Source organism: Schistocerca piceifrons, chromosome 2 (assembly GCF_021461385.2).
Source record: "Schistocerca piceifrons isolate TAMUIC-IGC-003096 chromosome 2, iqSchPice1.1, whole genome shotgun sequence".
In the NCBI taxonomy this organism is placed as follows: domain Eukaryota; kingdom Metazoa; phylum Arthropoda; class Insecta; order Orthoptera; family Acrididae; genus Schistocerca; species Schistocerca piceifrons.
The window spans coordinates 839098950-839171038 of NC_060139.1; the positions used below are offsets into that span (position 1 = coordinate 839098950).

Genomic DNA, 72089 nt, shown 5'->3' on the forward strand with positions numbered 1-72089 from the left:
TTAACAGTATGACTACCAAGAAGAGAGGCTGTGCACTGTTAGTAAAACTGTTTTATGTGAGCTGCAGCAATTACACTGACACATTGTGAGAGTATTGCCAACAGAAAGGTCTGAGGAGAGGCCTAGTGTCATTAAATTGTTTAAAGAAGATGACAGTGAAATTCAAAAACACAGATGAGCTTGGTGTGGCACTTAGAAGAGGTGTCCTATACTGGTGGAACTTATTAACAAAGTGGTTTTTGCCATAACTGACCATGCAGCAAGTACCCCGGTAGTGCTGCTGCTTGTGTAGTGTCATGAGGCTTGTCTGTCCCATGGTCAACAGTACGGAAAGTTTTGTGGTCCATTTTACACTGGTACCTGTACAAGATCCAAATGGTGCAGCAACTAAAACCTCATAATAAGCAGCGTTCTGGATTTACTCTTCGGTTTCCGGTATGGATCGAAGTTGATGACATGTGACCAGGCAATATTCTATGGAGTGATGGGGGTACGTTTTACACTGCAGAATGCAGTGAATGCACAGAACTGCTGAATTTGTGAGACTGTTAAACCACTTGTTGTGCGCAAAGTGGCATTCTGCCCACTGTACATGACTGTGTGATGTACATTCACAAGCAACTTTATTCTCAGTCCATTTTTCTTTCAAGAGAATACACCCAGAGGGCCTGTTAGGTGTAATGTGACATCTGCATGTTATCAAGACTGTTGTGTCTAGGAATCCTGCATACTCGGTTTGCTGTACAAACAATCAAACAACTCATATTAATGAGTTTTATTACAACAAGACAAGTACAAATACTTAACTTTGATCTGAGAATTCTTGTACTCCTTTATACATGATCACCGACAAGTGCAATTTCACAGATTCATCACAAGCAAAGGGCGACATACAAAATAATCCGTTTTCTTCATAATAGACAAACACAAGTAACACTTCTGGTCCTAGCAACCGCTTCTAACAAAAGTCTGTCAACTGAATTTCAGTGACTGCTGATCTCTAATTGTGCTACATAGAGATTGCTAATGAAAAGGCTACACTGCATTCTCAAAGCTGCTATCAAAGTGCTGCCACCAGTTGGGTGCAGTGCTTATGTCTTCTTCACCTAGGGGCCACTGCTGTCGCATTGTTGTCCTGGAGGGAGGTTGGTCAGCATGCGATTGACTGACCTCTTCTCACAGCCTTCTCTTCTCTGTCATCCCCGACTGGCATGCCAGCACTGACTTTATGCTGGGAACAGAGACATTCTTGCATGCATGTGATTCCTGTTTTGGAGGATTGCAACTATGTGGAAACCACATTTTCATGCAAGATAGGGCACGCCTCATGTCACTCACACAGTGAAAAATCTGCATAATGGAACCTACCATGAATGTGTTATCTCCAGAGGTTTTCAAGATGCAAGATCACCTGATCTGAATCCATGTGACTTTTAGCTCTAGGGATATCTAAAAGAACAGATTTATCACAGACATGTTCGGTCTCTACCTAATCTGTAGCTCTGTATATAGGAACGTGTTGCTCACATTCCACCAGTACTGCTGTGAGCCACTGTTGATCACATTGTTTTATGGATGCAGCATCTCGTAAACGTCTCCAGTGTTCATACTGAACAAACTGTGTAAACAGTGGTTAATAATAAAATCAACATTATGCCTTTGTCACTTGTTTGACCTTCTCTGTCCACACCATATTCGTAATACATTGCATGTGGAAACCTTTATATATGTCTTTCTTGCATTCAGAGCGTCAAATTTGCACCCGGTAGCCAAAATTGGAACTAATTTTTTTACAGTGTAAATTAGTTCCACATTAACACATTAGCATATCTACCAAGTGTCATGGCCATATAACAATTGCAGCCCACACTGGACCTCCATCAGTAGCTGCACTTTAATTCTAACTGCTGGGTACATGGCACATCCGAAGCAAAACGTGTTTTCCTAGCACTTTTCACACTAGAAACTGAAGCAAACATCTCCTTACTGCCCTCATTAATTTCATTTTGAGTAACTATTATTTCACTTTAGAGAATCTAACATACAAGCAGATCTCAATACCCCGATACAACCCCGGACATTTATCAGTTTTTATGCCAATGAGTGATTTCTTTAGCTTGTGACCTGAAATGAGATAAACTGTTCATCAAATTCTTCTCATATACTCTATCATTCACTTCAACCTCTCAACTAGCAAAACTTACATTATCAAACAATGAAAATTCTAAGTAAGAATATCAACAATGTATGAAAAGACAGATTGCTACCTACCATAAAGAAGACACGTCAAGTTCCAGACAGGCACAATTAAAAGACACTCACATAAAGCTTTTGGCCACAGGCCTTCAATAACACACACACACACACACACACACACACACACACACACACACACACACACACACACACACACACACACACACAGCATCTTCAGTCGGAATGCAAGCAGCAATCTGGAGGGAGGTGGGGAAAGAGACGAACGCTGCCTGGTGGAGTGTGCAAGTACTGGACTGCCAGCAGGTGCAGCAGACAGCTGACAACCAGGATGAAAGGCCACAGCCAAACTGTGGCCAAGAGTAAAGTAGATCACCCTATGGCGCAACACACAGCTGAACATAACACACTTCACTACAATGGCTGCTTCATTACCTGAGCCATCCGGATCGTTCTCTCCACCACCACCTTTTCTGAACTGCTTAGATGGGTGTTATTCTGACAGCACATCCTCGGGCCTCAATCTATGGTATACTGTCCCCACACCCCCCACCCAACAGTTTCCACTCCCTCTGTCCTATCATCTCCTCCCCATCCTTATCTCCCACCTGTTAATTTGCAGCCCTCTGCCAGGGCATCTTTCCATCTTTCCCTGCTCCTCACCGTTTTTCCTTTTTTGTCCCCCCCTCCCATGCACCGCCCATCAGACAGCATTCGTCTCTCTTCCCACTCATACACTACTACCCCTTGCCCAACCCCTTCAGATTGCCGCTTGCATCTCATGTGATTATTCAAGCCCGAGATGCTCGGGTTGGCTGTCGTGTGTGTGCGCCTGGGTGTGTGTGTCCCTTTTAGTGACAGAGGCTGTGGCTGAAACGTTTATGCGAGTGTCTTTTTAATTGTGCCTGTTGCAACTTGATGTGTCCTCTTTACGGTAAGTAGCAGTGTATTTCATACATTGTTAAAATTCACGTTATCACGTAAACACAATCCGTGAAGTCACTTTGTGGGGAAGCAAGCTTCTTGCTTGCTGCTGAGATATAAATTAGCCTTAAGCACAGGAAGTGTGTGATTCCCCCATACTGTGAGCAACTGCCTTTACAAGATGTGGCCCAGTATTGGCAGGTAGCAACTGGGTAATATCACTTCAAAAAGATCTGTTGTTTGATGTCATACATCAAAATTTAACTAATTGATCTTTAAGCCAATCCAGTTAGTAATTTCTGAGTCATTCAACTTCTTACATAATTTTGAAAAGTGCTGCAAGCTGTAACTTGGATAGTAAGTGTAATTATCAAAAAATAGTCCTGAAAGCCATTTCCAGATTATCTTTACTATTTTTGAAATTATTTAGGAAAATATAAATTGGAAAAGCTATGAGAGATTTCAGATTACTCTAGGACCCTTTCTTAACCACTGGTCAAGTAAGCACAGTGATAAAAATGGCTGCTTCATCTGCTGTCTGTAGCAGTAACCATTGTTCGGAATGCTCCTTGGCAGTGAAAAAGTCATATATGGATCATATGCTAGTCATCATACACTACATGAGATGAATGTATTCTGAAGCAGCTAGTGTTCTGAGTCAGTCAGTCACTGTGCAAATTCATGATAGTAAACAAATTTGCATGCCTCACATGGTTGCATTATTAAAGAATTTTATCACAAAGAGCTATGTTAATCATGTGTCAATAATTTCTGTAACTCGTTTTTCAGTGTCCTATCTGAACGAAACTTGAAGCAACTTGGATTCAACACATCTGTGATTTCAACAATTCAATTAAATATGATGTGTGTCACCAACACAGAATATCATGACAAAAGTGAAATTCTGCTAGAACTTTCCACTTTAGATGATCAGAACAGCACTGAACTGACTGGGTGACATTAATGAAAGTCTTTTTGATGAGCTGTGGAACTAAAGTAGAATTTCAAATGCAAAACTTGACATATTGTGAGAAGACAAATGTGAAATTATGGTGCAATATTTATGGTGAATAGCAATCTATCCCATTCATAATATTATCTGTAATATTATTGGTACAATACATAACATTTATAGTAGAATGGAATTAGAGTCTTTATTTAAAGGAGAGTAATTTTTTACCAAATGTATACCTCACTGTAGTTTTCATTAAGATCTGAAAGTACTTAGTACGGTATTTTCTGCAAATGAAATTTCAGCACACAGACTGAAGATTATAGGTAATGCTTCTAGATTATTTCATGGTTACCAATTTACATGATCCTCAGGCCTTGGTTGCATGGGTGGAAGTAACAACTGAGGAGTTAGTACTTGAGTGAATGAACACGGAGCATTGAGTTAACACCTCATTATACACTGGGGCGACAAAAGTCATGTGATAGAGCCATGGGATAGTGATATGTGCATGCAGATGGTGGTAGTATCACATACACAAGGTATACGAGAACAGTGCATTGTCGAAGCTGTTCATTTGCACTCAGGTGAGTCATGTGAAAAGGTTTCCAATGTGATGCCCAAAATACTGGAATTAACAGACTTTGAACGTGGAATGAATGTTGGAGCTAGATGCTTGGAATATTTCATTTTGGAAATCGTTAAGGAATTCACTATACTGAGATCCACAGTGTCCAGACTTTGTTGAGGAAACCACATTTCAGGCAGTACCTCTCACCATAGACAATGCAGTGGCCGACAGCCTTCACTTAACAACCAAGTGCAGTGGCATTTGCATGGAGCTGTCACACTAACAGACAAACTACACTGCATGAAATAACCCAGACTTCAATGTGGGATGTATGACGAATGTATCGGTTAGGACAATGCACAGAAAGTTGACATTAGTGGGCCATCACAGAATACGACTGATACAAGTGCCATTGCTAACAACACATCACCTGCAATGCCTCTCCTTGGCTCATGACCATAGCAGTTGGACCCTAGATGATCTGTGGCTTGGTCAGATGAGTCCCAGTTTTAGTTGCTAAGAGCTGATGGTAGGGTGTGAGTGTGGTGCAGACTCCACGAAGCCATGGATCCGTGTTGTCAACAAGGCACTGTGCATGCTGGTGGTGGCTTCATAATGGTATGGGCTGTATTTACCTGGAATGGAATGGAAACGGTTATGTTCAGCTACTCTGAGATCGTTTGCAGCCATTCATGGACATCATATGGATGACAGTGCGCCACGTAACCAGGCCACAATTGTTCGTGATTGGTTTGAAGAACCTTCTGGACAATTAAAGCAAATGATTTGGCCACCCAGATTGCCTGACATGAATCCCATCGAATATTTATGGAACATAATCTTGACAACACTTTTGCAGTTATGGATGGCTATAGAGGCAGCATGGCTCAATATTTCTGCTTAAGACTTCCAATGACTTGTTAAGTCCATGCCATGCCGAGTTGCTACACTACGCTAGGCAAAAGGAAGTCCAACTCGTTAGGAGGTATTCCATGACTTGACACGTCATGTAGTTCAAACGTCATTGGCTTTTTCAGACATCACCGTCAGACAACTTGCAATTACCAGTCAACTTCTAAGTTTTATGAACAATTTGTGGGTCGTTGAAAACCAGAATGAGTGGGGACAGATTATTTCTCATTTAGTATACTGCTGCTGAGCATTACACAGCACATAACGAGGCCTGGTAGCCGTTTCATGACACAATCGTCGTCTTCTCTTGCAGCACCAGCACTTCCAACATCCAGAAATGAAGACACACATTCACACACACTTGGCTCTCGTGTTCCATCATTAATTTACATAATACACGTTCACTTTCTTTTCCTTCGTATGTAAGTACATATACTCCCATTTTTTAAGTTTATTTATTTTTACTTTTCTTGCCGTGTCCTCGCACCTTTTCCCCAAGACCATTCTACAACAATTACCATTTGCTGCACACAATACACACTGTTATTTATTTCCTTTCTGTTCAGCTTGATCAAAAGCTTATCAAGTATGGCTCAGAAGGATTTCCAATTGTGTGTGGCAGTCCATTATTGTTTCCTTATTTTCTACATCTTGATTCAAAGCACAGGTTAATTTTTACACCCCTTTAGTACATGTGCATATATTCTTTGCTTTTCATGCTTTCGGCTTCTTCTTAATGGAAAAAAATTCTAAAACCTGTAAATTTAATTGTATTTCAAATTTTTCAGTGTCAGCCCTGATGTCTCCTTCTCATCTGTTAAAACTGTTAGAATATATTATACCACTTAAAACTTATGGGTGAGGACTATCTATCTACTACACTGACGCACCAAGGAAACTGCTATAGGCATGCGTATTCAAATACAGAGATACGTAACCAGGCAGAATACAGCACTGTAGTTGGCAACGCCTATATAGGACAAGTGTCTGGTGCAGTTCTTAGATTGGTTACTGCTGCTACAATGGCAGGTTGAGCATGAACACAGTGTGACAGTTGGTGCATGAGCGATGGGCACAGCACCTCTGAGATAGCGATGATGTGAGGATTTTCCCATACAATCATTTCATGAGTGTACCACGAATATCACGGATCTGGTAAAACATAACATCTCTGACATCACTGTGGCCGGAAAAAGAACCTATAAGAATGGGACTGATGACAACTGAAGAGAATCGTTCAACATGACTGAAGTGCAACACTTCTGCAAATTGCTGCAGATTTCAGTGCCCAGCCATCAACAAGTATCAGCGTGCAAACCATTCAACAAAACATCATCGGTATGGGCTTTCGGAGCTGAAGGCCCACTCGTGTACCCTTGATGATGACTGCACAACACAAAGCTTTACGCCTTGCCTGGGCCCATCAACACCGACTTTGGACTGTTGATCACTGGAAACGTGTTGCTCATTTCAGACTGTATCCAGTAGATGGACACGTACGAATCCATGGCCCCTGCATGTCAGGAGGGGATAATTGTGTGGGGTGTGGCAGTTGGAGTGATATGGAACTCCTGATACGTCTAGATATGACTGACAGGTGACACATAGTAAGCATTCTGTCTGATTACCTGCATCCAATCATGTTCATTGTGCATACCGACAAACTTGGGCAATACCAGCAGGGCAATGCGACACCCCACACATCCAGAGTTGCCTCAGAGTGGTCCAGGAACACTGTCCTGAGTTTAAACACTTCCACTGGCCACCAGACTCCCCAAATATGAATCTTTTTGAGCATATCTAGGATGCCTTGCAACATGCTGTCCAGTAGAGATCTCCCCCTCGTACTCTTACAGATTTATGGACAGCCCTGCAGAATTCATGGTGTCAATTCCCTCCAGCACTTCTTTGACATTATTAGAGTCCATGTCACATCGTGTTGCGGCACTTCTGTGTGTTTCCAGGGGCCCTAGACGATATTAGGCAGGTGTAACAGTTTCTTTGGCTCTTCAGTGTATATCTAACGGAACAATGCACTTCTAAACTTATGTTCTGTAGTCTGTTATGTGGAAAAAGAAATTGATTACAGCCATTCATACTGTGAACGTCACCTAAATCAACAATGCAACAACTAATGAAATTCTCTTGCAATCACCTGCTAAACACTTGGGTCTCTCAAAATATCTACTATGGCATATTTTGCAGAGCTTCCACAAATGAGACCCCTCGATTGCTGAGAACAACTCCTAAGAAAATTTTAACAGTTTAAATCTCAACAATATGAATTCTGATAGCTTGTTATTCACCAAGTAGAGGAGACATCAAACTGGCACATTAAAAGTTTGTTGGACATTATTAAACTATCAGCTCACATATACGTCTGACGTTTAGTGCTTGTGTGTGGTGAGTAACAATCTATAACAACTCATTTTATTGTTATTTCAAAGTGGATTTTTCAGTTTTTAAATACTTTGACCAATTCATGTGCCTCTGTACAGGTGCCCACAGTGGGGGCAAAGGGTGCGGGGTGTAGTCCCCCTAGCTCTCAGGAAAGGAAAAAAAGTTGTGCAGTCACGTCATTTTTCTTTAAAAAATGATTTAAAAAGACTGTATTATACGCGTTTTTAATAGGGTTGGAACTGGAACTTTATTATGGATAAAGTCTCCTTTCATCTTCCAAAATATTAAAAATACTTCATACCCCCAGTTTGGTCCACTCTGCCCGGAATCTTCCATACCCAGTTAAAATTATATGAGTTAAACCCTACACAATAAGATTTTTGGTGGAAAATTTTAAAAGTTATTCTTTCACTTCACTGCTCAAAACTTTTAATCATCTGCTGCAATTGATATGATGTGGTTTTAAGACATCAAAAACGACAAGTTTCTCACTATGTATGTAATGTTACTACTGTTGAAATCGAACAGGTAAGTCAGATGCAGTGTTCAGAACATTGTTTTTCTTGACAAATCTTAAAAGAACAGAGAGTTTATCCATGGCAGATTGCACTGGGATTCTTCTGTGTTTTCTTAAATTTCACCTACAAAGATGTTTGATAATATTTTGACTGAGTAACCTCACAGGTTTTCTTGACATCCAATTCTTTGTTTCAAAGTGTTTTCATCTGTAGGTACATTATGTGAACAAAAACTAATTTTAATATGTTGGCTTTGTTATTATCTACAAGTGTATCTGTTAGATATAATCTGGAACACTATGGCTGATGTCTCAGGATAACACTGCACTAACTGTCCGTAGTCTCACTATTAATATGCGAATTCTGTGAGATTATTAAAAAATCTTACTTGCGAAGTTCAACTTGTTGTTGAGCATTTGCTCAGAAGGAAGAAAACACAATAGCATACACACTTCTGAGTGTGTTGCATGCAGTATTATTGCAAACTTTAAGTTAATTAAAGAAAGGTGAATGAAAACATTTACAACAATAAAGTAAAACTGCAGAAGCACTACCTACAATAATCTGGTATATATATTTTAACATAAAAAATATGTGGATACAAAAATGATCCCATGTTTTATAGTTTACTTGTAGTTCTCTCCACTTATAGCAAAATTCCATCACGGCATATTTTGTACACTTTGACAATGAGTGGACATCCAATATTTCACAATAATTTCTTGTAACTATAGCCAGACTACAAATTAGGACACTTAATAATGGTCTTTCACATTTACCAGTTGAATGGCTTCCAGTATTTTTGGATTTACTGTTCAGTAATGAACAGCTGCTACAATTACACAATATATACAAGGCGTGTTTTTTAAGTAAGTACCATATTGAAATTAAAAAAGGACGTGCTAAGATATCACAATAATTTTATTTTTACATGAAAGCCTGTACCTTAATCTACTTTCATACATAATTTCCATCAATATTGAGGCATTTGTCATAACGCTGTATTAGTTTTTGAATACCCTCCTCAAATAAGTCTGCCGTCTCACTTGTTAACCACTGCATCACCACTATTTTGACTTCGACATCGTCTTGAAGGTGCTGACTGCCCAGGTGTTTCTTCAAGTGCAGGAACAGATGGTAGTCACTGGGTCCAAGATCGGAACTTTACAGATGATGATCTAGAGTTTCCCATCGAAAAGATGTGATGGGATCTTTGGTCTGATTCGCCACATGTGGACGGGCGTTGTCTTGCAGCAAAACGATGCCTTGTCTTTTGTTCTGAATTGAACAGCGCAGATTGTGCAATGTCTTACAGTAAGTTGCTGCATTGATTGTCTCATTATGAGACAGAAATTCCAAAAGCAATACTCCTTTCCTGTCCCAAAAAACTGTGCACATGATTTTCCGGGCAGAAATTGTTCGCTTCAACTTCACTTTTCTGGGTGAATCTGAATGCCGCCATTCCATGAACTGTTGCTTTGAGTCTGGTGTGACGTAGACCACCCATGTTTCATCACCCGTAACAATTTGGCTGGAGAAATCATCACCATCATTGTGGTACCGCTCAAGGAAAGTCAATCCACTGTCTAAATGTTTGGTTTTGTGCACATCCGTCAACATTTTCGGTACCCAACATGCGCACAATTTTCGGTAATTCAAGTGCTCGGTCACAATGCCATACAAAACACTAAGCAAAACATTAGGAAAGTTATACCGCAAGAAGGAAATCGTAAAGCATCTGTTTTCTCTCACCTTATTGTCCACTTCCTGCAACAAACTTTCAATAACGACTGAAGGACGCCCACTCCGTTGTTCATCATGTACATTTTTGCGGGCATCTTTAAATGCTCTCACCCACTTTCTTACCATTCCATCACTCATGATGTTTTCTCCATAAACTGCACAGATTTCATGATGAATATTGATTGCTTTTAGGCCTTTAGCACAAAGAAATATTATAACAGCCTATACTTCACAGTCGGTGGGACTCACGATTATAGGAGGCATCTTAAACACTCAGTACACAACGTAAACAAGTAAGAATCAGACTGTAATGACGTCAGTGCATAGGCAACAGATGTAGGTACTCAGTGCGCATGCGCAGAACGCTGACCGCAGCGCTGCGGCCGCGGTGTGGCAAAATGGTACTTACTCAAAAACACGCCTCATACTAAAGTAAACACACTAAAAATTATAAGCATTTTGTTTATTTTCTAAAAACAATTTACAAAATTAAGTCTCTCTTTTTCACATGTATTGACTGGTTCAATAAATTATCTGCTGTGAGCAAGGAAGAGTAACATTAAATAAAGCAAACACACAAGGTAGTGAACACAATGAGGAACAAACTGTGCAGTGAGGACACTAATGTAGCAATGACACCAGAACGTACAAAAATATGTTAATACAAATTAATTGTGCTATTCTGCATCTATTACAATACACTTGTTTAAAAACTGCATGCAAGCAACAGCAGACAAACAGTTCAATCTCAACAGTTATTCCAAACTCTGATATGTAAAAAAAGGCATTTCATATAAACAGGCACTATTTTGACTGTAATGGAAAGCTCGGTAGAGATCACTGAATACATTAATATGACCTACATTTAAAACTGAACATCTAGTATAACTGAAAGATGAGGTCATCTACATAATCAGTCTCTTCAATCATAGGGTATAAATTTTGACAAAAGTCATCGACCCCTGTCACGTACTTCCAGGCACACAGTTATTACGCATGACTAGGATAATGTTAATTCTGGTCAGTCATCTCAATATTACTGAAAAGTATTTACAACACTAAGCATTAAATTAACAAAATTTAAATAAATGGCAGAACATAAGAAAAACAGCCCATACAAAAATACCAACAGCAGCATAAAATATACATAAATTAACGATCTGCTGACAATCTCAAACAGTTACTGGATCCACTTGGTTTGGAACAAACTTCCTCTTTACAACATGAATCTTCTTGTTTGACAGGCATATGACATAGCAGTGATCATCATAAATAACTGGAACAGAAAATTACAAATTTGAGCCAAGTGCCTCAAAAACAGGTGTATGATACAAAAAGATCTTCATACATTAAACAATAAGATGATCATACATATAAAAATTAATGTCAGGCTTATGCAATAGGATGATATTTCTTCAGTTACAACAAACATACCAAAAAACACACAAGATGCTCTGTAATCCTACCTACAAAAATCAAGAAATGAGCTACATTTTCACTAAAGAAGTTAAGCAAAACAATTATTGGCCTCTTACAGATGATTTGATCACAAATAAACTGTCAACAGAACTTGACAACTGAGGTAATCTTACTGAAGAGTTCATGTAGGATCTTTTTCTTTTCCACTCCTCATGAACAATGGCCTCCAGCGTGAACAGTTAGTGACGGTATAGGCCAAGCTGTAATATAGTGACAAGTGAGAACATTACGAACATTTGTTTAACAGAGTCTTGGTCTACCTCTGGAACGTAATATAGCAACGACTGTGCCTTGCACGAATTCAACAAGTCCTTGGTAGGTTTCTGGAGGCAGGTGACACCAGATGGTTACATACAAGTCATGCAATTCCCCTAAATCACAAACTAGTGATTCATGGATGAGGAGCTGGTACCCAGTAATGTTTCATATGTATTCCACCAGGTTCAGAACAGGCAAATTTGGTCGCCAAAACAATGATGTGAATTCACTATCATGCTCCTTACAATAATTGTAGCACAACTATAGTCTGACACTGACACACTACTGGAATAAGCCATTGGTACTGGTGAAGACTAGCAGAAATTATGTTCAAGTCATTTTGTACCCTCCTGTGGTTACTTAATGTTCCCGTGCACGACACCATCTTCAAGAAACAGCTGCAGATTGCTGCTCACCCTGTCTGCCAGATCATTTATCGAAACAGACAATAAGAGTGGTCCTATCACTCACACTTCCCTGGGACACTCCTGATGATACAATTATCTCTGATGGACACTCACTGTCAAGAACAATGTACTGGGTTACATTACTTAATAAGTCTTCGAGCCACTCACATATCAGGAAACAGGATATAGAGGAAATACGAGTCATTGGCTTTGATCAGTGATGTAGGAAACATATGACAAACACTGTACACAATATGGTGGCTAAAGCACTGTCACTGACTGTTTCAAACAGGCTAAGCTACAGATCAGTGTCACCAAAACAAGGTTTTTTTTAGCTTCATATTCACTGGGCTTTGCCAACTCTCAACCAAACCGTTACCTTCCAACCTAACCTATACTTCAACCAGTTCTTTTTTTGAGGGCAGAACTAGCACCTAGAACCTAGCAGAACTAGCACTCCTGGAAGAAAGGATATTGTGGAGACATGGCTTAGCCACAGCATGGGAGATGTTTCCAGAATGAGATTTTCACTCTGCAGCAGAGTTTGTGCTGTTATGAAACTTCTGTGAAGTTTGGAAAGTAGGAGATGAGGTACTGGCAGAAGTAAAGCTGTGAGGACAGGGCGCGAGTCGTGCGTGGATAGCTCAGATGGTCGAGCACTTCCCCGCAAAAGGCATAGGTCCGGAGTTCAAGTCTCGGTCCGGCACACAGTTTTAATCTGCCAGGAAAGTTCCATAACAGCACACACTCCGCTGCAGAGTGAAAATCTCATTCAGGACAGTATATGTTTGTACGATCCTTCTGCATCAAGATTTCTGAAGTAAGAAATTCAAAACTTCCATTTTCCTTTCGCTGTCTTCTGTTGCAACATCAGACTGGACAAACCACGTCTAAATCTACATTTACAACCACATCTATACAATGCAAACCACCAAGAAGTGCAGGGAATAGTCCAATTGTACCAGTTATTAGAGTTTCTTCTCATTCCATTCATGTACAAAGTGCAGGAAGAATGATTGATTGAATGTGTCTGTGCATGCTGTAATTATTCTAATCTTGTCCTCATGATCCCTATGTAAGCGATACGTATTGGGTTGTAGTACATCCCTAGAGTTGTCATTTAAAGCCAGTTCTTGAAACTTTGCTAGTAGACTTTCTCGGGTTAATTTACGTGTATCATCACGAGTATACCAGTTTAGTTTCTTCAGCATCTCGGCAACACTCTCCAACTGGTCAAACAAACCTCCGACCATTTGTTTTGCCCTTCTCTGTACATTTGTCTTCCCCTTCTCTGTGCATGTTCAATATCCTCTCTTAGTTCTATTTGGTACAGGTGCCACACAGTTTAGCAGTATTCTAGAATGTGTTGCCAGAGCGATTTGTAAGCAATCTCCTTTGTAGATTGATTGCAATTATCCCAGCACTCTACCAAGAAACCAAAGTCTACCACCTGCTTTACCCAAGTGAGCCTACATCATCATTCTGTTTCATATCACTACAAAGTTGCCAATCTTTGCACCACTCTGAAATCTTATCAGATCTGACTGAATATTTAGACAAAGTACCTCATTTTAGGCAACTACATCATCTCCAAAAAGTCTGAGCTTACTATTAATATTGTCCAAAAGATCATTAATATACAAAATGAATAGCAAGGGCCCCAACACACTTCCCTGGGGCAAACCTGAAGTTACTTCTACATCTGACGATGACTCTCGATCCAAGATAACATGCAGCATCCTCCCTACCAAAAAGTCCTCAGTCCAGTAGCAAACTTCACTTGATGTCCCATATGATCAGACTTCTGATAATAAGAATAGGTGTGGCACTGAGTCAAATGCTTTTTGAAAACCAACAAATCCTGCATACTACCTTCATCCAAAGCTTTCTGTATGTCAAGTGAGAAAATTGTGAGTTGGGTTCCACACAATCGACGTTTTCAGAGTCCATGCTGACTGGCACGAACAAGGTGATTCTGTTCACGATATCTCATTATAGATGAGCTTTTTTCTAAGATTCTACAACACATTGATGTCAAGGATATTGCATGGCAGTTTTGTGGCTCACTTCTACTACCTGTCTTGTAGACAGATGGGACTTGTGCTTTCTTCCAATTACTGGGCATGGTTTTTTGTTCGAGGGATCTATGAAAGATCATAGAAGAGCGGTTAAACTCAGCCGCAAATTAAGTATAGACTCTGATAAAGATTTCTTCATACACTGAAGCTTTGTTCAATTTTAATGATTTCAGCTGTTTCTCGTCACCACGGACACTAATGGTGATTTCACTACTCACGTCTTCAGTGGTATGACAAATTGGGACAATTCTCCTGGGTTTTCCCCTGTGAATGAACATTTAAAAACAGAGTTAAGCATTTCATTTGTTTTGTTAAACTGAAACTTCAGTCCCTGTCTCATTTCCTAGGGGCTCGACACTAACTTTGGTGCCATTAACAGCTTTTATACAACACCAGAATTACTTTGGGTTTTGTGAAAGATCATTTGAAAATATTCTGTTATGGTAATAACTGAACGCTTCATGTATTGCCCTCTTAACAACCAAATGTGTTTCTATCGACAGTCCTATACTTTGTTTTAGACCTATTATGCTGTTGGCCTAGTCTCTGTTTCCTTAGAAGTTTCTTTACAATGACTTTATACAATGGAGGGTCCCTCTCATATAAACTGTTCTACAGGGTACCTATCAATCCAGTGCATGGTCAAGTAATCTTTTGAAATTGAGTCATAGTTCCTCTAAATGCACACACGCGCGCGCACGCGCACACACACACACACACACACACACACACACACACACACACACACACACACACACACACACACACACACACCAGATTATGTGGATATCCTAATAAAGGCCAAGTCTATTTTTTTGTTGCTGTTAGATTGAATATATTCCTATCTTGTGTGACTTGATAGGTGCCTTCAACCCACTTAGCAATTTTATGTCAGACCAGAATCTACCTGATTTCTCGGCAAGGTTTTTTGCTAAAGTATGATGGTAGTCTTCAGTCTATGTTTCACACATCAATTATTTTTTTTACATACGCAAGAATTTGTACTAACTTTTACCTCTTCTCATTTGCGCATTCTTTTTCGAACTTCAGAGTGCAACGGTCTCTGCTTCCTAAGCATTTTCCAAATTTTGTTATTAAACCACGGTGGGATTCTCCATCCTTAATCCACTCATTGGCACGTACTTCTCCAGTGTGCAAATTAAAATATGTTTTAACTTTGCTCATAATTCCTCTACAGCCATGACATTGGTCTGTTCATCATATTGGAACTAAATTACATCCATTCATTTTCTAACTGGGATGTTAACAATGACTTATCTGCTCTTTCCACAAAAAATACTTTCTAGCCTTCCTGATGTATTTATTTACATCAGCAACCACTGTCATCATGACGACTTCATGATCACTAAATCATGTCTGTATATGGACAACATCGGTAAGGTCAGGCCTGTTTATAGCAACAAGGTCTACAATATTTCCACTGCATGTTGGCTATCTAAGTAGCTACTGAACAGTCTTCAGAAAACTGTGCTCAAAAGTACTTCACAAGACTGCCTGTCTGTGCCACCTTCATTGAATCCACAGAAGTCCCATTCTATACTCTGCAGGTTGAAGTCACCTCCATGCATGATTTTTTTTCACCTCCAACTAATATTGCATCATGTCTTTGGCACTCTACTGATCGTAAACTTATTCTGAGTGACAAACACTGTTGTGGTGGCATCAGGTGAATGGTAAAAACATTCAATAATTAACTTCAGCTCACCTAGATTTGTTACACACATCTAGATAGTTTCATAATCAGACTCAGTTTTGACCTTGATAGAACAATATTTCTTTCTTTCTGACTACAATGTACACCTCCCTCTCCCCTATAGTGATATCTAATCTGTATTGACTAAATACACCCCTACTGGCACTGCAGCAACTGTGCATGTGCAACTAGGTGCACACACACACACACACACACACACACACACACACACACACACACACACACACACACACACACAAGGTCAGCAGTACATTTGTAAACAGGAAATTGGACACAACCTGATCATAATTTGTAAAGAAAATTTCAGGTTACCATTCATCAATAGTTTCTCTGACACTACAGTACACAGTTACTATTCTCTCAAATTAGCCACTCAAGTAACACCTATTACAAATTATCAGTTGCTTTTTGCAGTATTGATAAGTATTGACAATACAGACAAAGCTGAATTAATATTTCTTGTGCTTTCTTAAGGCATGCCTGCTAATAATACCTTTTTTTCTTCCAGTTTCACAGTAACATGGAATCCAGTTAACATTCTCAATTTAACAATGATGAAATATGAAGAACGTGGTTTCCAGCCGAAATCACCTATTTCTCCTGAGGACATACATATGTCATTTGTTAGTTGATTTCCTTGACATTCATTTGAATGATATCGACATTTCGTTTGAAATTGTGGATATGTTAGAAGAAATAGGAAATAACTGTGACGAATCCTCAAACCGTGGTTCAGATGACATCAGTTGTGCCAGTAACAGTCCTAAAGAAGAATACCTTCCAAAACTAAAAGAAAGATGTACTGCAACAGCTTTCAGCAACAAAGAAAAAGCAGTGAAATACTGGTTAAACGAAGGAATGAAAAAAGCTTGAAGTTATGTAGTGTGCGAAGGTGTTTTCGTTTTGTAAAATTGGAGCATGAACTGTACAAATGGAAGAATGAATTACATGAAGTCAGAAATATGCCCCATACAGAAACCCAAAACCATATGAATGATAAACTGTTCGAAAGATTTAGAACTGCTCATGTGAGGCTATGCACCGTTACCAACGGATATCTGTGATACTGGGCCCTCTGAACTGCATCTGAGATGTACAATGCTAATTTCGTTGATCTGGCTAAGTAAGTTCAAGAAATCGTACAGAATAGGAAGTTGCTAAATTACATTGCGTAAACATGTAGAGCAGCTGATAGTGCTATAGAGAAATTCATAGCTGACGTAAAGACAAAACTTGCTGTTCCCACTGCAACTGCTGTCTATAACACTAATCAGTCAGGTTTCGTGAAAGATCTGCATGCACACTGCACTTCACCATTTTGGGGTGAAAAGAGAGTGGGTTGCTCAACCAATGAATGCAATGTCGCATTCATATACAATAACTCCAGTGATAAGTATGAGTGGTTTACTGTTTCCACAGCAGTATATCTGTCTTCAAGAATCACAAGGAAAATTAGGACCAAAAATAAAAAAATGGACTGTTTAGTTGCAAAAATCTTGTAATTGACCTATCAAAATCTGGAAAAAATGGGAAAGAATAATTTTCAACATTTCGTTTGAAATGTATTCCTACCAGCTGCAGAAACTAATTCACTGCATTTGTTTGATTCAGGGTCTGGACATAACAACGATGCCTCTGTTTTTGTGGACGACGGCAAAAAATCTGTAGATGTAATGTGGATTCCGTCTGGAACTACTACTGCGATTCAACCTCTTGATAAAGAATTTCTTTGACAGTGGAAAGCATTTTTCAGTAAATTATCAGACAACATAATTTCCAATATCTCTCCCTCATTTCGGGTTTATCAGTGGTATTCTGAAGCTACAGTCATTTGTGCATTACCAGTTTTCTTCGCCACACTTCACGACTTTGATCAAGTATGCCTCGTATGCAGCACAACGTGCAAAATAATGGCCGGGATCATTTCTGATTCCATCCCAGTTCTGTCTAAATAAAACTCTTGGTTACTGAGAAGTGCCTGACTTCATCAATTTCTCGTTTGTCCGGGGTGCCTGGTGCAAGAAAAATGTTTGTTTTTGTCATTCAATACACACTTCGGATTTTCATGAAGATTACAGGAAATGAAAAAAGAATTGTTTCGCTGTAGTAAAATGTACAAGATTCAAAAATTATTATAAAAAATGGCCTACAGAAATTGTTATGAAATGTAGTACTGCAAGGCACATTTCATTTCAACAAATTACAAGTCCTCACTGATGGAATTCGTCTTTGACATCAAACACTGCCACAATTTTCTTTTCTCTGGTAGCCACTTTTACCAGAATTACATGTGCAAGAACTGAACTGTCGATATGAAGTTATTCAAAAAAATATTTGTATAGTTTAAACCGGGTTTTCACCGGAGCAAACAAGCTGACAAGCACGAGTGAAAGAGAATTCTGTCTAGTGCAACCAGTAGGCCTCTTGCAGGTCTTTCAACTGGTCGCCACTGCAGCTACTTACGTGTCCTTAACCTTCCCCAGTTACCTAATCGGAAAATGGAGACCTGCAGTTTAACGTGGAATCCTTGCACGTCTTTTGTGGCCACTCCAACATCTGTGAGAAGTGAATGCTCAGTTAAAAATCATAGTGAAAATGTTGTGGCCTGAACGGGATTTGATCCAGTGCTCTCAGCATCACAAAGTGGGCACTTTACCACTACACCATTTTTGTTTTAGGGGTAAAAAAAAAAAAGAAAAAAAGAAAAAAAAGAATATGACCATTAGACCTTACATGTGTAGTGGAAATGCTAGCTGTGTCACCTCTTGAAATAATGATCAAAGTCAGTAATTAGTGTTCTGTTTATAAATTGCCCCTCAACAGTAATGAGAAGCCTGGGAAAAACGGCAGCCAACATACTATGAAAATTTTGGATCGGTGCAAAGGAGAGATGGAGATGCAATTCCATGTAAAGTGCGCAATCTCCACACATCATACTTCCATACAAATTGAGACACTTAAATTCTGCCTTCCCTGCGCCATTTTTGCATACTCCATCAAGACAGTGTGCTCACCATGCAAAATAATCCTCACTGAACAGCAAAGTTTCATATTGTGGCTCTAATATAATAGAGTTTTATCCTGTATGCTGAATTTTAGCTCCAGAAGCTAAAAACCTATAACACGGCATTCATAGGCAATGTTCGCTACTTTGTGTTCTCTTCCGTTCCCACTATCGTAAACGATTCTACCCATATTCAAATGCACTGTAGTGAATTTTCTGCAAATGCTCATTCGCACGTGTTTGCTTCCATTTGCTCCACTGCAAACCAGGCTTTAGGTGCTTAAAGTTGGTGCCTGTGAACTCCGGATAATTCTGTTATGCAGCGCTGTGTGAGTGATTCGCCGAAACGCACGCTAGGCAGACAGGGCTGTACAAACCGCTGTTATACGCTATTCTTCGCATGGGAAAAATGTGTAACTTCAACATTTTTTACAAAATACTTGCAGTGCCTCTTAGCAACTAAAATTCTGGTAGTGCATTTCTTTCATTATCTTCTTACTGTGTAAAAAATTCAGGATAGGTTTTGACATGTCTTATTGGACCATTCCCTTGTCAGCTGCAAACGAAAAGAATTGATTTAATTCTGCAAATGGTGCTGCAAATTGTGAGCTCTGCTTGCATCATGCACGCAAGGTCAGTAGTCTTCACCACTTCTAGCAGCTGCCCCTATGAACTTGGGTGGCCTCAGAACCCAAGTAATAGCCGCCATTAGTGCCAACATGAGCCACAACTTGATGGCTGCTTCACCCTGCAGCTGTTATGGAGCGTTTGATTACTGGCACAAGTCCCATGAAAGCCCCAATGAATGTCCCCAATAATGTAACACTGTCCCCACCAGTCTGCATCCATGGCATGGTGCTTGCTCTGTGTAGCCCTTTGCCTGGGAGATGGCATATCCAGACATGATCCCTGAAGCAACATGGGATCATGTAGACTCCTACACCTGCTGTGGAGCACAATGTTCAAAGAACTATGTACTCCAAAATACTTATCTGCAGTAGCTTTATACCCTGTCATCAGCTCTACCACAGATCACCACCTATCCTGCTTTAAAGAGCAGGCAAGCCTCCCATGTCCATGTTCTGTGTGAGGTGTGGGCATAGAACTCCTTGCTGCCAGTGGTTCCACTGCCCTTCAACCACTTTTCATAGATTTTTGCAACAGTAGCTCACAAACAGCAGATTAGTTTTACCATTTACAAGATGCTTGTTACTATGTGCGAAGCCATAATTTGCCTTTTGCTGAAGTTAAACGTCAGTTAATCAGTTAACATTCTTATTTGTGGCCTCTATTACCATTAGAATGATACTCAATTTGTCTAATGCCCTTACATACTTTTGTTATTAAATTGTGTGTCCCCAATGCCACTAGGTGTTGAATCTCATGGTGGGTAGTAGTTATATGTTTTGGTTCACCAGTGGTTGAGCCTCGAGTAAAAATGGCTACCGGAAATTCAAGATGTACGAAATGACACTACGTTTGTATCATGAGAAAGTATACTGTACATTTTACATTATGAAGATGCAAATTTACCAGTAATATTTTGAGTATTCTTTAATTCAACATCTTATGCACATGCCTGTTAGTGTGAATGAGGCATGAGTTCCCAATCTCAGACCAAAAATGAAACAACAAAGTAGCAGGTAGATGCCAGTGGCACAGTGCCAGAAAGTATGAAGTATATTTTCATCTGCCAGAGGGGTAAAGGACTGTTTCTTTCTGGGGTGCAATGGGAATATCCCCAGGGATTACTTTGCAAAGTATACAACAAAAATCCTAAATGCTACACAAGTGCTTCGGCCCAAGAGGCTGCAAATACACACAAGAAGGGAGTGTCTACAAAATGAAGGAGAAAATATTTTATCAGGGCAACGCACCTGTCCACAATTGTGCTTTCAAAACTGGAAAACTGAGGAATCTGAAGTACGAATCATTTGACATCAACACTATTCCTAAGGAAATCAGTGGTTTGTAAATCTTATGAGTCCAATAAAAAGTTTATGGCAACAGTAAATGGTTATTTTGTATATCTTGAGAAAGTGTACTTAGGGATTACATATAAAATAAGTGCATTTTCTTACCTAAATAGCTGTCTTTCATTGGCAAGTCAAGCACTGAAGTTACTTCTGTAAGAAGATTTCTCTCAAATGCCAGAATTACAAATTTTCAAGCCTACATGATAAAATTTCCCCAGTAAAACATTCCCTGTTCAACTCTGCTACAGTGTGAGAGAGACTTTTCCAAACATTCAACTTTTGGACTTTCTGAACTCTACAGAAAGATAATGTACTGAAGTTTATTACCCACCTAGGAATAACATTACAATGGCATTGAACTGAAATAGCTGTCCAGACATCCATCACCCACATGATGTATTAACACCAACTGGGCTTCTTTGCAGCTTTTACAAGATGCGTGACACTATGCTACTCAAGCTATATTTTTATTGACTCAATTACATATGAAGGTTTGTATGTCTTATGTAGAAAACTTTAATAATAGCGCGATAGTTTAGTAAAGGCTAATCTTATTGACATTTCTAATCTGACTGGTTGTGGACCAGCCTTCCTGGAAATCACACTGCTAGTTAGATAACAGGGTTGGCAGCACAAGGACCCATGACAGCTAATGTTTTATCATTCTCTCAAGTAATTCATACAGCCCACAAGTGAAACTGGTTGACCAGTAGCTATCAATGGAAGTAGGATCCTATCATAGCTTAAGGATCTAAATGATACAATTTAGAGGATACTATTAAGAGGAGTTCACCTCTAAGCCAGATACAACTAAAGACTCCGAGGAGGCAATTTTGCAGTCCACATTTAGGTGTTGCATCATTTGATTATGGATCATGTCAGCACCTTAGCTGATGTTACAGCTCTACAAACACTATCAAAGGTCCAGATTGGGGGACAGGAAAAGGTGGCCTTCAAACCACAAATCTGTCAGTTTGCCCTCTGGAATGCGTTAGAGGCAGGTTGGTTTGGTAGGGGGGGAAATGGGGATACCAAGACCACTGGGAAATGGTCACTGGCTCACAGCATTACGTACAGTCTTTTGTAATAACGTGATTAAGTTGCATGAGCCACGGAACATCAACAGCCGAGAATGAGTTATGTGCTGTGCTGAAGTGGGTAGGGAATCTGTCACTGACAACAATAATCAAGCAACTAGTTGATGAGGAGACACCTACTGGAGTGTCTGGACGTCCACCACAGTGGGTTATGTACATTAAAATCCCCAAGGAGGAGGAAGACTGGAGGTGGGGCGATTATGTATCAAGTTGAGCTACTCAGAGTAGCTTATTTTTCACCCCCTACAGCATGTCAATATTGCAAATAGTGCTACTAACAGTTGTTCGAATCTGTACAGCCACCACTTCCAACCTTGTTTGTAAAGGCACCCATTCACTATAACATTTGTGTGTACATATGTGCAAACCACTCTGTGGGTTTGGCACAAATATTACAGTAACTGTTGTAGAAGCAGAACTTAGGAAAGTAACTATCAGAAACATGGTTTCTTGCAACGTGACATTGCAAGATAGAATAAAAGTAGCAGTTGTTCAGGGAAGTGGCAGCAATACACTAATTCCACTGAACAATCGTCATGGAAAGAGGAAAAGTTGGGACTCGAAGCAGCCCTTGTAGACAACCACATTCCAGAGTCTTCAATCACCAGCACTTGTGTTTATACAGTGTTCAGGAACATAAATTTTGGGGCAGGTGAAGAAGGAATATCTAGGAATGGCAAAATTAATTTTCTTTGATTTCTTCATAGACTTGTCTTTTGAAATTGTGAAGGTGTTAAAAATATGCTAAGATTTGTCCAAGTTAAGATCAGGAACAGAAGAACAGGAGGTTCTAAGATCCAGGGCCTGCAATTCCCTCAACTGTTGGCCAGTGCCTCACAGCGAGTCACATGGTTCAAGTAGGATGGTTTCCCAGAGGAGCTCCCTCCACCACAGGACACCTGAGGAGATGAATACTTCTCCAGAACAGGATGTGCGATTGGTGACCCAACTGTTTGTAAGAGAACAGATGGCAACATTTCTGACACGACCTCAGATCAAAAGGATTTCATTGCAATGATACAGACATGGGTTCATTTCATATGGACTAGCTGCAAAGATTTTTTCTCTGTCACAAAACCAGTCATAACAGCATGTATAATGAGAGCATTCAGCCATTAAATGAGTATCTGCACCATCTAGGACAAAGTGTTCCAACACTGCCCCAAGGGGGCACTGAGCAAACATCAGCTGCGGGCAGACATTTAGCACAAGCTACATGTCAGGTGACCTATTGCACTGTGTACACACCTCATTTTGCACACACACTCTAGCCACTTGGTCACTTGTTCCCATGTTCACTCAGACGAGGCAGTAAAGTTAAATAGGCTATGGCCTGGCTTCCTGTTCATCAGGTCTTTGCTCACCTTTGCCCATGGGTGGGCATGCTGCGAAATGGAACGTCCTGGTCCAGCTATATGCTTCATGCCATACTTTTCCCAATGACTTGTATATGTAAAGCCCGCATCTTGTGTCTCGCTTATAGCATGAGAAATAATGACATCATCATCATCCTCCTCCTCCCTCCCCCCCCCCCCCCCTCAAGTCCTGGTCCAGTCTGGATTGAGTGCTCCTATTTATGTGTGGAAACAATTTGATGTTTGCTGAATGTAAGGTCAGCAGCACAGATTTGTTGCATACAAGGAGTTAAAAATAATCTGTTGGTATGCTGTGTGTAGGTTCGTAATGGATAATGGATTTCATAACTAACTAGAGAAATTGTTGTGACCTTCAGTGGGCAAATGATAATGTCAACAAAAATCGAGCTATTAATGGTTTGAGTTGTGTAATGGGATGAAACCAAACAGATGATGCTTGCAATATTACATAGGCCTCCTTTTTTTATCGGGAAGTAAGTCTTTTGTGGAACCAGTGAGGGGTTTTCTTTTTAACAATCCAGCTGATTATTCTCTACCACTGATTAGATTCATTTCGTTATTATCGGGTAAGGCACCAGCTACCTTCACTAGAGACCCAGAGAGGTGTCACAGTGGAACTGGTGGTTACTGCTAGACCATTTCATTTCATTTCATTTCATTTCATTAAAGAAGAAAGCTCACAACCACCCTCCCCCGGCTGGAATGAACAATACTGCTGTAGTTTCCTCCTCTTTATCTATTTCTCCACTCTATCCATCTTTTCCCACTCTCCTCATGATACCTTGGCTCTTACCTAGGTTTTATTTTGGCTTTTCTCATGACCCTTTGCATTATTTCCTAGTTTGCTTAATTTCCTTTAGTCGCTACTTGCAAATTTCTCAGAACTGCAAGTTGTGCTGGAAGGTCACCCACTAGGGTACACTGATGGATGCGACCATCCTGACATCCAGGCCTGGGCAAGGATCAAAATTCTCATTAGATGCTCGCCAATACGATGGCAAAGTGTTAAAGAGTTTCTGTAGTATCTTAGCTTATTGATACTGCCAGAGTTGGTGCCTCGAAGATTCCTGCAGACTTTGAACATTGCCACTAAGATGACCACCAACCTTCTGGTACAAGATTACCTCCATGTTGCTAGTTGGTACCGAACATAACATTGAGTTAAGACACAAAGCTATTACGGACATTGGCTGCAAGCAGGTATTGACTGGAGTCAATGGGGAATGTTGAAAATTTGTGCCGGACTGGGATTCGAACGTGGGTCTCCAGCTCATTAGGCAGATGCTCTGACTACTAAGCTACAAGGACACAGCATCTATCAAGTAAGCAGGAGGCCTGGGTTTGAATCCCAATCTGGCACAAATTTCCAACTTCTCCCATTGACTTACACACACACACACACACACACACACACACACACACACACACACACACACACAGACAGACAGACAGACAGACAGACAGACAGAGATAGAGAGAGAGAGATTGAATATTTATTTAAAGTGCACTTTTGTCGACTAATCTTTTGCTTGCTTGTCCAGATCCCTACAGCACGCACGAGATCCTTTGGCCACCTCCACCCATTAATCATTAGCAGCAAGTGCATAACATTTGGCTCCTCAGAATTACTGACTCGCATCACAACAGTATCCATCGTTGGCTACGCCATGAGAGGAAGTGAGACAGTGTCAAAATGGTATAATATCCACCGTAGCTTTTGTTAGTTTATTAGTTGGACTGTTGAGGTTGAGAGGATGCTGCATCTGGGATCAGAACTTTAGATGGATTAGTATTTGAAAAGAAATAGTGATAAATATACCTTTCTTTCTTTCATTTTTCTTTCATTTTGGTCTGCATAACTTCACCAAGCAAGAAGTGTGGAAAGCCATCTCTATCTATTAGAATTGCTCCATAAATAAGCTATTACAGTAGCTTCCGCTAATCATTTCTACTTTTAATTACTAGGTCTACAACTTTGCTTCCGCATTTTTTTCTCGAAGTTAGAGACTTTTTTGTGAAAAACTCACAAAAAAATTATGATTAATAGTATTGCCCATCATTGGCCACTATATTCTCCCATCTTTCGGATAGCATACGAACCCTGTGGCAGAAGAACTGGGCATCTTTTGTGGGGATCCATGGATCGATTCAATTTTGCACTTGTTCATATGATCAGAAGTGCTAGTCAGCCAAACTGTATGCCACTGATCGAAAAAGGTGGCAGTCAGACAGATCAAAGTATGGAGAATAAGGCAGGAGGGATAGGACTTCTCATTTCAATGTTCCATGTATATTTTGACAGGTTCTGCGACATGGGGTTGAGCATTGACTTGCTGGAAAATTACCTTTACATGTTTATTGCTGTATTATGGCCTTTTGTGTTTCAGTGCTAGGCTCAAACGCATCAATTGCTTTCAATAATGATGTCCTGTGACTGTCTTCATCTGTTTCAGTAGCTAAGGAAACTTTCTGTCTTCCACCACCATGCCGGTCTTTGATGTCAAAATACCGTTCTTATGGCACTGAACACATTCACTGCATGTTCTTCCACTAATAGTTCCCTCACCATTGGTCTTACCCAGCATTTTAAGAGCCACAGCCACAGATTTCTTCATGTTAAAGCAGAAAATTAAAACTTGCCACAAATGTCAAGAAATGGGTACGTAAGCCGACGTACTTAATTGAGAATAACCTTATGATGCAATCACAAATTGACTAATATTTTTATGGCATTATGTTATCAGACACCTAAGCTTATTGATTACACCTATGACCAACCACCTGAACCCCACTTGCTGCTACTGCCGTCTATGGCAAAGCAGCGGAAACAAAGTTGTAGACCCAATACTTAAATGGAGAACCTTTGTCATCCAAGTACCTACTCTGTACTATGGAACATAATCAGGTGTCCAGTTTTGTACCGCTCTACAGTCCCCCTCTACTAGACATTGGCAGTCAATGAGGTTGTCTTCCTCTGGAAAAATGCAGGGAATAATGTTGGACAATGGCAAATGCTCTCCTGTAGACTACGACATGTCCTTATATAGCGTCCCCAGTGCCATATTACGAAAAGACAATATTTATAAAGAAGACATTCATAATTTGTAAGAGATTTTTTTTATCATGTAGCCGTAAAATAATAATTTCTCTGTGTAGGTTTAGATTGCAAAGAAATAATTTATGACAGAATGATCTAAAGAGACGACAAGATACGCTCTTTTGTTAATTTTTTTAGTCGACTTCACTTCCTCTTTTGTCTTGAATGTGTCTAGAGGGACATCTTGCGTGTGCTGACGAATGTAAGCATATTTGTATGAGTTAAGCATATAATATACTGATTTTATATTATTGTGCACTTTTAATTTGTAAGAGGTGATCCCGATTTCATGTCCGCCTTCCTTGAATTAACCTGCATTCAAGTAATTTACAGCTCAACAATCGCAGTGGCCGATGCAGCCAACGACGCCATTACGTGGCGATATTAACTTACGAAAAATTAGCGGAAGCGGAAAACTCGCCCGCTATTAGCATAATATTAATTTTTCTCCACAGCCGCACGAAGTTGCAGAAATACTTAGCTTTAAGATTCTTATTTTCAGTAGCATAGCCGAGACCCAGAGCCAGGACTCTGACTACAATACAATGGTTAACGGAGGTAAGAAAAATACTCTCGCGCGTGTGTGGGCCGCAATTGTAATTAATAACTAAAGATCTTTTGCTTTAACGTCAACTGACTAGCCGAGGAAATTTATATGAAAAGTTTATTACATTGTTCAACTTAAATATCATTTTTATTAAGGCCCACCACGTAAGTCGGCAACAATCAAAAAAAATAATAATAACAATAATAATATATACATTAAATTACGACGGCCGACGGACGCGAGATTGGCGCCCAACGTGGGGCCCGATTAATATGATTCTATTGTAATGAATGTAATTATGTATGTGTCTAATTGTTGTAAAATATTAATGCTTGTATGAATTCTTTTACATGTACAACAACAAAACCACACCCTGAGGAGATCTGGAGAGGAAAAAGTGTAGAAAAGAAAGAGGATTGCGAGAAAGAAGAATAAGTAAGGTAAGGCCTATTGTGCAAGCATCCTGTGTAGCTCTGTGCGGAATATCGAACCCATGTGCACATGAGATACCTTCGGTGTTTTGTGTATTTATATGTTTATTTTTGGAGGGGATAACTATTCGTTTTGTTTATTTATATGTTTATTTTTGGAGGGGATAATTATTCGTGTGTGTTAAAGATTTGTCAGTGGCTTAAAGTGAATTTAGTATGGGTAAGATAGGACAACCTAAAACATCCGTACCAGAAGAACAAAATTCGGTTAATATGGAAAGTGAGGATCATTTGCAATACGTAAACGAATCCCAAGCCACCGCCTCGGATAATATAATTTCCGGAGCGGGGGGCGAGGATCTGTGGACGGTGAATGACGCTCCACAGCAGAATGGGAATAGAGTAACAACTCCACTGCCTGGGCAGGGGGGCCAATCGAGTGCTAGATTAAGCGGGGCACCAGTATGCTCACCGATTGCAGACCCATTTGCAGAATTTCTGCGTAGGCTCGAAGAAAGAGATAGGGAAAGAGACGAAAAACTGGCTCACATGCTACGTGAGCAAGAGCAGCGCAATGAAGCGAAACTAGATAGGATCCAACGCGAACTTGCCGAGATGCGAGACGCTTGCAAAGAAATACCCGATCTTGTGCAAAGCTTAGCCGGAGAGATGCAAAAATTACAGATATCGCAGGCTAGGCTTGAAGACAATGTCCAGACTTTAACCAACCGCGTGGATAATGTGGAGATAGATGCACGGAAAAGTATTGACGCATATTTGGAAGTGCAAGCTCAAAAAGTAGAAAAAGAATTAAATGAATGGCTAGAAGTAAAGGATCGCGAGATATCTGCAAAGATTGAAAGCGACGTAAAAACAGCTGTAGAACAAGCGACTGCGGCCGCGAGTGTAAATATTGACGCCAGCGCTGCCGCACTACATGCCGAATTAACACAGATTAAGTCCCGTGTGACTGCGGAGTTGCCAAATTGGCAACAGGAGGTCGCGCGGAGACTGTCTGCGTTGGAAAGCAATGTAAACAGTGGCGGACAGATCATGAATCAGACTCCGCGTACTGATTACTATAATAACGCTGACGGTAGCCAGGGTGCGAGTGCGCAACCGCAACCTACTGCGAATTATGAGCACGAACAACATGCGATACCGTGCAGCGTACAGCACGAAATGATGAATGTCCCAGAATGTAGCAATCAGACATGCAAAAAAGAGGACAATGTAATAAAACACAGGACATTCCAACCCTTCAATAGCGAAAAACGAAATGTCCACCCTGTTGTATTTATTAAGAGCTTCAGGAATGTGTTTCCCAGGACTTGGACGGAAAGACAAAGAATACAGTTCGTGGTCTCCTTTATTCAAGGTGACGCGGCACTGTGGGCCACCGACGTGTCCGAAAAATGTCTAACGATGCAACAGTTTGAAGGTGCATTCTTGCAAAAATTCTGGTCCGATAGCGTCCAAGAAAGACTACGAAAGGAGTTGTACAGTCCAGAAATGTACAATCCTAAGATGGGAACGTTACGCAAATATTTCGAAAAGTATATAAACAAAACCAGGTACTGGGACGAGCCAATGTCCGATCGTGACATAATCAGATTAATAAAAATGAAGTTGCCCAGTGAAATTAAAAGATATTTCATCAATGTGCCGGAATACGATATAGAACAATTCATGGAAATAGTGGATTCTGTTGACCTATTGATCGAAGATATGAAAACCGAAAACAAGTGGAACCATGCAGGCTGTAATCAACAAAAAGCCGATTACAATAGCAGCTACAGTAATGGTAGTAACTTAGAACCAAATGGTAACGGGAATAGGCAAGAGCACCGGCAACAGAATCAAGGCACAAACAATGGCAATGGTTATAACGGCAACGGTTGTAATCGTCAAAATCGAAAGAGACATCATGATGGACGCATGAGTAATGGATATAATGGTAACGGCAATCCGCAATGGCGGAACAACCGAAACCAGTGGCGTGGTCGTAACGAACCGACACCACAGTGGCAACAAAACACAGCGCCACAATGGAACGCCAACCCAGGTCCATCACAGAACATGTCAGGGAGTTACAACCGACCACCACAAAACCAGAGCCATACACAATATCAAAATACACCATCGGGGAGGCAGGGCGGCCAACCCAACAGTAGCAACAACAACAACCAGAACCACAATGTGAGGTTAGTGGAAGTGACAGACAACTGTCAACCCACTAATGCTCATCCGTTAAACTAAAGACAGCCACAATACGCTCTCCGTTGTTGGCTGCAGGATGGTGTAGTGAGGGCACATTCACAGATGACAGCCATAAACTTTGTATGCTGAGATACAATGAAGGAACAAAAATAGAAAAGGAACTTGTAGACATACCGCAGACATGTAACCGAACCGACAAAAGTGTTGTGCAGGCTATATTGCAAGCAGATATGTATGGAGCACCAATACACATAATAGTCGATACCGGTGCGTCAACCAATGTCATGAGCACAAATTTTTACAAGTACTTGAGTCAAAATAATAGAATACCAGTATTGCCAGTGAAGAATTGTCGTGTTACAGGTGCAATAGGTGCACAATCTCATATCATAAAGCACCAGGTGCAAGTCGAGTTTACGGTAGGAAATGAAGCAATGAAAAGCTCGTTCCTAGTAGTTAAGGGATTAGGTGTTGCTTGTATCCTGGGGATGGAATTTTTACGCCAGAGGGACGCAAAAATCGACCTCTTGTGCGGGGAAGTAAGCCTTATGAATGAGGATAGACGTGTAATTTTGCCGTTGTTGAGGACACGGGAAGTGCACGGTAAATATTGCCGGAGCTTTCAAACGAGATTCGAAGGAATACAGGTAATGAATTTATATTCTGACTTAAGTACAAGACAAGCATGTTATAATGAGTTTATTACTGAAGACAGAGAGGAAAAAAGGAAACTGATAGCCATGAAAGTTAGGGAGTCAGAACATTTGACTGAAGCACAACAAAACGAATTGACTCAGCTACTTACAGATTATGAGAATGTGTTTTCGGAAAAACCCGGTGTTATCGAGGGCTACACCTATAACATCGAAGTGGTACCTCACGATACTTTCTGTCACGCAAACTACACCATCCCGTGGTCAAAGAAGGAGGCAGTTACGAAGGAAATAAGAAAAATGCTTGATTGGGGGATAATTGAACCATCTCTATCCCCGTACAGCAGTCCGCTCGTGGCCGTAGCGAAAGCGGACGGCAGTATACGTCTCGTGCTTGATGCGCGCGATATTAACAAAATAATTGTACCTGTCAGAACGCGACCAGAAAACCTGGATGAACAGATACAGAAGTTTTATGGAGTTAAATATCTGACCTCTGTCGATATGCGTTCGTCGTATTGGCAAATCCCACTAACTGAATCATCAAGAAAGTACACTGCCTTTGTGTTTGCCGGCAGAAGTTACCAATTTAAAGTTTTACCATTTGGATTAAATGTTAGTGCAGGTGTCTTCATTGCAGCGCTCGATAAAGTATTAGGACCAGATTTGTTGGACCGAGTAACGTTGTATGTCGATGACTTATTAATAGCTACTCCCGATTGGGAAAGCCACATGGACACGCTGAGATGCGTACTAAAAAGATTTTCTGAGGTAGGCGTAACAGCAAACCTCGCAAAATCCAAATTTGGCAGGGAGAGAATAAAATTTCTTGGTCATGTAATATCACCTACAGGTATTGTGCCCGATCCGAAGAAAATGGCAGCAATTGAGAACTTCCCTCCTCCTAGAACCAAGAAACAGTTAAAGGCATTTCTGGGTCTAGTGTCATTTTTCAGACGATTCATACCTGACCAGTTTTTAAATGATAATACCCTGTTAAACTTGTTGAGAAAGAATACACCCTGGATATGGAATGAACTGTGCCAGCAGTCATTTGAGCAAATACGACAAGCCCTTCTAAATGCTAATCTACTGTCACATCCTGACATGTCAAAGGAATTTTGCCTTGCTACAGACGCCTCCACTGTCGGACTAGGCGCGTGTTTATTTCAAATCGATGAGGATGGTGGAAACAAGAACGTAAGAATAATCGGTTTCGCAAGCCGAGTGTTGTCAAGTTGTGAACGATCATATACAGTCACCGAACTCGAAACACTAGCAGTAGTATGGGCCATGAAGAAGTTCAGATACTATGTGTACGGAAAAAATGTAAAAATTTTCTGTGATCATCAGGCCTTAAGTTTTTTGCTGACATGCAAGTTAATGCACGACAGGTTGACTAGGTGGGTGCTTGCTCTGCAGGAATATCAATTTCAAATAATGTATATAAAAGGTTGTGACAACGTAGTGCCTGATGCTTTGTCACGGTGCCGCAAGGTCTGCCTGAGTTAACAACAATACTAGAACAGGCAACAGAGAAAAAATTTTAGTTATGAAAGACCCTACTTGTCGAAAAAAGTTCCTGCAGACGTGCAAGCAACTGCCTAGTTTACAGGACGAAGATGCAGCTTGGGGAAAAGTCAAACAAGAACTCCTATCTTCGGGTGGAAATCAGATAGGTAGCCATTATTCTGTGCAAAATGGGGTATTATATTACCGGAAGGAGGTTAACAAGGACTTGTGGTGTATCTGTGTACCGGAAGTATGTATTAGTGATTTAATCTGGCACGTGCACCTTTCGTGGGGACACGTGGGTATTGAAAAATGTAGAGCACTTCTCGCAAGACAATGTCATTTTAAGAATATGAAAAGAATAATTCAGAATGTTGTAAGGGCATGTGTAGTTTGTCAAAGGACGAAACCTACAAATCTGCCCACTGTAAGTGAATTGCATCCTGTTGTTCCTAACAAACCATTACGACTAGTTTCTGTTGACATTCTAGGGCCACTACCCACTGGCAGAGGTGGTGTGAAATATGTATTTGCTGTATATGATGCCTTTTCCAAATTTCTAAAATTGTATCCTGTAAAAGCTTCAACGGCCACACCCCTCATTCAAAAATTACGAACAGATTATTTTGTTAATGTTGGCAAACCACAGATTATATTATCCGATAATGCCACCTATTTTACTGGTCTCAAATGGAAAACGTTTCTACAAGAGCAAGGTGTTAAACACATTTTTGTAGCTCGATTTCACCCGGAGAGCAGTCTTGTAGAGCGTACCTTTAAAGAGTTGAACAGGTTCATGAGAACTTACATTCCGAATCGCCACACCAAGTGGGCAGAATACGTTTCGACTTTTGAGGAACTCCATAATAGATTGCCACATTCAGCCACCGGTTATACTCCACTAGAAGTCATGTTTGGAAAGAATGAAACCGACAGCTGGCTGTCACCATTACCAACTGTACCACGACAAGTTGTACCTCACGAACAAATTATAGCTGAGACTCTAAATAACTTAACGAGGTGCGCGGAGCGCCGAAAGGAAAAGCATGACAAGAAAATAAAGAAGGTAACAGTGTATCAACCAGGTGACTTGGTTCTAATAAGGACTCATCCCAAGTCATCTCTGTTAGCGAAAAAGAATAAAAAATGGCAACTGGTGTATGCCGGGCCCTACAAAATCATAGACATACCACATGGATGTAGCTATTTGTTGGGTGACGTAGAATCTGGAGAGATTAAAGGACTCTATCCATACAAAGACTTAAAGAAGTTCGCTCAGTAGAGCAACGTTTACCTTTGTGTGTAGTAGGTTAAGTTTATAGCGTATTTTTTCTGTGTGTAAATGTTCCGATTTTAGTGTAATATTTAAAGACAATGAGGCACACAAGATTAGTGCGATTCAATTTTGTAGATGTTAAGGAATAATAGTATTTTTAAGCAATTGCATTTTGAAGAAAAAAATGAACGTAGGTTTAGGAATATGTTAAAAATTTCATGTTGAAAAATGCTTTAAAAATATTTTAAAAAAATTCAATAGCATGTAATGATGAAAGAATTTTTCATTAGTGTGTCATGAATATTTTTGAACTGTAGTAGTAATGCAACTTATGAAATTTAATATTATAGTGTATATGTTGTTCTATGTATTTATGTCTATACCGATCTTGAAATATGCTCAATCATAATTTACTAAACAACATGAGTGCAGGGTGTACATCACCCAAGGTACCTCATGTGTTGTGGACAAAGTACAAAGCAAATCTGTAAACGCGACTACCGCTAAGCACTGTTAAAACATATTGCCATCTGCTAAGGCAGAGATTTGCACGAATTTGTAGTGCAAACAAAAGTCACAAATCTAACATCAATCTAGGAACTTGCACGCTAGGCCTAGATTATAAAATGTGTACAATAATGCGAGAGGCAAGGTTTTGTAAAGTCGAGCCTGGCTCTGGAGAGCAAGTACGCAATGAGTGGGCAGACATGACATGGGGACTTACCTCAGATGAGACGGAAATACAATTGTATAGTCAAAAAATCTGAAGGCAAGTACGACTCTAAGTGGAAAATAAAAAGAGATAATTAGTGCGAGAGACTGGTAAAATCCAGCACTAGCCAAAATCCAGTTCAGACTGAATGAAATACATTAGTGTTTGTGAACTAATCGAAACAGTTACTTTAAGCAGTGTGAAAAACTGTGAGGGTGAAACTGTGATATGGACAGTGAAGTGCTAGTATTGAACGTTCAACAGCGGTGAGGACGCCAAACGCCAATATTACGCACGAAAATCTGTGAATTTACTATAAATGTGAACTGTTAACGTGAAGTGAACCCACAGTCAATATTTTTGGGACAGACTGTAGTTTCAGTGAGCACAATAATGCGAGATTGGAATGCGATGCGTGGACTGTTGCAAAACAGCGACCGCAGAAACGGCGAATGTTTGTGCTAAGCTCGTATTGGGACACTCACCAGTGCCTGCGAGTGCGGCGAAAACATAAATAATTTTATCAAGACAAAAACTGACGTGTAATGGAAACAGTATTGCATCAAAACTGCATTCACGGGAGAAGGTCCATGTCATGTTTTCTGCAAGACAGTGCTAGCTTGACACTCGGAAACTGGCGAAAACTTAACAACAACTGCCGCACTAATAAATGCTCCTTTCCCACTAGCGTAACCATCTGAAGCGGGAAACAAGTATTACGTTGGTTGTGTGTGTGTTTCATGTACTACATCGGAGATGCGTAGCAGAGCTGACTCCTGCCAACAAGAGCGGGGGGCGGATATCATCCCACTCCGCCACGCCCGGCCGAGACAGAAGCGCATCGCCAACGGTGCAGCCGATCAGCTGATTCTGACGTTTCGCGACGGCGAGACACACGCTGGCGTCGAGCGGGCGTTGACCTCTCCGCAGTCGCCGCGAACGCCGAGCACCGAACACACCAACCGACGCCGTCGCGAGCCAAACGTCGCGGCGTAGATCATCAACGACACCGCAATCAATTGTTTTAATGACCTCATTTTTTGCATAGTGCAACAAAAATATTTGTATGCACATCCTGTACTCCAATGACATTCCAGAAACAATTAAGTGAAAGTGACCAAAGCAGTTAGTCTGTCGCTCCGCCGAGGTTTTCCCCAGGTTTCCCTACGGCCGCGCCAAATGGGGAGCGAACAGTTGACACCCCTGGGACTTCAAATATTCCGGACTAACTCGTGGTTGTATACCTTGAACCTCATCTGTATTACACTTTGTGGACAACACACCTCAGTAATTTAACGCTTTAAATATACGATGTGACATATGTAAACTGTGAAAGAAAAATCTGCGTGTGGACACGGTGGACATGAAAGAGGAAATATTTATGTCAAAAACACGAACATTTTTTATGACATAAACATTTCGGGGGGCAATATAGCGTCCCCAGTGCCATATTACGAAAAGACAATATTTATAAAGAAGACATTCATAATTTGTAAGAGATTTTTTTTATCATGTAGCCGTAAAATAATAATTTCTCTGTGTAGGTTTAGATTGCAAAGAAATAATTTATGACAGAATGATCTAAAGAGACGACAAGATACGCTCTTTTGTTAATTTTTTTAGTCGACTTCACTTCCTCTTTTGTCTTGAATGTGTCTAGAGGGACATCTTGCGTGTGCTGACGAATGTAAGCATATTTGTATGAGTTAAGCATATAATATACTGATTTTATATTATTGTGCACTTTTAATTTGTAAGAGGTGATCCCGATTTCATGTCCGCCTTCCTTGAATTAACCTGCATTCAAGTAATTTACAGCTCAACAATCGCAGTGGCCGATGCAGCCAACGACGCCATTACGTGGCGATATTAACTTACGAAAAATTAGCGGAAGCGGAAAACTCGCCCGCTATTAGCATAATATTAATTTTTCTCCACAGCCGCACGAAGTTGCAGAAATACTTAGCTTTAAGATTCTTATTTTCAGTAGCATAGCCGAGACCCAGAGCCAGGACTCTGACTACAATACAATGGTTAACGGAGGTAAGAAAAATACTCTCGCGCGTGTGTGGGCCGCAATTGTAATTAATAACTAAAGATCTTTTGCTTTAACGTCAACTGACTAGCCGAGGAAATTTATATGAAAAGTTTATTACATTGTTCAACTTAAATATCATTTTTATTAAGGCCCACCACGTAAGTCGGCAACAATCAAAAAAAATAATAATAACAATAATAATATATACATTAAATTACGACGGCCGACGGACGCGAGACTTACTTCAGTAGCAATGTAGTTATATTCATCGTGGACCACAGCAACAATTTTTTCAGCCTGATAACATGGATGATGTTGACACAAACAAATTTTGTCCCCTCCATACTTCACCTTAGCAAACCTCAATCCTTCATGAAACACACTGGATATATTTGGAGAGTGGCAGAATGGCACCCTCCTCAAAATAGCAGAGTCGCTTTTAAACAAAACCAAGGGCATAATTTTTCACAGAGAATATATAAGGGTCATTCCATGTCAATTCGACCAATTTGAGAAAATGTTCCAGCTGATAGTCTCAGATTTGGCTGAAATTTAGCACACCAATGCTATCAAGTATGGAACACTCATGTACAAAACTTTAAGTTCCCCTGCCAATTAGTTCCAGAATTATGACTTGTGAAAGAAGGTGGCGTGACCCGGAAATTGCAACCCGCATCTAGCAGTCTATCTTGAAACCCAACTTCAGGTCTTAATAACTTTGGAACTATTCCGCACAGTCCAGTGAAATTTTTACAACCCAGCAACATCCACTTAGAGAACACACTATGAATCAAAACACCAACAACATATTTCTGAGGGAAAATAAAAAACTCCAAAATGTGATTTAAAAATGTTAAAAGGTACATATTGTAGGTGCCCTCTATGCCAAATATAATTCACTCAAAAAGGGTATAAATTTTTTTGTGGTAGACTTAATGTGGCCTAAACACACACAGAACTCATCTTGCCCATATCAGTCACACAAACTGACTAACACGCACACGAAAATACAAAAATGTGAAAAATTATCTGAAAAACATGGATTTTCTAAGTGTGGTAGCACAAAAGGGACAAGTGACATCTAAGCCAAATTTCAAACACTGCATAAGTAGACCATAATATAATATGTGGCAACATTTCAACTTGTTATTGCAAGGACTTTGTGTACAAGAAAAGTTGACAGACGTATTTGGTTACGTTTCTTTTAACATGATTTAGCAACTAATAGTGATGATGCAGACAGCTTGTTTCAGATAAAGCTGCAGCAATTGTTGGGAACCATTAAGCAACAGAAAGTTAAACAATGGTAGTTTTCAGGGACAGAATGAGTCATTGTTAGGCAGGAACAACAAAGGAAACAAGCAACAATTACAGGTTACTCATGTTTTTATGATTCTAGTTCAGACTGGTCAGTACTGTTGTGGAAAGTCAGTATGAAGGCAGAAGAGTGTACTAGTGGTGCTTTTGTTCAAACAAGTTGCGGTATTGGTAGAGCACAAGCATCTGAATGTCATAAAACAACATATGGAACAAAATGTGGCATTTGCTTTGTACTGTATGATCTGGATGAATCGGACCAAGATTTGTTGCTGTGGAGATCCGGGATACACCCTGTGGGCACAAGAAGTACAGTTCCAGGAAACTTTAGTGTTTGTTGTCATCATATGAAAGTGTTTCTGGATAAGTATTCTTTCCTATAAAGAAGTTGTTTTGTTCCATTTCAGATTCATAAGAAGACAGTGAAGTGTAGCCTCAGAGAAATTGATATAAAATCAGTATTGAAAGTGAATCAGTGGATGGAACTTAACATGAAACCAGAACAAAAGTTATGTTCCAGGTGTGTTACACTGCTAAAAAATGAAGAATATTCTGATAATTTACGTGAGAGTGACGAAGAGTATCAGCCACCTACAACCACAGCGGATGAGAAATTAAATAAGTCAGTGACTGCTCTTGGTTTGTCTCCCATGAAGACACACAAAGTTGGGAAAAAAGAGACAGACCCAGCTATGGTAGAAGAAAACTACAAGAAGCTCAAATGGAATTAAAACACAAATAGCTGACACACTAATGGTGGAAGTGGAAGAACTATCTGCTCCAAAGGAACAAAAATCATGTCAGACATGCTCTGATTTGGACAAAATTGTGCATGATTTGAAAGAAAAATGTGCCACATCCACACACCAGAAAAAAGTAGCTATTCTTACCCTTGCACCTTCCAGCTGGTCTATTGACTACACTGCAAAGGAATTCAATGTTTCTACATATATGGTAAAGCAAACTAGGAAAATAAATGCAACCGAAGGAGTGCTTCCACACTTCAGCAGGCTCAGGGTAAGCAATTGAGTTCAGAAATAAAGGTGCTAGTGTCGGAGTTTTATGAAAATAATGACTACAGCTGAATAATGCCTGGAAAAAAAAGACTATGTAACGGTGAAAATGGAAAAGTACATGTACAGATGCAAAAAAAGACTGTTGCTATGCAACATATCAGAACTACATGTAGAATTCAAGGGAAAGTATTCCAATACCAAAGTAGGTTTATCATCTTTTTTCAGTCTTTGGCCAAAATGTGTTGTGCCTGTAAGTGCAAGTGGCACACACAATGCTTGTGTATGTGAGACACATCAAAATGCTAAGCTGATGTTTGCTGCTATAAAGGATTCTGGTCTGGATTACAAAGGTGCAAGGAAGCTGCTAGTGTGTGACATAAGTTCCTACCCGTGCATGATACACAAGTGTGAAAAGTGTCCTGGTAAGGCAAATCTTGCAGAACACATGAACAACAAACTGTAGAACTCCTTACGGATGACGAACTTGTTTCTTATAAACAATGGACACACATGGATCGCACTAGTCTTGAAACAAAGCAAAGTACAGTGGAAGATTTTGTTGAAACGTGTTGTCAAAAAATGAACAAACTGACCACACACAGCTTCACAGCAACAGCACAATCGGCTTATCCCCAGTTTTGTAAGGATAATTTGAAACACGGTGAAATTATAGTAATACTAGACTTTTCTGAAAATTATACATTTATAGTTCAAGATGCCACCCAAGGATATCATTGGGACAACAGTCAAGCAACTCTCCAGCCATTTGTGATTTACTATAGAAGTGAATCAGGTAATGTGTCTGTCATGAACCTGTGCGTTTTTAGTGACTGTTTAATTCATGATGCCATTGCAGTTCATGCCCACATTCGCACTGTCATGGCATATGTGAAAAACAAGCTGCCTTACATACATTTTGTGAAATACTTCAGTGATGGGGCAGCTAGTCAGTACAAAAACTGTAAAAATCTCAATTTATGCATGCACTACCATGATTTTCAGATTCACGCAGAATGGAATTTTTTCACAAGTCATGGTAAAAATGTATGTGATGGTATTGGCGCTACCATTAAGTGCATGCCATCATGAGCTAGTCTGCAGCACCCTACAGAAGGTCACATTCTAACACCTCTTCAATTATTTACCTGGGTACAGAAAAATATCTCTGGCATACAATCATTCTCTGTTTCGAAGGATGAGGTGAAATCAGTCTAAGAGTTGCTAAAAGGCAGACTAGAACACGTTAAAACTGTTGCAGACACAAGGAGCCATCATCACTTCTCTCCAGCGGACTCTGACAATGTGCAGATTGTCCGGTTATAACTATAGGTTCATGCACAACATGTGTCTTCACAGTGTGTGTGACTCAGAATTCAGAAGCAAAAGCAGCAACATACAACCAGATTGCTATGTTATTGATGTTTATGATGACAAATGGCACTTAGGATGTGTTGCAGAGTGCTGTGAAGCAGAAGGTGATGTATTTCCGAACTTCATGGCACCAGCAAGATCATTTCATTGGCCACGTTTGGCAGACAGGTTTTGGATTCCTTTTGAACATATTCTTACGACAGTTCCAGTTCATACCACACTGTAAGGAAGACAGTACAATTTGCCACTCAATGTACAGAGTACAGTAGCTAAAGTTTGGGAGAACTTCTGTTCGAAGCATAATCGACTGGTTTTTAGCAGTTAAGGTGCAGTAAACATTAATGATAGGTTGTGATAATCTGTCGATATGTTGTTGCTTGGTGACTAAACTGTTGTGGGAGAGGATAAGAAGAGGCAGAACAGTTTACGATATGTTTTTACAAAATTGTGTTGTGGAACAATGGCCACATCACCAAATACATCTGTCAACTTCCATTGTACACAAATGTCTTGCAATAACATGCTGAAATTTTGAGATATATATCATTATGGTCTACTTATGCAGTGTGTGAAATTTGGCTTGGATACCACTTGTCCCTTTTGTGCTACCACACTTCGAAAATCCATGTTCTTCAGGCAATTTTTCAAATTTTTGTATTTTCGTGTGCATGTTACTCAGTTTTTGTGACTGATATGGGCATGATGAGTTCTGTGTGTGTTTAGGCCACATTTAGCTCACCACAAAAAAATTTATACCCTTTCTGAGTGAATTATATTTGGCACAGAGGGCAACTACAATATGTACCCTTTAACGTATTGCATTTTTTAAATCACATTTTGGAATTTTTTATTTTCCCTCAGAAATATGTTGTTGGTGTTTTGATTCATGGAGTGTGTTCTCTAAATGGATGTTACTGGGTTGTAAAAATTTCACTGGACTGTGTGGAATAGTTCCAAATTTATTACGACCTGAAGTTGGGTCTGAAGATAGATTGCCAGATGCGGGTTGCAATTTCTGGGTCATGAAATGTTCAATTTTGTGATCTGGTGTCAATTTGTTACACAACCATTCATACAGTGTATCAGTAAGACACAAATTATAGATAAGCAGAGCACCAAAATGCAAATGGATAGTATTGTCATGATCAGCAATGTAATATTTACCTCAGAGTAACACATTAGCATCTCACAACTCAGTCTATACCAATATTAAATGAATACATGAAAACTAGAACTGTGTGGCAACAACTAAGATCTCAGTTCCTCTACACTAATCTTCAAGCTGAAAACTTATTTATTAATTAATACACATATTTCAAATAAAATGTTCACATAATCACCTGAGACTCTCTTGAAAGCTTCTTCATTTTGAAATGCTACTGGATCCACCTTGTCGGCAATAGTTATGAGACCAGTAACCACATTAGCAACATGTTCATCATTCTCCAGTTCACCTCCAGACTAAAACAGCATTTGAAAACATTCAGAAGAGATTAGAGAAAAATCCACACTAAGACACCTCACACAGCACCACAAGAAAAATACAATTATTTCATAAGCATAGTTCCAACTATACAGAGAACAGTTAAGCTTATGTATGTACCCATTTACTACTGAGAAAGGAAGGAAGCTTTCTTTCTCTCAGATACATTATGTTCCACCGATCTCGCACCATTAAAGAAACTTTACACCAATATAAGGAAATAGGTATTCTCTTCATGCATGCACACACACACACACACACACACACACACATACACACACACACACACACACACACACACACTTTATTTTTTGCTTATCCATATGGTGATAAGACATACATTGCTGCTCCAGTACCCAACATACAATGTATGACAGTGTTTTAATAAACCTCTGACATTTGCATTACCTAATAAGAGACACGTACACTGCACATATCATGTTTCTCATGTTTTACACCATTTTAGAACTTATTCGGATGTAACAAGTGCTGTTCTTGTAAAATGCACTCGAGTATTTTCGATAAATCAAAGTTCAAAGTTTTACAACACTGTTTAATACCATATAAGCTCCAGAGATCTAGCAATGGTGTTAAGGCAATCAGTCAAAAGTTTCCTGAGGTGATTTCAGGATGATCATATATTTTTGCACTGCCAGAGACAAATATCATATCATTAATAACACTAAATAAATTTCCTTGAAAAGTCTGCAAGTCTGATCATGATGGATTATTGGAAATACAGCTGTCTGAATTGCTTAATATGAGGAATGTCCAGAAAGTAACACTGACATTGAAATGATTTTTTCCAACAAAGTTGGCAGCACTGCATTCAAGGGCATGATGTGGGCAGTAGAGTGGACACTCATTTGTCTTAGTCAGCTGAAAACACTTGTTCTAGTGCTGCGTTGAAATGAGTGTGTTCCAAATTCCACCAGCTGAGAGGTGAGGATTATTATACAGTTTCTATCTGCACAGGGAAATGTGACATTTCAGATTTTTAACAAACTCAGACCTGTATATGGGGATGGCATAATTAAACTAATGTGTACAAATGGTGTCATCGGCATAATGAATGTTCATGATGAACGAAGGAGTGAGCAGTCCGCAACTTAACTGATTAGATGGCAAACACGATTGAAAAAAATGATTCGTGATGACTACTGACTCGCTTTGAACGAGATGAATACAATGTCTCCAGAAATTTCCACATCCTTTCTGCATGAAACTACTGATACAATTGATTTTCAAAAACTGCACATAAGATAGTTACCGAAACATATCACAAATCAAGGCAAAGTCAACAGAATTGCATCTTCAAGGGAATTACTCTAGCAGTTTTAACTGAAGGTGACCAATTTGTTGACTATTGTGTAAGGTGACAAAGTGTGAGTGGTCCACTACACGAAAAGACAACCAATGCTATGGCAACATCCGTCCTCATTATCCAGAAAAAAGCTGTTTCTGTATAAAAAAACATGGCCGCAAAAGCAAAGGGTATCTCCTTGTAATTTTCCTGCGGGAAGAAATCATTAATGCTGTATGGTACTATGAGCTGTAAAAAAACTGTTGTTGTTGTGGTCTTCAGTCCTGAGACTGGTTTGATGCAGCTCTCCATGCTACTCTATCCTGTGCAAGCTTTTTCATCTCCCCGTACCTACTGCAACCTACATCCTTCTGAATCTGCTTAGTGTATTCATCTCTTGGTCTCCCTCTACGATTTTTACCCTCCACGCTGCCCTCCAATACTAAATTGGTTATCCCTTGATGCCTCAGAACATGTCCTACCAACCGATCCCTTCTTCTGGTCAAGTTGTGCCACAAACTTCTCTTCTCCCCAATCCTATTCAATACTTCCTCATTAGTTATGTGATCTACCCATCTAATCTTCAGCATTCTTCTGTAGCACCACATTTCGAAAGCTTCTATTCTCTTCTTGTCCAAACTATTTATCGTCCATGTTTCACTTCCATACAGGATTACACTCCATACAAATACTTTCAGAAATGACTTCCTGACACTTAAATCAATACTCGATGTTAACAAATTTCTCTTCTTCAGAAACGCTTTCCTTGCCATTGCCAGCCTACATTTTATATCCTCTCTACTTCGACCATCATCAGTTATTTTGCTCCCCAAATAGCAAAACTCCTTTACTACTTTAAGTGCCTCATTTCCCAATCTAATTCCCTCAGCATCACCCGACTTAATTAGACTACATTCCATTATCCTTGTTTTGCTTTTGTTGATGTTCATCTTATATCCTCCTTTCAAGACACTGTCCATTCCATTCAACTGCTCTTCCAAGTCCTTTGCTGTCTCTGACAGAATTACAATGTCATCAGCGAACCTCACAGTTTTTATTTCTTCTCCATGAATTTTAATACCTACTCCGAATTTTTCTTTTGTTTCCGTTACTGCTTGCTCAATATACAGATTGAACAACATCGGGGAGAGGCTACAACCCTGTCTTACTCCCTTCCCAACCACTGCTTCCCTTTCATGTCCCTCGACTCTTACAACTGCCATCTGGTTTCTGTACAAATTGTAAATAGCCTTTCGCTCCCTGTATTTTACCGCTGCCACCTTCAGAATTTGAAAGAGAGCATTCCAGTCAACATTGTCAAAAGCTTTCTCTAAGTCTACAAATGCCAGAAATGTAGGTTTGCCTTTCCTTAATCTTTCTTCTAAGATAAGTCGTAAGGTCAGTGTTGCCTACAGAGGGTAATTCAGGACAAAAGTAGCGGAATGTTAAAGGCAGTGTGCTTGCTGCACGACATAGCATGTTTTCACAGAGCCAATGCCACACCACAACTATTTGATTTATTCAACTGGGACATCATCCACCCCACTAACTGCAGCACATTCAGATTTTTTTATCTGTTCATCTCTCTGGTGACATTTATAGGTGGAAAAAAGTTTTCTACAGACAATTAGGTGCAGCAGGAGAGATGTTTGAAGAAGGTATCAGAAAGTGCTCACGAAACTGCATTGAGAATAAGCCGACCTTGTTAAAAATAGTGGGCTAAGTATATCTGTGAATTTGTAATTTTTTTTTTTTTTTTTTTTTTTAATTTTCAAGTAGCTGATTAATATTAGTTCCTAAACATGGCTCACATATTTGTAAGAAATTTTTGGTTACTGCCATAATCAGATCTGTAACTAAGATTGAATGAATATAAGAATGAGAGGTATTAGTTATACAGGGTGTATCAAAAAGAATTATCCGATTTGGCACATCCGTATTTCTGAAACTAAAAAACATAAAAATGAATTTTGTTTTTTTTATGAATGGGAAACTCAAAAAAGATTTTTTTCATACCTTTTTATAGGTGTTCAATAAGCTCCCCCTTGAAATGCATGGCATATGTCAATGCAGTATTCAAATAGTTCCCACACTGCAGAGAGATGTCTTCAATTACAGCTTTCAAAGCTGCCGTTATACGATGTCTCAGTTCATTAACTGTTGTTGGTAATTGAGGCACATAAACAGAGTCTTTTACGGATCCCTACAAGAAATAATCACTGAAAATCAAGAAAACTGTCAGCCTCCATCTTGCCAAGAACAAAATTACAGAACTCCACACGTTATTGTTTGTTACCTTCATGAAGAGCTTGCAGTAGCTGAATTTTTTGTGGTTTCAAAAGCGGAAATTGATGCAATACACACCAGACTGACAATGGGGGGCATGTTGATCTGTTGAGCTGCACAGTGAACGGATTTCTGCGGACTCCACGTGAAACTAGGGCAGATGTGTTCGACATCTGTGCCAGGCACTCTAAGACGGCCCAGCGATTTGTCTTTATACAAACAGTGTATGTCAGAACTGTTCATGCCATTGTCTAATGCTCTGTGCTGCAGAAGGATACACACCATACCTGAACAGTTATTACTGACCCGCACTGAGCAAAACATAGAACACGAAACGCTTTCTGTTGTCCCAACACCATTTTCGCTGTAAATGAATTGGGCACACACTGCTGCTACCTCACGGGAACCATGTAAAGCTCTAGAGTTTGCTCTTTCCAACAGTACCTTGTTCACACACACATCTCAAATAATATGATAGTTATGACTTTTTAAAAATTTGATGATTCTTTTTATGCACCCTGTATATTACCAGGCAATGAAAGCACGAAACTAAAAAATTCACTTATCAGGACTCAAAACTTTTAAAATAACATCCAACATCAGTTTCAACAAAACTTATGCCTAAGTGGAATGGCTATGAATAGCCCTGCTAAAACCTATAACGAAATTCAAGTGGCAGCCGAGAGGTAGTACTGGTGGGGGATACACTGCCATCATTTTTTGGGTAATATCTACAAAATGACTGACAGTTTTTAAAATGCCAAATAATCTTACACATTATAAAACATAATTAAAATGGGTACAGTTGCGCAATGCTAAAACAAACTTTTCAGATGGCAGCAATACATTAATGCAGAACTCAACTAAATATAACATCTGGTAACACACAAAAGCGCGCGCGCTCGAGTTCCGAGTTCTGTAAAACTTCAGGTTTGATCATATTTCGACTTAAAATGTTGCTGTGATGGTAATTATTATTTTTGTAATTTTAACTATGCACTCTCAATAAATAAAAGTGCCCCGAGGTGAAACTTGGCACAACAAGGTATTAAACTGTATATATTTGTAAAAAGGAAAAGAAAGATCACAAAATCTCAGTTTTACATTGAATAAGGTGAACAACTGGAAAATCTAAGCCATGTTTATCTTCGGAAGATGCTTCAGTGTTAAAAACTGCAGTGAAGTCAACAGTATTTATCAATGAAATTGATGTCCTGGAAGACTCAATACTTGTGTCATTTGACACTGTAAACCTTTTATATAAAACATAGATTAATGATTCTGTTCAAATAATGAAAGTGCTTACTGATGTAACAGAACTGGCAGAGATGACTTTGTATAATTAACAGAACTTTTGGAATTTGTGCTTCCTTTTAACACTAAATTCAACAACCATATTTATCAGTGGACATATGGGTTATCAATGGGTAACAGGTAATCTGGGACAAAACAGAAAATTTTTGCAATTGACCTAGAGAATAACTTCTCTTAAGCAAACCAGGACATAGAACAGAAAATCATATATTACAGAAGATACACGGATGATGTATTATACAGAAGTAATGCCAATAAAATACAATAAGTGGCACGGAAGGGAAGCTCTGCATACCCTAAATTTATTATTGAGCTAGGAAAAGAGAACAGCATAACACATTTGGATCTTGCAATTACTAAAAATGGAAGGAAGGCATAAAATAGGTATACACAGGAAATTGAGGAACACCGATGCTCTTATACGAGGGGGGGGGGACCCAAAAGAAACCGGACTCCGAGGGCGCTGCCACTCGTAGACGTAGTGCAGGGTTCTCATGCTAGATGGTTTTAGTAGAAACCTTCATGAAACAGTGTAGAGGTGAACGTGCAAGTGTGGTACAGTGTGTTAACTGTAAGCCGGCAGAGTTGCGAGGAGAGTGCAGGGAGAGGAGGAAGCAAGCATTGGCTGGCGAGGGGACTGGAGCCGTTGGGGAGGGGGGGGGGGGGGGGGGGGGACCAAGCCTACCAGTTGCAGTGCTGGCACTACAAATTGCACATCATGCTTACATGAAAGCAGACGAAAAACTTGGAAGTACAACTCGCTTTAAATGTAGTTTGTAAATGAAACTGAAGTAGTCATGTACATTAAAATCTATATAAATAAAAATGAATGTATGTATGTTTGTCTACTATGCGCTTACAAACCATTCATCTGACAATTTTGCGAGCATCGCTACGTAATACCGGTTTCCTTCTAACCGTAGGCCTACCGGTAGGGGTTGTTGGCAACTCCCGAGATGGGACAGCAACTGCACCTACACTTATTTTGATAATGTTTAGCACAACTGCACAATAAAAACACACAGAACAGTACAGCGCAAAATAATAACGAAGCTGACAACAATGGCTATATTGTACAACACAGTCAGCTACGTAATGTTGGCAGCAGTCGAAACTGCGTGCCTACCGAAGCCTCGGGACGTTTACCAACTTCTACCGATTCAGGACTAGGGAGAGGTCTGCCATCTAAAAGTTTACACACTGTACTGTGTTTCTCTGACTGTTGGCGGGTTACCTCTGCGAAGTCGTTATGGCAACTTTAAAAGAACAAAGGGTGTGTGTGAAATTTTGTTTCCTGCTTAAAAAAACTGCAACGGAGACACTCCAAATGCTTCAGGAAGCTTTCCAGGAGGACACTATGAAGCGCACACAGGTTTTCGAGTGGTTTGGGCACTTTAAACGTGGTGAGGTGTGTTGAAGACCAAGCTGGTTCTGGATGCCCTTCAACATCGCAAAATGAGGAAAACATTGAAAAGGTCCCCAAAAAGATCAACGAGGATCGTCGCCAAACGATCGACCAAATTTCAGCAGAGACAGGAATCAGTTGGAGCTTGTGCCAGCGGATTTTGAGTGAGGATTTGCACATGAGACGTGTTGCTGCTAAATTTCTTCCGCACCTTCTCACACAGGAGCAAAAAACCATCCGCATGAATGTGTGTCAGGACTTGAAAACAGATTGCATGTGATCCAAACTTCTTGAACAAAGTCATTACAGGGGATGAGAGTTGGTGTTACGGGCGTGACCCAGAAACCAAGCAAGCATGAAGCCAATGGAGGACTCCCAACTCTCCCAGGCCAAAAAAAGCAAGGCAAGTGAGGTCAAATGTGAAGACTATGATCATTGTCTTTTTTTATGTTTGTGGAATAGAGCATCGGGAATTTGTACCCCATGGCCAGACTGTTAACCAGCACTTTTACTTGGATGTTTTAAGGCATATGCGAGAGGATGTGAGGAGTGAACGCCCGGAACTTTGGCAATCAGGTGACTGGTTTCTGCATCACAACAACATTCCAGCACACACGGCCTTACGAGTGACCCACTATTTGGCACCTCAGAGGTGGTCTGTCGTTCCCCACGCTCCATACTTGCCGGACTTAGCCCCGTGCGACTTTTTCCTATTTCCACGAATGAAAAAACCGCTAAAAGGGGAGCGTTATGACGATGTGGAGGCAGTAAAAACAGCTTTGCAAAGGACACTGGACAATACCAAACTTGAAGAGTTCCAAACATATTTCCAACAGTGGGAAAAGAGACTTGACAAGTGCATCGCATGTAATGGAGAGTATTTTGAAGGTGACTGAAGTAATTTTGTAAAAAGGTTCATCAATAAATTCTTTATGACAACAATCCCGTTTCTTTTGGGTCCCCCCTCGTAAATGTCATCTTCGTAGGTACAAGTATGCCTTCTTCCAATTTGTGATACACAGAATCTTTACATACAGCTCATGTCAGCACAGTCTTTCAAACCCAGAAAATACATTAAATCATAAAGTTGGAGAGAAAATGTGAGCGATAAAGTGACTCAGGAGCATTCAAAATAAACTGTAATGACAGATCCACTGTACACAGGACAAAGAGGAAGCAAGCTCATGACATGATCTAGAGTCTACTTACATGATGGAAGTTTTAACACACTGACAACACATTTAGAAACACAGAAGCAGCAAGTGGGTCAGAGGAAAAAGTATAAAAGTGTTGTGAAGACCACCAAGAGGACATACTTTAAACATAACTGAGCACCCTGAAATTTATACCCATAAAATGAAGATCATCAAACCAATGATGAACAAACAGTGAATTTAGTTATAACTAGTTATTTGAAATTTTCCAAGAAATGTGATGTTCTCTTCTACTGTTCGCTAGGTCACAAAGAGTTGCTCCTGCTGTCCGCACAGCATCCAATCTTCCTCCGAGAGGAAGGTATTGGTCCTACCATAAGATGGAGCTGACAGGGACAGAACACCAGAAAGTACACACACTTACATGACACCAGAAACAAAGAAAGTATTGACATTCCTAGACATAGGCTGACAAAAAACAGGCAACTCTCACAAAGTTAACTGTTTGAAATTATTTAACAAATTACCACATACTGCACTCAATACACCTTTCAATAATTTTAAAAGTAAACTGCACAAATGATTAACAGACAATCCATACTACAGTCTCAAAGAATTCATGGATACTTGTAACATAGAAATTGAGTTTTAAGTCTATGATTCCAATACTGCATACTGATTAATGTAGCATAAATAATTTGTACTTGTAATGTAAACACTCACTAACGTAGTATCTTCTTATGTATCTTGACATAATTGTAATGTCTATATCACTGCACGTGTTCAATGGCAAATAAAGAATCGGAGCACTACTTGTTTTGAGAATGGTTTAATCCAGCGAGCATAAGCTGTGCAGTTTCTTGTGAGTAAGAAAAGAGATTAACTTCGCATACTAGGTAACAGCTTTACATAGCATTGACAATTTTCTAAGTCTTGTGTAAATAAAGTTTCTATTGATGCCTAAATACGATTCTCTGCATATCTGTAATAAATCTGAATATTTCTGGCGTCTCAAGCATTTGATTCCCACAGCCAAACTATAATTTCCGAACCAAAGCCTATACGAAACATCATCACGCAGGTTAATCGTGTCAAAAATCACTTCCCTCAACTCACGAACAAAATCTTCGGAAGCATTAGTCCGTGTCTAAAAACATTTGAGGAAGAAAATTTCGTAAAAGATTCGTGGATGTAAAAGAAGTAATTACGGTTCATGTCACAATTTTAAAGATGGATTTCCAAATCTAATCAAAACAAACAAGTTACATAATTAAAATAATGTGGTTTTGCTAATTTATACTTTCATACAGAATAGTAGTCAAAAAATACGCGTGTGAAATCTGACATACAAACACTTACAGCAACAACAGCTCCATCTTCTGTTAGCACTAGGTATCCAACTTGATCTGGAATTCGCTCCAAGTTCAGCATGTTGGGGGCGATATCCCTAGAAAAACATTCTCTTTGAGTATCTGCCCAAAAATACAAGTGTGGTGGGTGTATCTAACCAGTATCTTGCATAATTTTTACATAATATAGTTCATTGCCTCTAAACAAACTTGTAACAAATGCACAAACAAAGCGCTTACTCAATCTATTTGTCCCCCGTCTGTCAAACTTCATGCATTATCTGCAGCCACATGACCACAACTCAAAGATCACGCGTCACAGGTGATACCATGGGTGATACAATCATTGTGTTCCAAAGTTTTTCACATATCATCATCATAAATAATCTCTGAACATCAACCAAGTGCCAATGGAATCTTCACAAAAATTTATGAAAACGAGGAGACCAATAAAATGAACGAAAAACCATTACTTTTGTCAAGCCGAAGTGCAAATTATGATCGCTGACACAGATACGGAGGCGATTAATTTTAACTACTTGTTCGCTCAACTGGAGCCAAAATCTGTTGGACTTAAAGTGAAAGACCAGGTAAATAACGTCTCCATAGATCGATTAAAACCACATACCTGATGAATGAGAACGATAAACAGCCTGATGGCACTCCAGTCGAACTGTTAGGCTAAGACCAACAACCAGACTCCAGAGAGTGTGAAAAAACTATAAGAAAAACAAGATCAGGTCGTGAAACTCGATTTACAACAAGTTTAATTAAAGTCCTACATTAACTGTGCTACTGAGAAGGGGGTAACGTGGGCATATGACAAATTACTATTTGTATTTGTCCATGTTTGTGAAGTGTTAGCTCGGCTCTGGTAACCAAGCTGCTGAGTGCCCTGCAAATCAAAATCATTATCATCCTCTGAAATGTTTGTTGTGCTAATGTTGACATAATACCATTATCATGCTTTGGAATTTAACAAAAAAAAGTTGCTACCCTATGGTTATTGTAATTCATATTTCAGTGTGTGGACGATATGAAAATAAAATAAATGAGAAAGTCTAAGTTAAATTGAGTTCTTAATGAAGTGTATCCTCATCATAAAATTCCCCTGACACAATTCAGCCTCCTTGCACACAGAACCATTGAGGTAGCACTAAATGACACCATAAATTATAATCCCCTTGTTTTCAAGGTGGATTCCCACCCTTCCGAACAGAATTGAAAACACTGTGCTTTTAGCAATCGCTACATGACTCCGTTTTGTTTATTAGCTTGCTTTCCAAGGTTAATTATTCCATTTCCTTCGGTTCAGTAGCAGTTCCTTGGTCATCTGACAATGAAGATGAATGCCAGCCTTTCCAGAATTGTCCCAAAATAGCGTCCCCAAACATTTCTCTGTTGTTTCTTCATACACACACTTACCAAGCTGTAGACATGGACTGGTGCAACACCACAACACATGTACTGGTAGTCAGTCACCACTTCCCAGGGCACACTTCTCCATTCTTTATCAGTGCAGTACACCTGGCTGGCATCTGTTGTCATTTCACACTACCTCTCCCCTTGCACAACTCGAATGCCACACCAATACCATAAAATGGGTTGAGTCGAACATGGAGTGAATAGGAACACTTTCTACAGAAAAAAATTTGAACATTGTTAGCACTTTTTTTACTTGAATAAGATAGTATTTTTCCTGTTAATGATTCCTGGACTGATTTACGGCCAGAATCATAAAATTCTGAGGTTATAGAGTTTGTTTGGATGTGGAAGTATATGAGTTGAAAATGTATGCCATTTTAAGAAAAAATCGAATAAGTAAAACTTCTTCCACAAACAGGAAATTTCTGAAAGTAAGAGAATAAATGTTCTGCTGAAAACATTTGATCTTTATCACAACATTTGAGTGCGAAAATAACGTTAAACATAACCTCACATTTCATCAAAACCAATAAGATTTGTATTTTGCAGAAAATTAATTAAAATGGGGTGAATAGGAACACTCTAGAAACAGACTTAAACATGAACAGGACCACAAAAAATCCGATTAAAAGTTTCCAAAATGAAATTCTCACTCTGCAGCGGATTACACACTGATATGAAACTTCCTGGGAGATTAAAACTGTATGCTGGACCGAGACCTGAACACGGGACCTTCGCGTTTCGCAGGCAAGTGCTCTACCATCTGAGCTACTCAAGCACCACTCACACCCCATCCTCACAGCTTCTCTTGTGCCAGTACCTCGTCTCCTACCTTCCAAACTTCGCAGAAGCTCTACTGCAAATCTTGCAGAACTAACACTCCTGGAAGAAAGGATATTGGGGGGACATGGCTTAGCCACAGTCGGGGGAGGTTTCCAGAAGGAAATTTTTACTCTGAAGCGAAGTGTGCGCTGATATGGAACTTCCTGGCAGATTAAAACTGTGTGATGGACCGAGACTCGAACTCGGGACCTTTGCCTTTCGCGGGCAAGGCACCTTCATATCAGCACACAATCTGCTGCAGAATGAGAATTTCTACATCTACATCTATACTCCGCGAGCCACCTTACGGTGTGTGGCGGAGGGTACTTATTGTACCACTATCTGATCCCCCCTTCCCTGTTCCATTCACGAATTGTGCGTGGGAAGACCGACTGCTTGTAAGTCTCCGTATTTGCTCTAATTTCTCGGATCTTTTCGTTGTGATCATTACGCGAGATATATGTGGGCGGTAGTAATATGTTTCCCATCTCTTCCCGGAATGTGCTCTCTCGTAATTTCGATAATAAACCTCTCCGTATTGCGTAACGCCTTTCTTGAAGTGTCCGCCACTGGAGCTTGTTCAGCATCTCCGTAACGCTCTCGCGCTGACTAAATGTCCCCATGACGAATTGCGCTGCTTTTCGCTGGATCATGTCTATCTCTTCTATTAATCCAACCTGGTAAGGGTCCCATACTGACGAGCAATACTCAAGAATCGGACGAACAAGCGTTTTGTAAGCTACTTCTTTCGTCGATGAGTCACATTTTCTTAGAATTCTTCCTATGAATCTCAACCTGGCGCCTGCTTTTCCCACTATTTGTTTTATGTGATCATTCCACTTCAGATCGCTCCGGATAGTAACTCCTAAGTATTTTACGGTCGTTACCGCTTCCAATGATTTACCACCTATGGCATAATCGTACTGGAATGGATTTCTGCCCCTATGTATGCGCATTATATTACATTTATCTACGTTTAGGGAAAGCTGCCAGCTGTCGCACCATGCATTAATCCTCTGCAGGTCCTCCTGGAGTACGTACGAGTCTTCTGATGTTGCTACTTTCTTGTAGACAACCGTGTCATCTGCAAATAGCCTCACGGAGCTACCGATGTTGTCAACTAAGTCATTTATGTATATTGTAAACAATAAAGGTCCTATCACGCTTCCCTGGGGTACTCCCGAAATTACCTCTACATCTGCAGATTTTGAACCGTTAAGAATGACATGTTGTGTTCTTTCTTCTAGGAAATCCTGAATCCAATCACAAACCTGGTCCGATATTCCGTAAGCTCGTATTTTTTTCACTAAACGTAAGTGCGGAACCGTATCAAATGCCTTCCTGAAGTCCAGGAATACGGCATCGATCTGCTCGCCAGTGTCTACGGCACTGTGAATTTCTTGGGCAAATAGGGCGAGCTGAGTTTCACATGATCTCTGTTTGCGGAATCCATGTTGGTTATGATGAAGGAGATTTGTATTATCTAAGAACGTCATAATACGAGAACACAAAACATGTTCCATTATTCTACAACAGATTGACATAAGCGAAATAGGCCTATAATTATTCGCATCTGATTTATGACCCTTCTTGAAAATGGGAACGACCTGTGCTTTCTTCCAGTCGCTAGGTACTTTACGTTCTTCCAGCGATCTACGATAAATTGCTGATAGAAAGGGGGCAAGTTCTTTAGTATAATCACTGTAGAATCTTAAGGGTATCTCGTCTGGTCCGGATGCTTTTCCGCTACTAAGTGATAGCAGTTGTTTTTGCAATTCCGATATCGTTTATTTCAATATTTTCCATTTTGGCGTCCGTGCGACGGCTGAAGTCAGGGACCGTGTTACGATTTTCCGCAGTGAAACAGTTTCGGAACACTGAATTCAGTATTTCTGCCTTTCTTCGGTCGTCCTCTGTTTCGGTGCCATCGTGGTCAACGAGTGACTGAATAGGGGATTTAGATCCGCTTACCGATTTTACATATGACCAAAACTTTTTAGGGTTCTTGTTTAGATTGTTTGCCAATGTTTTATGTTCGAATTCGTTGAATGCTTCTCTCATTGCTCTCTTTACGCTCTTTTTCGCTTCGTTCAGCTTTTCCTTATCAGCTATGATTCGACTACTCTTAAACTTATGATGAAGCTTTCTTTGTTTCCGTAGTACCTTTCGTACATGATTGTTATACCACGGTGGATCTTTCCCCTCGCTTTGGACCTTAGTCGGTACGAACTTATCTAAGGCGTACTGGACGATGTTTCTGAATTTTTTCGATTTTTGTCCCACATCCTCTTCCTCAGAAATGAACGTTTGATGGTGGTCACTCAGATATTCTGCGATTTGTGCCCTATCACTCTTGTTAAGCAAATATATTTTCCTTCCTTTCTTGGCATTTCTTATTACACTTGTAGTCATTGATGCAACCACTGACTTATGATCACTGATACCCTCTTCTACATTCACGGAGTCGAAAAGTTCCGGTCTATTTGTTGCTATGAGGTCTAAAACGTTAGCTTCACGAGTTGATTCTCTAACTATCTGCTCGAAGTAATTCTCGGACAAGGCAGTCAGGATAATGTCACAAGAGTCTCTGTCCCTGGCTCCAGTTCTGATTGTGTGACTATCCCATTCTATACCTGGTAGATTGAAGTCTCCCCCTATTACAATAGTATGATCACGAAACTTCTTCACGACGTTCTGCAGGTTCTCTCTGAGGCGCTCAACTACTACGGTTGCTGATGCAGGTGGTCTATAGAAGCATCCGACTATCATATCTGACCCACCTTTGATACTTAACTTAACCCAGATTATTTCACATTCGCATTCGCTAATAACTTCACTGGATATTATTGAATTCTTTACTGCTATAAATACTCCTCCACCATTGGCGTTTATCCTATCCTTGCGGTATATATTCCATTCTGTGTCTAGGATTTCATTACTGTTCACTTCCGGTTTTAACCAACTTTCCGTTCCTAATACTATATGCGCACTATTTCCTTCAATAAGAGATACTAATTCAGGAACCTTGCCCTGGACACTCCTGCAGTTTACCAATATTACGTTAACTTTTCCTGTTTTTGGTCTCTGAGGACGGACGTTCTTTATCAACGATGATAATGTCCTCTCTGGTAAGCCGTCAGGTATTTTATCGTTTCGCCCAAGGGGGGGGGGGGGGGTCCCTCTAACCTAAAAAACCCCCGTGTGCACGCCACACGTACTCTGCTACCCTAGTAGCTGCTTCCGGTGTGTAGTGCACGCCTGACCTGTCTAGGGGGGCCCTACAGTTCTCCACCCAATAACGGAGGTCGATGAATTTGCAACCATTATAGTCGCAGAGTCGTCTGAGCCTCTGGTTTAGACCCTCCACACGGCTCCAAACCAGAGGACCGCGATCGACTCTGGGCACTATGCTGCAGATATTAAGCTCAGCTTGCACTCCGCGTGCGATGCTGGTTGTCTTCACCAAATCAGCCAGCCGCCGGAAGGAACCAAGGATGGCCTCAGAACCCAAGCTGTGGCTAAGACATGTCTCTGCAATATACTTTCTTCCAGGAGTGCTAGTTCTGCAAGATTCGCAGGAGAGCTTCTGTGAAGTTTGGAAGGTACGAGACGAGGTACTGGCGGAAGTGAAGCTGTGAGGATGGGGAGTGAGTCGTGCTTGAATAGCTCAGATGGTAGAGCACTTGCCCGCGAACGGCAAAGGTCTCGCATTCGAGTCTCGTTTCAGCACACAGTTTTAACCTGCCAAGAAGTTTCCAGTTAACAAGTTATTTTACTTGTATTCTGAAGTTGTTTACATTTTTAACATTATTCCCAGATTCATACCATGCCAAGAATATATTTATATGATGGAAGGGGCAAAATTCATAGAAAATCTGCTGAAGATCTTATTTCAAAGACCATAAATGAAATTGTGAATGGTCTATTACTCAGAAAATACACAAAGAAATATGATATACCAACAATTGTATTGTACAGACAGTTTAAATATTCTCACATACAAGGTCCCACTAAAAAAGATTAAGCTTAAAGGTGGAAAAATTATTTTAAAGGTTGTGGCAGAAAAGCATTTAGTAGACCAGCTTATAACAAGCACTTCTTGGGGTATTCCATAGATACTTATGGCTTTAGGTGCATTCTTTAGGCTTATCTTGATAGGAAAGGTATTTGTCACAACAAACATGCCAGAACATCAAGCAGATTTCGGTAATTGCCTCTCATGAGAACATAGGAATCAGTTTTGTAAAATTAGAAGCGACAAAAGTTGACATTGGACAGATTTTTAAATGGCCAGTCAATGAAAACTTGTGTGCTATTGATAAACGTTTTGCTGTAGATGTGGTGAAACTTCCCATACTACTGAGAAGGGGATTTATGAAATTTATTGTAGCTTTTCATGAGTGCTAACTGTTAAACTAGAGGAAGTCGGTACTTATTAAAGTTTAAGCCTTCGTTTTATCATAGTTCTTTAATTCATCTGTGTAAAATACCTTTTTAAAAATGCCCTCAGCATTACAAATCACCACTCAGAAAATAGATAGAAACACATGGATAACTAAATGTCTGGCCCTACGGCCCCCCACATTGGAGTGCAAGGGACCACTGCTTTAACAAATATATTACACAAAACTCTTCATGGAATCACTTTGTTCTTGTGACATTATGTAAATATCTTACTTATATGTATTTTAAAAATCAAGAGGTAACAAAACATAAACATTTGGAACAGTTTGAACATAAAACATTTAAAAACTCTTTCTATTTACCCCATTTGACGATACAGGTACTTATAATTAAAGTTTTGCTATGTGAGAGGACCCCCATGAGAAACGAGTAACTGTAGGACAATGAAATTTTCTGTAGGGATATGCAGAAGAGAAATAACAATTAAACCATTCAAAGAAACACATCTTAATTTCCACATGAGAGGCTAACAATTGTTAACTGCACACCATGTTTATGTTTCAGGTTGCAAAAGTTGCTCAACATTGCACCCATTTGCTTCCATGACAACCTAAATTCACACTAGAAATTGCTTTGCCGCAACCTGAAACATCGTAGAGGGGATGTTGGACCATTGAACTTTCAGGTGTCATGACACAGCTCATGCACTGCTTGAAGATCACACATTGCATCTGGCATTATCAGTCATGGCAATAATAACTTCTTCAACAACTTGTGGTGCAATTGTCCATCAGCCTCTCACTGGAGCACTTCCCAAATGGCCAGTTAATTCAAAATTTTGAATCATGTACTTCAACTCCAGTTTGGACTGAGGATAGATCAATATTTTTAAATTCATCAACACTCTCGAGAAGCAGTAGTACTATTGTTGTAGGTTTGATAAAATGTCTTTCAAAGTAAAGCCCTGTTCGCCTTCTCCAGATCTATGTTGACTGTCTACAACTTTAATTCACGTTGATGCTGTGTTCCAACCCTACGTCTCTATACCAGTTATAAAGGCACATTTGCATGCCGAGCGTGAGTTTCCGCAGAAACGCGAAATACTAATTAAATAAATAATCAGTGACAAATAAATAAAGCCTATGGCACACAACTGCAGCGCTGTGTCGCTGATAAAACAAAAGCACAATTACGTTACTCTTATGTTTGATTAAAAAAGGAGAGCTCTGGTAGAAGTGGTGCGAGAAGCACGTATTTTATTTTATTGTCTGGCACACCGCCATATTTCATGTTATAGAAGAATACTGCGAGTTGCAACCACACTAGGCACTCGATTCTGTAAAGAATTATATTTATAAAAGTAAGTAGGATTATGAACTGTAGGCTTATTCATTGAATATATCTGATTTAACTAACTGTGTAACTTTTTTATGTTTAGTAGACAATCACCTCTGTACGACGTATTGGCATGGCTGGCAAATTATTGTAATATTGAGATTTAGATTATGAGTCCGCACCTACCGCAGCAGTCTTTGGAAACGATTTAATTACGAAGTCCGATTATTCAGTTTTATTTCACGGTCAACTACGAGTAACATTGCCTTTACGAAAAAGCCATTGTCAAGCGTCTGATAACGAATAATTAAACGTCCACGTTCCAGATAAGCAAATACAATTGCAATCACAATCACCATCATACAGATAGAATAATTAACATAATTAAAATAACAATATATTTTTATTTATTTATTTATTTTATTTATTTTATATTGGCGACTGCGTGTCGGACTTGTTATTTTGTCATTTGTTACAGTGTTCTCTTTGTTTCATGTAAAAAATCAACTTTCTGGACCTGGACGTCAATGTATGAGAGATAACAAAATCTGAAGATATTTTCCAATTCTGAAATTTTGCGGGAAGACGCAATGAAACTTCCAGCAAAATAAGGTAAGAAGCAGCATCTTTGCATTAGCAGGCTTGACCAGACAGACGTATAATTCAGTGTATTAGCTTTTCAGTAAATTCTGTAGTGTTTCTTTTCCGCATAACAGTTTCAGTGATAAATTTCATTCTCAGTACTTTTCCCTAAACAATAACGTATGCAACAATACCAATACACGAGTGTACAATATGGCCGACTTCTGTACGATATCATGTAACATGGCCAGCAGCCATTACCAATAATCTCAAATTCAGTTTATATTTTTAAATTAACAGACAGCCATTGTTGCTACGAGCGATTCATGCTCAACTACATTTTATTTTAAAATCAGTGTCAAAAATTTTCTTGAAACATATATCACGTGTGGCATGGTAATAACTAGAAAACAATACGCAAAAATGGAACAGCAAGGACGTACTATTCAGACGCAATCCGACTCGGACGTGAGACAAGTGTTAGTAAATGACTTTACGACAGCAACCGGTAGTGACGATTCATCAAACATTGACGCAAGTGTTGACGAAAATTTTGACAATAGGCCGTCCACTACAAAAATTTCAAAATCTCAATCAGAGCCCATGTTAATGCATGACGTCACGTCTAATGACGCGGCGGGGGCAGAGACCTTGCAAACGGTAAACATTGCCGACATGTTACAAATGCTAATGAAACAAAACGCAGAAAATATGGCAACCATAAGGAAACAGAACGCCGAAAACATGGCAACCTTAAAGGCACAATTAGAGACACAAAATGAACAGTTAAAAACACAAAATGACGAAATCAAATCTGATCTCATAGCAATCAAGATAGGTAATGACACTTTATGTAAGCGTGTGGAACTTATAGACGCCACACTGACCAAACAGATGACTGAACTCAGTACTAAATTTTCCCAGCTTAATACGAGACAAGAAAAGACTACAACTGACGTAGCACTTTTGCAGACACAAGTAAAAAACCTTAATGTCACGTGTGAAGTTCTTACTGAACAAATTCAAACATATCCTTCAGTACATGACAACCTTGAAAAACGAATTACTGACGTACAGAATAAATTTGACAATGTTGAACAACACCTGACTGACATCTTACAATCAGATGCCACAGCTCATTTTCAAAATATTAATAAAGAATTTCATGATTGGGTTGAGAACAAAGACAAACATTTTGATAGATGCTTACGTGAAAATTTACCAACAATTGTGCACGACTCCGTAGCGCAATACATTACTAATAACAAACAGCTGATCAGTGACGCAGTACAATCCGTCACTGCACCCATGAGACAATTCACCGATCAACTACAGTCTGAATGTAACGAAAATATCAGTCAAAATGTACAGTTCAGAAACCAATATACATTCGAGTATGATACACACATTCCGCACACGACAAATACACAAGAACAAAACACACCACGACTACAACACATACCACGATGTGGAAACACAAACACAAGCTATTATCATGGTAAACCACAGCAACATTATCGTAATTACTCGCCAGCTGAACATACCAGTAATTACAGTGGAATAAAGCCATATCACAATGCGAAGGAAGATGAAAGCTTAATGAAACACAGGCAATTTCAGATTTTTATCCCAGAAAAACGAACCATTCATCCGGTGATTTTTCTTAAATCTTTTAGTAACGCATTTCCACGTACTTGGAGTGACCGGAAAAAGATTTCATATATTGTCGGTTACATCCAAGGCGATGCAGCTGTCTGGGCATACAGTCAAGCTGACGTATGTACCACGTACAGTGAGTTTGAGCGTGCTTTTCTGAACAAATTCTGGTCGCAATCCGTCCAGGAGCGACTCAGAAGACAAATTTTAGAACCTGAAACTTTCAACAGTAAAAATGGTAACTTACGCAGATATTTTGAAAAATACTTGAACATGGGACATTTTTTAGACGAACCAGTCGCAACGCGTGATATACTCCGTGCGTTGAAGGCCAAATTGCCTTTCAACATTAAAGAAAAACTCCTACATGTCCCGGATGACGATTCAGATTATTTTTTAACAGCTTTAGATTCGGTTGACATGTTACTTGAAGATCAGCGCTTCGCGCGTCAAAACAGCAGCCACAATGTTTACACTAGTGGTATGCAAAACATGCAGGCTTGCCAACTCAATTCTGGCGCGCCCACAGTTGGATACGCGGTACAACAAAAACAGCAAACTCACATGCCGTCTCAGTACGGAAATCAAAATCAACACGCGTATTCCAATACAAACAATAGTTACAACAGTAATAACATTTCATGCGGCAATCCATACAAGGGGCACCGCGGTAATAACTACAACGGTAACAACGGATACAAAGGTAATAACAAAAACACAAACAGAAATAGAAATAATAATAACTACGAGACAAGACAGCATCAAGGTTGGACTCGTAACGATCAGTACTTTCATTCAAACTCTGCTTTACCACAGCAGCCACCAGGTCAAAATTGGAGCATACCTTACGACCAACAGGTAAGTTATAATGCGCAACAGCAACAACAACTGCAAAAGTTTGGAGATCATAATAGACAATATCCGAATGTGAATATAATAGAAATGACACCTGATGCACAACCTCAATCTGTGTCAGTACCTAGTACAAATGCTAATCCAACAAACTAGAAACAGTCACTACTTTGCCCCAGGTCGTGGCTGAAGAATTCTTAGGGGGGGGGCGACTTCAATGTTAATCAGTTATTTGACACCACACTTGAACAACAGAATAATGATATGCCGAGTAATTCTAAACAAAAACTACCTGTTTTATTTATAAGATACAACCACAATAACAATATATCAGATGAACTTTTACAAGACAGTACACAATGTCGTTTAAACACAAATGAAATTGTTTTAGCATCTACTACTGGTGTAGTAGGTGGGATTCCAACTACTATTATCCTAGATACAGGTGCAGCTGTGAGCGTTTTGTCTTTTAATTTCTATAAAAAGATGTGTGAATTGGAACCTGTGCCTGAGTTTCCTGCCCAAAACTGTAAAATAACTACTGCACTAGGTAATAAGTCATGTAGGGTTACGAAGCAAGTTTTTGTAAACGTTAAAATAGGTAATGGAACCGTACAATGGCCATTCCTGGTTGTACAAAACCTTGTGACAAATTGCATATTAGGAATAAATATTATGAGCGAGAAGGACTGCATTATAGACTTCTCCAAAGGTAAATGTATTTTAAATGAAAAAGGCAGTGTAATTATTATTGATTTGGACAGGAGAACTCTAAAGCATGACAAACACTGTACAGGGTACAAGGTTCAGTTAGTACTTGACAAAGACATTCAAGACATGCAAACACACTCATCTGACACAGAGCTAATGGACTTGAAAACATTGCTTGATCATAAGATAAGTGAAGCTACAGCTCTCAGTGTACATGAACGTATAAAACTACAGGAAGTGTTATCCAAATATTTACAAGTTTTTACCAAACGATTAGGTGTTATCAACACGTATGTGTACAAGATTGAAGTTAAGCCTCACAAGATCTTCTACCATAAGACATATAACGTACCGTTATCTCAACGACCTGCTGTGTGGCAAGAATTAAAACAAATGTTAGACTGGAAGGTCATTGAACCATCCACCTCACCTTATTGTAGTCCTCTACTTGTTGTCAAGAAATCAAATGGAAGCATTAGGTTAGTGTTAGATGCACGAGCTATTAATGAAATAATTTTACCGGTTCACACAAAACCTGAAAATTTAGAAGAGCAATTACAGAAATTTCTAGATGCAAAATATTTTTCCACAATAGATCTCGCTAATTCGTTTTGGCAGGTGGGTATCACTCCTGATTCTCGGAAATATACTGCATTTATGTTCGGGGGGCGAACCTATCAGTTTTGTGTTCTACCCTTCGGACTGAATGTCAGCTCGGGGGTATTCATTACAGCCCTGGATACCGTGCTTGGCGACGATTTAGTTGAGACAGTCACACACTATGTAGATGATATACTGATAGCTACACAATCTTGGAATGAACACGTTGACACTCTTCAAAGAATTTTAGAAAAATTTGCACAAGCTGGAGTCACAGCCAACCTAAGAAAATCAAAATTTGGTTGCAGTGAGATAAAGTATTTAGGACATATCATTAATTCACAGGGCATACGTCCGGATCCCAGTAAATTAGATGCTATCAGAAACTTTCCTAGCCCTCGAACTAAAAAGCAGTTAAAATCATTCCTTGGGCTATGTTCATTTTTCAGACGTTTTTTGCCACAACCACTTTTGAACAGTAAACATCTGCTAAATCTACTCAGAAAGAATCAAGTTTGGATCTGGTCGGAACAGTGCCAGAATGACTTTAATACAATTAAACATGCTTTAGTGAATGCTAACATATTGAGCCATCCAGATTTCAATTTAGATTTTTGTATGACTTGTGACGCTTCACGTACTGGCTTGGGCTGTTGCTTATTTCAAGTTGTAAAGAATAAAGAGGAGGAACAGATAAGAATTATTGGGTTTGCAAGTCGCACTCTAACTGAATGTGAGCGTACATACTCCACTACTGAGTTAGAAACACTTTCCATAGTATGGGCATTCAAGAAATTCAATTATTATTTATTTGGAAAACATACGGTAATTTACACCGATCACCAGGCCCTGACATTTTTGTTAACTTGTAAACTTGTAAATCCTAGACTATCACGATGGGCAGTTACACTTCAGAACTACTCTTTTGAAATTAAGTACATAAGAGGTAAGGACAACACCATTGCAGACACTTTGTCTAGACTTCCACAACGTATGAATGATACCAACAGTGACTTAGAAAATATAAATGACTACAGGATTCTCTTAATGCAAGACAAGCAGTATCACCAATATTATATTGATATGTGCAGAAACATGGCTGAATTACAAAAATCTGATCCTCACTGGTATAAGATAATAACATTACTGGTAGAAAAACACAATCATCCTTTGACTAAGTATTACAAGTTACACAATGATGTGTCATTTTACCGCCGACATCCAAATGCTACTAACTGGTTTGTATGCATTCCCAAAGAGACTGAACGTAATCTAATTTGGCACACACACTTAGTTTGGGGTCATTATGGGACGAAAAAGTGTTTGGCAAAGCTCAGCACATACTGTTATTTTAGCAATATGAGAAGAAAAATTTACAGGGAACTAAAAACATGTGTCATATGTCAAAAATCAAAACCTCAGAATTTATCCACAAAAACAGATTTACATTCTATTTTACCCAGTAAACCCCTGGAAATTCTGTGTACTGACATCAGTGGACCGCATCCAGCAAGCTCTGGAGGCGTCAAATATATCTTAGCTTTTTACGATATATTTTCTAAACATGTAAAACTTTATGCTTTAAAATCCGCCACTGCAAATGCTATAATACGAAGATTCTCAAGTGATTACCTGACGCACGTGGGAAAACCTAAAGCAATTCTATCAGATAATGCAGCATACTACTCTGGGTACAAATGGAGAAATTTCTTGAAGGACAATAACATCAAAAGTATATTTATTTCGAGGTTTAGTCCACAATGTAACGCGACTGAGAGAGTTTTCCGAGAATTAAACCGTTTCATGAGGACCTATATTTCATCAAAACATACTAATTGGGTGTCCTACCTAAGTCTTTTCGAAGACGTACACAATAACTTAAATATTTACGATACGAATTACACACCTAACGAGATCATGTTCAATTGCAAACAGAACGATCAGTGGATAGAACCATTACCTAAGTTGTCGGACAAGGAAATCACACCTGAACAGAAAATAAAAGAAGTATTGACTACATTGACACATCACGCACAAATACGAAACAAACATCACAGAAACATAATAAAAAGAAAACAAAAATTCGAGGTAGGAATGCTTGTACTACTTCGTACTCATCATAAATCTGTAGCACTCAAATGACGCAACGCTAAGTGGCGTCTGCTATATGAAGGACCTTATATAATTGTTAACATACCGCATCCTGGTGCGTATCTGTTACAACATCCTAGAACTAACAAAATTATTGGGCTATACGCACACCGAGATCTTAGAGCATTTCATGCTGAATAATGTCAAGGTCATACCCATCAAAATATTGCTAAGCAACTCGAAAAACTCTGTTGTTACAACACAGATAATAAGTAGTATAGAAATTTTCATTTCAGCGGTTCCAGTGACGCAGTTGAAGACAGAAGAACTCGTCTTTCAGCGCGCGCCTCCACCTGAAAGACGGAATATTAAAGTAAAATTTATGATTACGTAGCAGTGGATGACATATTAATTTTTCACGGAACATTTGTTACTGAAGGTACCACTGACTTGGTGTGACACCTGACGAACTGACAGACGTCATCTGTGAAGCGATCTTTTACTTTGAGAAATAGATTAGACGCACATCTCTCAACACGAAAAGCATCTATCAGTAGTCAAGGCCACACAGACACTCTACACACACGCACAAAACGCGAGGAATCGAACATTTTCTCTCTCTTACTATTTTGAATATTTATTGAGTAGTGAAAACGCCTGGTCTTGCCTACTGATGTAATGAATGTTGTGTCTAACCTAGCTTAATTTCAGATGACATTACAAAAAACATCGATAATATTCCAGCAAAACCGCTAAAGAGGATGTAAATATCTGCAATTCATGAAATCAAATGTGACACAATGTAATAACCTATAGCGATGTAATGATGATGTAAACATGTTTATGTGCAACTATATTATGTTTATGCTAAGAAAATATGTGACGTGTGTATGTATAATTACTTATTTTTTTAACTGATGTATAGTGTAACTGTTACTATGTAAAAATTTGAACAAAACGAGTGCCAAAAAGACATTGCATAGTGAACCACTGTTCACGGACATTAACGAACATTACTAACTCTGCAACTACGCGGAAACCTATGTGAAAGAAACTGTTAATGCCATTCATTATGCAGTGTATCAATGTAAACGCGATGAACGATTTCCTTGATTAATAACTACGAACATTTAGGTGAGCTATATTCAGCAAAAAAACTGAAAATGTGAAGTGCATCGTCTAGTGACATTACTACAGTACCCAACTTCAAGATGTTAACTGGATTAAATGGACACAAAGTGCCTGTCCAGAAAACAACACGACGGGTGGAAGAATTTTGGTTGGAACTTCAGGGATTGAAATGTTCTCGAAATGTGACGGACACTCTTACCTGGACTGTCCAAGGATCGACGCCAGCTATGTGCCGTCCGAGGTTCTGCAACCAAGCTTCCACGGAATGTAAAAAACGAACTGCACATGGAACAATTACTCGACGGGTCACGTCTGATCTGTAATAAGCAATGCTTTTAGTCACAACGAACTGCATCACTACGACTATAATGGAAATGAGAAATGGACACGCTTATGTATTAATCACGTTGTTATACAACGATGTTACTGTGATCAAAAAACTTTACCACGACGATACTAACCTGTAAAAAATTATTGTGCAGCGGATGAATATGAACTGTAATAACGACACGATGTGTATAGGTCAACGCACCTGAAAAATACGGACATTTTTCTTTGAAGTATTTCAAAACAATACTATGTAACTAAGAACATTCAACAATCTAAGTTGTATTGTGTTATAACAAATATTGTAAATTTAAAACTAAGTTACCTGTCATAGAATGTAGTCTTCATATGTAATCTTGGTTGAATATTTTCTTTGTGCAACGACTGAAAAACGCGCGCACACGAACAATATGAACTGCAATACTGTGCCGCGTGATCTAACTGTACGATATAACGGCAGTGCCGCAGTTACACAGACGCTTCTGCGCATGCGCGCACTCTATCTGCCAACATAAGAACTTTTACGGCCCACCCGCGTCATTCAAATTTTGTTTATAATGTGTATAATGTGTAATGTAAGTCATGTAAATAGTTGTAGATAACTTAGATTTTCTTGTGCCTTTAGGTGAATTGCTCGCCTGCAGCTGTGTCCTTTCGCCTCGCAATTCAGGGGGCAATATAAAGGCACATTTGCATGCCGAGCGTGAGTTTCCGCGGAAACGCGAAATACTAATTAAATAAATAATCAGTGACAAATAAATAAAGCCTATGGCACACAGCTGCAGCGCTGTGTCGCTGATAAAACAAAAGCACAATTACGTTACTCTTATGTTTGATTAAAAAAGGAGAGCTCTGGTAGAAGTGGTGCGAGAAGCACGTATTTTATTTTATTGTCTGGCACACCGCCATATTTCATGTTATAGAAGAATACTGCGAGTTGCAACCACACTAGGCACTCGATTCTGTAAAGAATTATATTTATAAAAGTAAGTAGGATTATGAACTGTAGGCTTATTCATTGAATATATCTGATTTAACTAACTGTGTAACTTTTTTATGTTTAGTAGACAATCACCTCTGTACGACGTATTGGCATGGCTGGCAAATTATTGTAATATTGAGATTTAGATTATGAGTCCGCACCTACCGCAGCAGTCTTTGGAAACGATTTAATTACGAAGTCCGATTATTCAGTTTTATTTCACGGTCAACTACGAGTAACATTGCCTTTACGAAAAAGCCATTGTCAAGCGTCTGATAACGAATAATTAAACGTCCACGTTCCAGATAAGCAAATACAATTGCAATCACAATCACCATCATACAGATAGAATAATTAACATAATTAAAATAACAATATATTTTTATTTATTTATTTATTTTATTTATTTTATACAGTGCTAGCACCTAAGAGCAAGTCATGATGTTAACATTATTACAATGCAAATTCTGCAGTGCACGGTTTCAACGTCATTCCTATAAAGTTGGGTACCACATGATAAATAGTATTCTGTCCTTCTAGCTCAAGTACCGTAAGTTTAACTACAAACACAATGTATACCTTTTGTCAGTTCACTTTCAAAATCTACAGCACCTTACTGAGACTGCTAACTTAGCCATTATATCAGATCTTAAAAATCACAAACACGTGAGAGTAAACCTACTCTTCTGTACTTCAATTGTGGATGAAAAAGTATGAGTTTAATGTACAAAATGCTGTTTACTCCAGTAGAAATGAAGAAAGGTCAAGTTTTTGTCTAGTGTGAAAAAGTTTGTGTCTAGGACTCGATATATTCTACAACAACACCCACATGACAACACTACTCGTAAAGTGGAAAGACAATTGTAAATTCTGCGTTTCACTGATGCCTCCATATGACAACATATCAAAAAATGTTCGAATGGCTCTGAGCACTATGGAACTTCACTTCTGAGGTCATCAGCCCCCTAGAACTTGTCACTACTTAAACCTAACTAACCTACGGACATCACACACATCCATGCCCGAGGCAGGGTTCGAACCTGCGACTGTAGCGATCGCGCAGTTCCCGACATTAGCGCCTAGAACCGCTCGGCCGCTCTGGCCGACTGACAACATATCAAACTGGGAAAATGAGAGATACCTTGTTTTTATCATAGGCTGGCAAGATATGGTTCTACCAGACAGTTTGAATGTGGTTGTAATAATCTTACAACATTCCTGCACACAGATTCTAAGTCTGGGATAAACTATACACCTACAGCCGAAAATATGTAGCCTTCAGGGTATGTTTGTTCAATTTTTAACTGTCAGTCGATCCTACAGGTTGAAGAAATCTGTCTTCACAGTACATTACATCTTCTTATGTTGAGCGTCAATTGCACTTCCTGCACCAAGCATTGATCCTCCACAAATCTTCCTGCAATTTGCAGAACCCATCAGCAGAGGGAGTACTGTCTATTGCAATGGCTGATGAAGCTACAAAACATAGCCCACGAAACACAGAATGGAAATACAGAGTAGACTGTAGACTGTCTTGCACTCTTTCGAAGAGCCCCAGAGGGAGTCAGATGGTTTAGCAAGCTTCTGTAACACTGTAATGAAGCTGCTACTGCATCAGCCAATTTGCCCATGCCGACTCACAAATATAATTAAAAGAAGTGATGCCCAGAGATTGTGCAGGGGTGGATCTGGTCCTCTTTTACTCATTAAAGACATCACCCACTGTATCTCAAATAATGAATAAGCGAAGGTAGTGGTGCCCCGTCATTCACAAACCACTTATTTCCTGTTATTTTCTTGGACTCATCCTGCAGCAAATTTGGAAAAGTGTCCTTGTAGATGCACCTGTTAGACATACAAGGAGGAGATATTAACCTGACAGGCAATCACCTAAAATTTCAGCCCACACATTAATCATCAACTGGTGCTAGTGCCAAGGCTGAACTGTACCATGAAGATTAATTTGGCTGCATAAATTGACAATGGAATTTGCTAGTTCATCTCTTTCCAATTTTGATTTGTCTGTAAACAAGACTCAAGAGCGCTACTTCCTCTGTTGAAGGACAACATTTCCTAAGGATTTTTCCAATGAATCTCAGCCTCGTCTCTATCTTACAAACGATTAATTTTACATGGTCATTTCTTTTCAGATTGCTCTTTATGTATACTCCTGGATATTTTATGGAAGTAACTGCTTCCAGTGATTTTTCTGCAATCGCTTAATCACACAACAAAGGATCTCTCTGTCTCTGTATTCACAGTACATTACATCTTCTTATGTTGAGTGTCAATTGCACTCCCTGCACCAAGCATTAATCCTCCACAAATCTTCCTGCAATTTGCAGAACCCATCAGCAGAGGGAGTACTGTCTGTTGCAATGGCTTATGAAGCCACAAAACATAGCCCACGAAACACAGAATGGAAATACAGAGTGGATAAAGTGTGTGAACCATGGTTTCCTACCCAAAAGCATTTTAATCCTTCTGGTTTTTCGTTCAATCCCCACATTCAATGTTTCTGTAGATCCGTAGGCCTGTAAAAAGGAACTAGACCCATTGCAAGAACAAGTCACGACTCCAAATTCATCATACCAATAGGCAACATCTTCAGTCCTAATTTACAAGTCCAGTGGGTCGTTGAGAGTATGTGACAATTCTAAATCCACAGTAAATGGTGTATCTGAAATACATATCAAGTTCCCCAGCCATAGGAACTAATGACTGAAGTACCTGGAGTGTTAGATGGATTTGACAGACACCTACTTACAATTACTTGATAACGAAATATGTGGCAATATTATGGTAATTAATTTCACATCATACAACTGCTTACCATTCGCATTTGCAAGTTGTGAGTGATATTTAAGCATTATTTGGAGCAAATGATTTATAGCATTCCCCAAAATGTTGACTATGTCAATTGCATCACTGCAACTGGCTCACACAGAGAAAGTCAGCTAAAAATTGTAACTTTATTTTAAACACTGCAAAACAGTGCAATTAGAAGAAATCTTTTTTTCTGTTTTTCAACCCACTGATGAATACTTGGTTCACATCACGGACGTAGCTCCCGCCATATCTGTCATATCAATGATAAAGGGTCCGCGGGATACAGGGGCCCTGACATATGTTAGCAAAAATTCGTAAAATGTTTTCCACAATCTCAGTGAAAGTGAACGCTTAGGTCTTAAGACGTACCCTAAACGCTTATTTAACAGTGTGTTGAAACGTTGGCAATATTGAACGTCTCAGATTTCCCACGGCGCAGGTCAGCAAACAACAATGATTACAGTATTTCTCATTTTCAGTTGAATAAGAAGAATCTACACGTGTTTATTTCAGTCCGTGCCCATGGTTAATGATGTTCAAATGTTGTAAATATAGTGACTATTTATTCGTTAATAAGTTCAACTGTGAAATAAATGAGTAAAAGAAAGAGAGATTACCCAGTTCAACCATGAAAAGAAGAAATAATTAGAAAAAGGAGGAAGTTATAAAGAAATTGCCCAAAATTTCTTCATTTTTCAACAATCAGATTCTGTGAGTTATTTACTTTGCAATAGTAAGTACTAGAAACGATTCATCCCCACAGAAAAAAATACTCCTTGTTTATAACTTAGGTCACATTATGTAACATTCCACTTTGTGTACTGTAGGACTCGAAAGTATCATTACACATTGTCACAGAAGTGTACAACATACATAATTTCACTTGAATTATGGTAACAAACCATAGGGTTTGATTATGAGAGTGCATGCGACACATGTCGCTCGAGAGCAGCGGCATGTGAAAAGTTGCATCTGGATCTATGGTCTAGTCAAAGAAATTGCTCTGGGTAAACACATGTGAGCAGTGTGTTTGCTTGCTATGTACACACATAGTACACACCTTTAAAAGAATATACATTCCATAACTTTATATGTACAAGTTTTACCATTTTACGTGGTACACACATGGATGTTTAATTATATGCGCTTCGTGCAGAGTGTATTAATTAAATGTATATTTTATTGTACACAATTAACAAGATGGTAATACATTTCTTTACAACAATGAGCTTATATCAGGAAGAGATCTCTTGCAGCCAAGACATCTGATGTGGAAATGGCGATGAAAAATAAAATCAGTCAACGTAAATTTTATTAAGTACACATTTAATAAACTAAAATTTTACTCAGCATAGTAATGCATCACTGTTTAACCTCGTTAATGCGAAATCATTCGACACGAACTCATGGCTAACGTGAAAAAAATTTGGTCCAGGCAGGAATACTTTAGTTCTAATAGTAAATTTTATTGGCTAACACAAATTCTGGTTAAGGCGAATTACGAACCCTTTTTCAGTCCGAAGTGTAATTAAGTTTCATTTTAGCACAAAACTTCCCATGTTAGTCTAACTACAGAGCTAACTACCCATTGTTGATTCGTTTCTAACGTATTGTAGGCCGGGAACCGCGATTATCAGCGTGTACAGTACATTTAACCAAAGATTATAAAAGTAGGTTTTATATATATCTGCGCTTTTTCACCTGTATTGAAAACAAAATAAGAGCTGATACTTCCAATAGCAAAAAAATAGCTCCTTGGATGAACTGCCCCAATGGAAAATTCGTCATAAGAAAGAACAACAATCGACTTTTTCGAGTAAGATCGATGAATTTATGGATTATAGGTTAGACGAAAATGTCTGAATCAGCAATATAAATTCCAGGATGGTATGTTTGATGTGATGACTTTGCTGTTCACATATTCCCCAAGACCATTAACTTTGTCATAGAGCTGCTACTGATATTTGTTTATAATCTAAATACTCCTTGGAAAACGTCATAGGTCAATATGCTTACATAGTATGTATTACAACATTCATTTGCCATGAATGGAGAGTATGAAAAAATAGCTGATGAAGGAACAGAAATGCACAATTTATATCGAAAAAGAACAGTAACACTACAGTATACATGCATAAGCAACACATTGCAAAAGTATAACATGAACAAACAGGAATCTCTCTTGAAATACACCAAACTCACAAAGGATTACAA

The 72089-nt window shown here is 39.4% G+C and overlaps 1 protein-coding gene across 3 annotated transcripts; it reads right to left on the reverse strand.

Moving 5' to 3' along the window:
- Positions 1-10682: 10682 nt before the first annotated feature.
- LOC124776801 (ragulator complex protein LAMTOR4) lies at positions 10683-50814 on the reverse strand. Of its 3 annotated transcripts, none has more exons than XM_047251949.1 (4): positions 50757-50814; positions 50139-50226; positions 41175-41295; positions 10683-11510 (listed from the first exon to the last, which is right to left on the reverse strand). In XM_047251949.1, the coding sequence occupies exons 2-4, from the start codon at positions 50208-50210 to the stop codon at positions 11407-11409; spliced, it is 297 nt and encodes a 98-aa protein (XP_047107905.1). In that variant the 5' UTR covers positions 50211-50226; positions 50757-50814; the 3' UTR covers positions 10683-11406. The 3 variants fall into 3 exon arrangements, with proteins under 3 accessions (XP_047107905.1, XP_047107904.1, XP_047107903.1); XM_047251948.1 differs by lacking the exon at positions 50757-50814 and adding an exon at positions 50369-50481; XM_047251947.1 differs by lacking the exon at positions 50757-50814 and adding an exon at positions 50310-50372.
- Positions 50815-72089: the final 21275 nt, after the last annotated feature.

Bases quoted from the DNA above. Each gene is read 5' to 3' on its own strand.
- LOC124776801 (XM_047251947.1), bottom strand. The intron at 41,296-50,138 runs GTAAGTGTTTGT...ATGCTGTTTTAG, and splicing joins AAGATGGAGCTGTTGTTGCT to TCTGGAGGTGAACTGGAGAA. The intron at 11,511-41,174 runs GTGATTATGTGA...TTTCTGTTCCAG, and splicing joins AGCTTTCAAGAGAGTCTCAG to TTATTTATGATGATCACTGC.